At 47.3% G+C, this 62,890-nt stretch overlaps 3 protein-coding genes across 3 annotated transcripts; all 3 read right to left on the bottom strand.

Annotated features, from left to right (window-relative positions):
- Positions 1–25,284: 25,284 nt before the first annotated feature.
- On the bottom strand, positions 25,285–26,622 carry HOXD1 (homeobox D1; the record flags this gene model as incomplete). Its single annotated transcript, XM_079710790.1, has 2 exons — positions 25,285–25,619; positions 25,977–26,622. The coding sequence occupies 2 exons, from the start codon at positions 26,620–26,622 to the stop codon at positions 25,285–25,287; spliced, it is 981 nt and encodes a 326-aa protein (XP_079566916.1).
- A 14,883-nt stretch (positions 26,623–41,505) lies between these two features.
- Positions 41,506–44,922, bottom strand: HOXD3 (homeobox D3; the record flags this gene model as incomplete). Its single annotated transcript, XM_079709657.1, has 2 exons — positions 41,506–42,263; positions 44,382–44,922. 2 exons carry the CDS (start codon positions 44,920–44,922, stop codon positions 41,506–41,508), a joined length of 1,299 nt encoding a protein of 432 aa, XP_079565783.1.
- Positions 44,923–60,381: 15,459 nt separating this feature from the next.
- On the bottom strand, positions 60,382–61,689 carry HOXD4 (homeobox D4; the record flags this gene model as incomplete). Its single annotated transcript, XM_079709793.1, has 2 exons — positions 60,382–60,725; positions 61,269–61,689. 2 exons carry the CDS (start codon positions 61,687–61,689, stop codon positions 60,382–60,384), a joined length of 765 nt encoding a protein of 254 aa, XP_079565919.1.
- Positions 61,690–62,890: the final 1,201 nt, after the last annotated feature.

The raw sequence follows: 62,890 nt of genomic DNA, 5'->3' as shown, positions 1-62,890 counted from the left end.
GCACCAGATACACAAGACGATAATTGCTGTTATTTTCAACTGCAAATTGAAATAACGAAATAGGAAGTAACCAACATGCCTAAAGAGAACGAGGAAATCAGGTAAGTTATTGTACTTCCACTTATGAGAATATTATGCAGCCATTAAAAGTTGTAAGTACAGGGCTTCCCTGGTGGCGCAGTGTTTGAGAATCTGCCTGCCAATGCAGGGGGACACGGGTTCAAGCACTGGTCTGAGAAGATCCCACATGCCGCGGAGCAACGAAGCCCGTGCGCCACAACTACTGAGCCTGCGCGTCTGGAGCCTGTGCTCCGCAGCAAGAGAGGCCGCGATACTGAGAGGCCCGCGCACCGCGATGACGAGTGGCCCACGCTCACCGCAACTAGAGAAAGCCCTCACCCAGAAACGAAGACCCAACACAGCCAAAAATAAGTAAATAAATAAAAAGTTGTAAGTACAAAGATTTTTTACAGCAATATGGAAATACTTTGAATCTTTTGACTTGGGAAAGATCCTTTATATCACATTTTTTAAACGGTCAAAGAAAGAATGAGACGGCAATAGAGAAAAACCAAACCCAATCTGGTGATTTGCCTCAGTTACATAGGATTCTGCTGTAAAAACTTCACACATTTCACAGAATAACTTATACCCTTCCATTTGCGAGGCACTGGGTGAAAGACACAAGCAGGCAGAAATGAGGGGTGGGAGGAAGAAGAGGAAATAAAGATGACTCCCTACCCCCAAATTATCAGAAAGAGACAGAAAAAGATGCATCAATTATGGAATAATAGTTAGTATCTAATTATGTGCCAGCTGCCAATCAGAGCCATTCTCTACAAAATTGCCCACCCTGGATTACCAGTACAGTAGTCAGGGTCTTCACACCTAGTACAGGAACTTGTAATGTAAGCTTTCAGGAAAGGGGAGACATCTAGCTCTCTCAGCCCCGTTCAGATTAGAATGATACATATTTAAACTGTTTCCTCCAGACACCTGTAAGAAAGTAATTGTTTACTCCAGTTTACTGTTTGAAACAGGAGGTGAACCCCCAGAGGACTCAGAACTTTATTTTAGCTGCGACTGTCACTAGTCTGGGAACTCCTCCAGCTCGACAAGGCTCACTCGGGGTTTGTGATTCAAACATAGTTGCTCCCAAGGCTCCAACCAAATGACAAATGTCTTCATCTGAAAAGGGTTTTTATTCTACTCTTCTGAAAAAGGGAAATGTATTGCCTTTTTTGTTGTTGCTTGCTTTTATTTGTTTGGGGAGGAGGTTTTATTCAGCCCGTGGCAGACAAAGATGTCTGTGTCCTAATCCCCGGAAGCTGTGGATATATGTTCCAGAGCAAAGAAGAATTCAGGTTACAGATAGAGTTAAGGTTGCTAGTCAGCTGACCTTAAAATAAAAAGATTATCCTGGGTTATCCAGTATTCACAAGGGTCTTTAAACGTGGAAGCAGGAAGCAGAAGAAGAATCAGTGTCGAGTGATGTGATATGACAAAGACTCACCCTATTATTGCTTGCTTTGAGGATTCTGAGCCAAGGAATACAGAGCCTCTGGAGCCTGGATAGGCCAGGAAACAGGTTCTCCCCTAAGGCCCCTAGAAAGGAATATAGCATTGCCAACACCTTGACTTTAGGCCAGTGAAACCCACATCAGATTTCTGACCTCCAGAATTGTAAGATAATCAGTTTGGATTGTTTTAAACCACTAAGTTTGTGCTACTCTGCTAAGGCAGTTACAGAAAACAAATACCAGCCAGAAACCAAACAACAAATTGCTAAAGGATACCTTTTTCAGTCTCATTTAGATTGAAATGGTTGTTTTACTAGGAAGGATTGCACAGAGATATAAGGATTCTTTGGGGCCTGGCTTATAGGACCACTGTGTAGGCAGTCTAAGCCTGCTGTCGAAATCATTACAGGTGGTGGCAGAAACAGCAGTCTTAAGTTTCTCATTGATTTTTCACACTCAGTTGTGATAGTAACTTTCATCCACCGCAGAAATTGATTCCAGTTAGTGAAGAAATTGGAAAATATAGGCTTCTTTATTTCAAGGGAAATGAATGGAAAAATAAAGACATTTAACTTCTCCTGATACTCTGAGAGCATAAAGCCTGTTTTCAGCTTTAAATCTAAGAATTCAGAGACATTTTGATCAAGGCCAAAAAAAAAAAAAAGTGCTTTACAGTCCATCTGAATCATAGGGGCCTGGCTTTTTAAACTTTGTCTTTCATGTGGGTAAGTGAGATGAAACCCATTAATCTATTCTAGAAAGGTAAAGGGCCAAGTCCATCCTCCAGAGATGAGAACACGTGACTCTAAACAGTTCAGCCATTTTAAAGCTAAGGCTATGTTGTGATGAACTGGTAAGTGCAAAGAGATGGACTCCTCTTACCTGAAAATTCCATGGGATTTTCTTTCCTTTTTCACCCCCTTCAAGAGTCTGTGAATGGAGCTTGAGCGATGAACATGGATGTTAAGAGGTAGATTCTCTTCTGAGGATGCACTTGCTGAGCTTCCATTTACACTTTGGGGAATTATGTGGGAGAATATATCCCTATGTTTAATTTTTTTTTTCAATTAACAGTTATGTTTAGTCAATCCCCAGCAGGATTGTTGGTGAGATTGCTGGCTTCCTAATGCAAGTTTCTTTTCAGTTAGCTGAGCTAATGTTGATGACCTGTTTTCACTTGGTGATGCACTGTTAGATATATCCACTGTCTACCTAAATGCATTTGAGAATTAAATCTTGTCTGGGAAGGTTTGCTCATTCAACCTAGGGATTAGAAATTATATTGATCCAAGGAGCAAGATGTGCTATATTTAGTCTGGGACCAGTGCCAAGCATGCACAGCCAGACCAAGAAATTAGGGGTCCCCAACATCATTTTTACTCCAGTAACTTATAAAACATCAAGGTTAGCAGTTAAGCTACATCGTTTGAAAGTTATAATTCCCAGGTTTCAAATTATTTTAATTTTTTTTCTTTGGAGCCTTGTTTTCAGATCAGTGATATTCAGTGCTTGAAGGGAAAGGAAGGGACTAGAAGGGGAAAGAACTGGCTTTTAGCAAGGACCAACCTATATTTCTATTCCCATTCTGCAATGAAGAAAGCAATCTGTGAGGAGGCTGGTTAAGTAAATTACAGAAAGGCACAATCCAGCTGGTAGTAGGGTTAGTATTCCAGCCCATACCTTCCTGACTCCAGAACCCATGCCCTTTTCTTGTTACTATTCATCCTACCTTTGCATGAGAGAAAAGGAGTGTGTATGTTTCATTTCAGTTGGAGAACTGAGACCATTCTAATAATGGAATGAGTTCAGGCTTCTGACTCAAGCTTCCATTCCTATTTTAGACAATCATTTTCCTCCTCTTCTGCCTTTCCTTCCTAATAAAAGCACAAAAGAAATTAAACATTAAAACTCCAAGAGGAAAAAAATCTCTAGGAGGGCACAGATTATCATTTATCTTTGTACCTCTAGTGCCTTGTACATTACCTGGCCCAGATTAGGTGCTCGTCACTGGCTTGTCTTAGGAAAGAATGAATTAATAAACCAATGAAGATCGTTCTATTTATAATGCCTATTGGAACTGCTGTTTCACTTTCAAATGTCGAAAAGCATTTTGTTATTATTTTAAGCCAGCTGTTTTGATTATGTTAAATATTCCAAATTTCTGAAGTGTGTTACTAAAGACTGATTCTGGACATGGAACTATTTCTCTCTCACTCTACACAGACACACATATGCGTATATATTTAGTACTATATTTTTATTGTGCTTCCTAAAATGACTTGAAACAGTTTATATTCAGAGATGTAAGCACTCTGAGCTCCCAAGTAACATTCTCTGAAAGGGTCTTTTTAAATTTCATTAATTAAAAATTAGCTCTCTAAAAATGAGAGCATTCATAAGTCTCTCTAAAACGTAGGTATCTCTTGGGCAGGATTTATAAATCGTCCAGCTGTAATGTAAAACAGTCTCAAAAACTTGGGTAGATGTGGATGATGAACCATTAACAAGGAATTAAGAAAAAAAACAGTAGTTCATATTTAAAATCTGGCTGAAGTTGAAGCAGTGGTTATAGCTATATCTATGCAAACCCAGAGAGCACTCAAACTTTCCAAAAGTAATATGTAATGATTCTCTGAGAATTATTCTCAAAATGTACACCTAATGTTTCCCACATTATACTTTTCTTTAGAATAAAATATAACATCTTTATACTTTTCTTTAGAATAAAATATATCATCTTAAGTGTCTTTCCAGCAAAAAGCAAATACATTTTGGAATTTTTCTTACATAGCATTCCATGAAATGCTTTATTTCCAAGTAAAAAAAATCCTATTTGTAATTAATTAAACATAAGTTTTGCTTCAGGAAAAAAACATTTCCAGAACTTGAAATAAAGTGGGACATTTTCTATGAAAGACTTTAGTTCATATCCTTAAGAAGAGAGTTTTTTTTTTCATAATACCACCTTTGGAGGATGTTTTGGTATAATGAAATTGTCAATACATGTATAGGTCATACATGAGGTGTGTTTGGATTGATTATGTGTTCTAATAGCCTGAAATCTAAATGAAGAGGTTTTCTAATAAGAAGGTAATAGGACTATAGAGATCCTTGTATGGCATAAAAATACATGGGGAGGAGTGTTAAAATGTGAATGAGACTAATTGATCATCTTACTGGAGAAACGCTTATCTCAAGATGAAAAATGGCCACATGGTTGTTTGACATTTGGATTGTCAATGGCTTGACCAGAAGAAACCTTAGTCAGACACTCCAGAGACATGAGCAGTTCAAGAGAGCAGGTGCCTGGCAAAGGTCACCGATAGAATAATAGGGTTTTTCTTCACAATCTTAAGAAAGTTATCTGATGCTGCTTATAGCTCAGTGAAAGGGGAATAAAATGATGGCCAAAAGTCATGCTTTTATTAAAAATAATACCATTCATATAACAACCACTATGAAAACTCCAAAATTTCTTCATAATAGAATCCCTAAATAGCACACCAAGATATGATATTCTATTCTTTGCTCATCTGATGTACATCAAAAGCAAAATATTGAATCTTTTTTTCAGAAAACATAAGCTAAGAAAATATCCAAGTTGCATCACTAGTTATCTAGCTTGAAAATCATCCAAGTGAATAGAATTCTCAAGATAAATTTAGACAGCATATTTGTTTTTAAATTTCCATAATAAAAAGAGACTTTAGGTAAGCTTAAAAGTACTTTTAAAAAGAAATAAAAACAGGACTTCCCTGATGGCACAGTGGTTAAGAATCTGTCTGCCAATGCAGGGGATACGGGTTCGAGCCCTGGTCCGGGAAGATCCCACATGCCACGGAGCAGCTAAGCCTGTGCACCACAACTACTGAGCCTGCGTGCCTAGAGCCCGTGAGCCGCAACTACTGAGCCCATGTGCCACAGCTACTGAAGCCCGCATGCCTAGACCTTGTGCTCCACAACAAGGGAAGACACCGCAATGAGAAGCCCGCGCACCACAACAAAGAGTAACCCCCGCTTGCTACAACTAGAGAAAGCCCGCGTGCAGCAACGAAGACCCAATGCAGCCAAAAATAAATAAATAAATAATAAATAAAATTTTTTTTAAAAAGAAATAAAAACAAAGATCCAAGAGGCCTTTCTACTCTGGCGTTAAGATTTTCAGGTAGAAGGGTTGGTGGATCTTCTTAGTCATTCCATGCTCCTCTGCTAATTTCAGCATATTCTGTCCCCTGAAGCTGCTCATGTTAAAAGCTTTAATATTTTTAAATTGTTTGGAAGTTTAATACCCACATTAGCAAATACCACACAACCGAGTTATTTAACAACATGTTGGTAACAATGCTAGGGCTACTGGTGGACATGAGGCACCTCTAAACTTTAGACTCCTCACTCTTCAACAGGGAACAGATTTCACAAAACTGCACATTTTAACCAAAGTAGTGCCACCCTGAGGGAGATACAAAAGCTAGCACCATGTTTGGGGAAGTTAAGATTTCCTCACTACCTCCCGCACCCCAGAATTTTTGCACAGTGGATTTCAAGTTAAAATACACAGTATGGGCAGACTTGAAAGCAAACAAAACGTCAAAACAGTGCAATATGAATATATATGAATAATATGAATCATGCTATATATAAATGCAATATGAATAATATGAAGCCTGAAATGTGTGTGGGGAAAGGGGGAAAGGCAGCTCCATTCCCTTTTACCTTGATAAGAGATGGCTGTACATGAGCTTCAGCCATCCTACCTCGACCCTCTTCCCACACAACAAATGTACACTCCATCCTTGCCTGTCTTGGTCACTCTAGTAACAAAGGGCTCTCCCTAAGCATTATTTCCCCAATTCATGCTAACCCCATGGACTGTTCTGAAAATTATCTGATGGTGCTTGTGAGTAACTAAACTAGCCACTGACCTTTTTTCTGCCCATAGCCATGTGAAACAAATTTTGAGTTTTTTAGGTATGAACAGTCTCATCTTTTTAACTAATGGTGTTATTTATCCATAGGCTCTGACAAGTACAGCACAGTTTGGGTAGAATCAAAGGTTGACCTAATAACCAAATCGCTGTGAGATTAAAATTCTTGCTAGCACTGCATCCATGGTGCCTAGGCCACCCCCATTTAGCTCGAAGAGCATGGAAGAAGCTCAGAAACTACATCTTACCTGCCCTCTTCAATCAGGAATCCACACTTTTAAGTCCCAGAGGAAAATGTATGAATCTCTGAAATACCCGTTTCCAGGTGGCTACCAGTTCCATGAATTCAGTAAAATTAGCTTTTTGCCAACATTATTTTTGCAAAATTCTGTGCAGATCAAGGTATCACTTGCAGCCAAAGATTGCCCAAACCTCACAGCTTCTTATGACCTACACATGGGAGATAACTCTAGGATCCTCTGTGCTCCAGAAACAGCACTGAGTCTGGAGCTCCAACTACCTTTGGGAAGCTGACAGATTACTTGCAACCAAAGTCTCATGAAGGACCAAGCTGAGTTGCCATCTATAGAAAGATGGTAGCATCCAATCTTCTATCTGATTTTGAGGGTAGGTTGCATCCTCATCAAACCATTCAAGTGCTTGAAGAGTTTTATCACTGTCACCTCTCAGTAATAAACCTTAAGCTAAGAATGGTGAACCAGGACTCCCAGAAGATACCCTGTCCACCACCATGGCCTTTGTCATTAACCTCTGTGATGTTTTCCACTACTCCTTAGGAAGAAGTCCATGTAAGTAATTCCAAAACTCTCTTTCTCTTTCTCTTGTCCCCTACTTTTTTTTTTTTTTTTTTTTTTTTTTTTTTTTTTTTTTTTTTGTGGTACGCGGGCCTCTCACTGCTGTGGCCCCTCCCGCTGCGGAGCACAGGCTCCGGACGCGCAGGCCCAGCAGCCATGGCTCACGGGCCCAGCCGCCCCACGGCACATGGGATCCTCCCAGACCGGGGCACGAACCCGCATCCCCTGCATCGGCAGGCGGACTCTCAACCACTGCGCCACCAGGGAGGCCCTTGTCCCCTACTTTTTAAGGATGATAAGAGTCACATTATTTAATATTGAAGTCCTCTGAAACGTTTTGTTTCAGATTATCATGCAGCGGAGTCTGATGAAAATTCTGAATCTACCATTTCCTAGCTGTGTGATCCTGGGAGAATTATTTACCCTCTACTGGCTTGTTTTTTTCAAAATGGAGCTAATAATACTTGCCTCACTGGATATGTTTTAAGGATTAAATAAATAAATAAAGTAACTAGAATGTCATACGCACATAAGAGATGTTAGATTCTTTTTAACAAAAATTCAAATTTATTTACGTAGAAACTTGTAAATGGATGTGTTTTTCTTTTGTCAGTAATGTCTTTAGTATTAAATTATCTAAAAAAGGGGAATAACCAAGCTTGTTTAAAATTTGCACATTAAGGACTGACTTTAAATGTTTATATACATACAATATTATACATTCTGTTTCTATTGTTTAGTTAACTTTATATTTTAAATAAAATTTAATATAATTCCAGTCTTTATAATATTCATTTTGTGCATGTAAAATTTCCATAGAGGGATGTATGATAATTATTTAATTCTATTATTGGATATATAATATAGCTTGTTTCCAGTTTTTCAATATTATCATCAATAATGTTGTATGGGAGAGGAAACTTTGTGCACAAGAGCTTTCTCTCATTTGATGATTTTTCATTTCTTAGGATACAGTTCTAAAAATGGTATTACTGGATCAAAGAGTATGAACATATTTATATGGTTTTGATCTGTTTTGTTAATTTCAAGTACAGGATAAGAAGAAAGCACTGTGAGGCGGGGTTATCAGAGGTCTGAATATGGAGAACTGAAAGATGGGAAAAGGAATATTTCAGGAAGAAAAAATGCCTGAAAAAATAAACAGAAGCAAGTAAAATCTTAATATGAATAAAAGACAAAAGGAAATTAACCTGACTGAAGTGAAGGTTTTTTTGGCAGTAGTGGAAAACCAGGCTGGATGAGTTAAGCAAATTCTTACTAGAGGTGGCCCTTTAGAGTGAGATAAACTAGTTAAGCTTGGTGCAGTTTGCCTAGAGGCCAGGGGAGCAGCACAACTGAGAGAGAGAGAGAGAGAGGACACAGGAGTCACGGCAAATAGCTAGAATCAAAGCTTCCCATGCAATGTCAAATGAGAAGAACATGGAAAGTGAATCCAAACACTTGAAGAGAAAAGTGAGTAAAGGAACTTAGACATTAGTGTAAGACAATGAAGAAAAGTGTACTTCCCAAGAGTTCTCATCTGGCTGACTGGAAGTGAAGAGAAGTAGGTGTCACCACAGGGACAGCAGTCAGGTAACCGGGAAAGGGAACCTCCAGTTCTGAGGAGTAAATTGGGCAGGGGTATTGATTCTGAGTTGAGAGTAGGATATTCAGGTGGAAAAGTCAAGTATAGACAGCCCTTACATTCTTCAGGACTTCAGCGGCATAAGTAGGGTACACAGAAAACTAGGAGTTCATAGTGCAGTAGATGACATCCTACCAGGAGATTCAGGAGGGACTGTGGAGCTTCTGAGGTGGTCAGATGAGCCAAGACCTTGGACCAAGGCAGCAGAAATCCTGACTTATCAGCATGTGGCCTCCCAGGACCGCGACATGAACATCAGAATTTTATCAGAAATCCTATCCCATTCTCTAGTTCCATGATCAAATGCATGGTAAAACACCATTGTGGTGAAACAACAGGACAAACAATAAAACAAAATGTAGAATTATTTCATTTAAGGTAGGCGCAAAACTGGCAATGCTATTATAGGCTCAATCCATTTTATTTGGGGGCCAATAACATTGTTCGTGAATTATTAATTTTTACTTTAGAAAGTACCTGTGTACTTTCTAAAGTAAAAATTTAGACTCCTCTAAAATACATGGTAGAGACCCTGAAACTCAGATAATCTCTGAAGAGCCATAGGAATAGCTTTCAAGAAACTACACAATAGTGAAAATGTGGCAGGCCTCACACCTGACAAAGCCTACAGATGAGCTCCAACACACAGTCAGAATTCCAGATTCCTCTTTTAACTACAGAAAATTCCACACGAAGAATCTAATAATCCCCTGGGTCATCCAGAACCACTGAACACATACCCCATATTCTAAATATAACCCTTGGCGTTTCTCCTTGGAGGAATACTAATCACATGTGTGGGCCATATGTTGCATCTAATATCTCCCCAATCAGCAAGGAATTTCCTTGGATTTTTCACAGGATCCCTGAGGAACAAGAAATAGACAGCAGGCGAATCCAGTTCAAAGTAATCATCTTCGATGGAATTAAATATAATTGTATATGTAATGGTACCAGGATCTGCTGGAAAATTTTGGGTGTATTAAGTATACCTGAACTTATGTGTTTTATCTATTGATATTTTTAATTATCAGTTTTAAATTTATGGGAAAATCTTCCCTTAAAATATTTTATAATTCAAGAATCATAAATAAGATTGTTGGTGTAAGGCCAGGGTCAGTCACCTCCAAAAAATGCTCAGACTATCTGTGAGGTGAGTGAGGAAAGCACCAGAATAACTCACAACGAGTGAGACTGCTTGTGGCTGCTGTGCCCACCCTCACCCCACCCGCCCACCAGCCCCTGCCCCCCGCCAGTCCCTGGAAGATCCATCTGCTGAGCATTCTCAGACTGCAGAGGAGGAAGGCTCTGGAAAATTGCTGGTGGGGAGCAATTTTCTAAAGCCCTGTATCAGAATCAAACCAGGAGGGTGTTAGATACATCCATCTCCCAAGAGTTCTGAGCCACGGGTCTCAGGCCTTCTGAGTGTAGAAGATGCTCTGGCCCAAGGTCTCCTGCTTTCTCAAGGTCAGTGGAGCTAAGGTGAATGAGCAGAGAAGGGAGCAAGAGGGAGAGTGAGAACATGAGGAAGCGTTCTCTTACCCCTTTCCAGGGGTTGTTTTGATTCCTTTAAATTGATAGAAGTTCACAGAATTATATATTTTTTCTTTTCCGTAACTCCAGTAAATATGTTCGTTGCAATTAAATAACATTTTGCAGTCCATTACCCTGTAATGGATGTAGCCTTTGGGCATTTTTGAAAACTAAAATTAAAAGAAAAATGATCAAGTAAATGTGCTGATTAATGCATCTATGAGAATCTTTGTACTATCTTTTAAACATACTAATGAATTTTTTAAAGCAAAATGGTAACATGAAAATAAGTATAATATGTATTGGTAATGATAAAACTGTTCTTCAAAACAACCACCAGTGAATTAATATTGTCAAACCCATTCTAGGGATGGAGACAGTAAGACATGAAGAGACTGACTTGATGTCACACACATTAGACTGGCAGAAGCAACAGCAGCTATCTCAAACTGCTGTCCAGCCAGGTGACAGTGAGTACCAGGCCATTTGTCAAAAGCTTCAAAGTTCTAACTGCTTTGCTTCAAAGAGGAAACATTTTATCGGTACTTTTCAGTGATGAGTGTGCTTCTGAGGTCTGTCGCCTCCTTCAGGGGCTACGCCTTCGTGATTCAAGCTGCCTTTCGGGCCCTCTGTTAGGGCGGAGAAAGGTGGATGAAGCTTGCCTTCCTGTCTTCCTGCCTTCCCCCTCAGGGCCAATTTAAGACCTCCCTCCAGACGCCACACCACCTCCATGTTTCTCCTATTCCTGGGTTAATTCACGACTGGGATTGGAGCTGAAGATGGGCGTGGTAGCCCGCCTCTGAGATCCTCACCTCCTGGTCTTCATACCTTGCTGTCCCCTCCCGCCCCGAGTGGAGTTGACTGTGTGACTGACAGAACATTCTGAAGTGATAGTGTGTCAGTTCAGAGGCTTATTCAGAAAGACCTTGGCTTCTTGGACTGCTTGTTTTGGAGGGAGCCAGTAGCCATGTCAGGAGGCCACTCAAGCAGCCCCACAGAGAGGCCCACATGAGAGGACCGAGTTGCCAGCCACGTGAGCGAGCCGGGTTGGGACTGAATCCTCAGACTCAGTCAGGCCCTCAGGCTGATGCAGCCCAGCTGACGTCTGGCCATAACCTGGTGAGGGAACCTGAGCCAGAGCCGTCCGGCCATGCCGCTCCAGAATTCCTGACCCCCAGAAACTGGGGGGTCTAATGAATGATTATTGTCGTTTTAAGCCACTAAGTCTGGGACTGATTCGTTACACCACAATGGATAACTAATGCAGGAGGTTAATATATAACCCCTCTTGAGGGGCATTTATACTTTAACCAGAATCTCTCACTTAAAAAAAAAATGCCGAAATAACAGGTAGGGGGTGTGTGTGTGTGTGCGCGCGCGTGCACGCGCGTAAAGGAGTCTCACTGGCGGTCAGCCTCTGCGTCACCAGGCTCCCCCCACACCTGCCTTCTTTCTATAGTGGGAAAATAAAATGCAGTGCTTTGGGCAGTAGGTCACCTTCTGCCTCAGACTTGGACAGAAACATTCTTGATTATGACCTGCTATTCTCCCTCCTCCTGGCTTTAAGAAACCCAGAGATGTAAAAACATTAAATCACTACGCTGTACACCTGAAACTAATATAACACTGTAAATCAACTATATTTCAATTGAAAAAAAAAAGAAACCCAGAGAGCTAATGGGCACATGAAGCTTCCTATTACTGTAGCTCCAACCCTGGCTCTACACTGAGCCGTCAGGGCAATACCTCTGGGCCTCAGTCTTTTTCAAGAGTAAAGTGAAGGATGGCTAACATAGATTTAGTGCTTACTATATACCAAAAACCATTCTTAAATACTCTTTAATAGATTGTCTTTATTTAATCCTTACAACAATCTTACGAGGTAGATACCATTTGTTCATTTCCCCACAAGGCAACTTGTGGGGAAAGCACAGAAGAGGTCAAATGATGTGCCCAAGGTCATACGGTAAGGCATGAAGCCAAAATGCAAACTCAGGCCCTCTAATTTCCAAGCCCATATTCTGGAACTGGACTAGGCAATCACTAATGCTCTTTCCAGCCCAAACAGTTAGGATTCTGTGCCGTGAGGGGCTCCTCCTCCACCCTACCTCATGGCACCTAAAGCACCTCCACCTTTAGGTGTGTGCCGGGGCCATGCAGCCATCCTGGGTGCTCATCTGCACGGGAGGTTTGGGAGAGCCCCACGCCTGCCCTGGCCACATGAGTCTCATCTTCTCCTCCATCAGCTTGCTGCTCTCCTGACATTTCCATTTCCACATTGTCTCCAGGATTCATTAGGGTCCATTAAAAATACTCCTGGTTAAAGTGTAAATATTTAACCTGGGAAATGCACACCAACCTGTTGTTACCCTCCTTGACCTATTAGCAGAGAACAGAGCCCAAAGGAAGTAGGAAACTGGCCAGATACATTTGAATCTGGGGTGAGTCCAAGGAAGATCTGAAAATGGAGCATCTCCAGGTGTTGGAAGGCCTCCCGAGCAGTGGAGGAGCGCCTAGTAGGTGAGCAGAGAGTACCCCCTACACACACACACACACACCCCACTCACACCCCAGACACACATAGAGAGAAAAGTTTGGCTTCAATTATCTGGAAGTTTGCAATCAGAAAACTCAGAAATAGGCTTTTTAACTTTAAGCATATACATAATGGATGTCATTTTGAAAAATACAACTTTATCTTTAAGTGACTTGTAATGGAGGTGAGGCACAGCAAACTCATTTGTTTTGAAAACTCTATGCTAATTTAAATAAGCCAGACACAAATGGACAGATATTATGTTTCACTTATGTGAGGTGCCTAGAATAGGCAAATTCACAGAGACAGAAAGTAGGGTAGAGGTTACCAGGGGCTGAGGCGAAGAGTAATGGCGAGTTAGTTAGTTTTTAATGGGTACAGAGTTTCAGTTTGGGAAGATGAAAAGGCTCTGGTGATGGATGGGGTGATGATTGCACAACAGTATGAATGTACTTCACACCACTGAATTGTACATTTAAAAATGGGTAAAATGGTAACTTTTAATTTATGTATATTACCATGATAAAAAAAAAATTGTTTTAGTCATTTCTGTTTCTAGAGCTCTAAGGTCTGTATCTGGTCTTATGGCTCCTCTTTTGCATCAGTCACTAACACCTTCCCATTTTTCCTCCAAAGTGCCTGTTTTATGTTTTTGTCTTCTTTGCCTCAAGACTTCAACATCTCTCATCAAGGCTATGGAAATGAACCCTGAAATGGCCTGGCTGACTTCCATCTCTTCCCATCTAATCCATCTTACAACACTGCTTTCCATGTCATCTCGGAGCTTAATACTCTCAGTGTCTCGTTCTTGCCTCTAGAAGAAGCTTAAAATGTAGTAAAACAGTCTTCTCTCTCACACAGAGGGAAACCCAGTATATGTAGTGGTATACATGTCCTTTTTTTTTTAATTCAAATTTAACTGGGCATCCCATCTTTTTTTTTTAATTGTTTATTTATTTATTTATTTATGTTATTTACTTATGGGAGGAAGCACCTTCTAAAAGGATCAGAGTGGAGCACATGGACAACTCTTTAAAAAAAAAATCTCTTCAGTAATTATGGTACATAAAATCAGCATAACACCAAACATAGCAAAAATGGGTGTGGTGGAGAATCCAGAGTTAGGAAGATGAGCATATTACAGCTCCTGCCCTGGAGGAGAGAGACGTGGACGCAGATCATTGCAATAACCAGCAATCCGAATACAATGAAGATGTGTATGAAGTACAGAGTGGAGCACAGAAGGGTGTGGAAACAGAAGGAATTAAAATTAATCAAACTATGAAACCAAGCAAGGAGCAATTGGTAGTGAGAGCTTTGTTACCATTTAGTCCAAAATTCCCACTTTGAGCTGAGAAAGTTCTTCGGAACCAAAAGAGACAAAGGAAAAACCCCCACTCTTCTTCTCCATTGCCAGAGTCTATGAAGAAATTCCCAGCAAGCTCCCAGTGGAGGTTGTAGGATCCCCTTCCCCAGAGATCTCATGATCCACCCTGCAGCCTTATGTATTCAATGGGCTGCCAAAATTATTAAAGCAACTGGATGCATGCCCAACTGCCACTTCATTTTGTGCTGTGTAGACACCGTCCGCAGCATGTGAAGCTCCCCTAAAGCACTTAACGTTATTTTTGGACTCGTCTGATCTCCCTTACTCCTGAGTTTATAAGTTCCTTGAGGGCAGTGCATCACACAGGGTTCTGAGAGACAAATATTGCACCCATTCAAGCCAGTTTAAACAGAAAACAAAAGAGATTAATTTTAGTTATCTCCAGGAGGGCCATGGAACTAGGCTTGGAGGTGACTCCACAGGTGGCTGAGAACACCCTGAAAGTAAGTCAGGCTCAGGCCCCAGAGCTGGCATCACCACCACGGCCACTAGAATCAACCGTTCCTTTCCCCTAAGGAAAACTGAAGGGCTGTTAGGGGAAGGAAGAGTGGATACTGGGCAACCCAGAAAAACCAAATGACAGCAGCCACTGTGAGCAGATGCTCCACAGAATTTTCACAATTTCAGGCAAATGGAGGCCCAATACAGCTAGAAAAACATAGGCATCTATTTTAAGTTTTCTCACACATACTTAGAGGTATCAAGTTGCTAATGAAATAAGCCAACTTCGAAACAAAACAGTGAAAGAGTTAGCATTTTCTCGTCATGGTTATCTAATTCCTAACTACCCTCTTAGAGGCTTAACTAGACTTGTTCTTTTGTGTGTTTATCTCACAGAGCACTATGAAATTTTGTCTTTCTGCAACAGAAATACAAGAAAGAAATTAAAGAATATTTTGGTGTTACTCTCCAGGAAAATGCAAAGCTCATTAAAACTGTGCATTCGGGCTTCCCTGGTGGTGCAGTGGTTGAGAGTCCGCCTGCCGATGCAGCGGACACGGGTTCGTGCCCCAGTTCGGGAAGATCCCACATGCCGCAGAGCGGCTGGGCCCGTGAGCCGTGGCCGCTGGGCCTGAGCGTCCGGAGCCTGTGCTCCGCAACGGGACAGGCCACAACAGTGAGAGGCCCGCGTACCGCAAAAACAAAAAAAAAAACAAAAAAAACTGTGCATTCATAGGGATTTCCCTGGTGGCGCAGTGGTTAAGAATCCACCTGCCAGTGCAGGGGACACGGGTTTGAGGCCTGGTCCGGGAAGATACCACATGCCGCGGAGCAACTAAGCCCGTGCTCTAGAGCCCACAAGCCACAACTACTAAGCCTGCGTGCTGCAACTACTGAAGCCCGCGCGCCTAGAGCCCGTGCTCCGCAACAAGAGAAGCCACAGCGAGAAGCCCGCGCACCGCAAAGAAGAGTAGCCCCCGCTCTCTGCAACTAGAGGAAGTCCGCATGCAGCAACGAAGACCCAACAAAGCCAAAAAAAAAAAAAAAGAATACGCATTCTTATAAAAAGTTTGTATCTTTATAAACTTGCTTTTAAAATAAAAGGCAGTATTTCTTTAGTTTTGCTTTATAAGTACGGAAAAAATGATACTTTGAAGTGTAGCTTTCCATATTTCTTGGTTCTCCATTTTCCTTAGGCTAAAGGTATTCTTATTCTTTTCCTAGTCATGAATTCTGCTTTTATCAGCACAATTCAGAGCTGGTTTCCAACTGGTAGGATGAAAATTGAACATATGTGACACCCAAGTACTGAATTCCCTATTGAAGAAATGAATGATAGACCTTATCTATCATTTATTTGACTCGTGTGTACACCCATGTATATTACAGACATTTTAATTTAATTATTCAGGAATTGGCACATGAGATGCATTATCTAATTCCTCTGGGGTCTTCCACCGTCAAAAATAAATGCAAAGAATGTGGCTACCAAATGCATTTTTCCCTTTTTCATATATTTTAAAGTAATGACTTTATTATCTCTACATTTAATGATTCATTATTTGAAAATTTTAAGCAATATAGAAACGTACTACAGAGAAAACAAATCAACAAAATTCTACTATGTAGAAATAATCATCATTAATATTAACATCTCTCTATCTACATAGATGTGAAGAATGATAGATGAACACATAGAGAGATAGTTTGGTACACAGAAATAATTTTATAAAACTGGCTACATACCATGCATATTATTTTTAAAATAAAAATATTAAATTTAACAAAAGAGAGAAGCAGGTAAAACTAACAGTTAGATAACTGTTTCTTCTTCACTAAAAGAGCAGCCTCTAATAGAGCCTTCTGACATTAAGGGAAGAAAATATTTAAAAGTTTGGATTTTTTAGTGACCCAAATGTGTTTTTGAATTTTATTAAAGTGTCCGTAATACCATATAACCTTAACTGAGAAAGTTTTAAGTTAATTCTATTTGTCCTGAGTTCAAATGATAATTATGTTTTATAACTAAAATTGAAAGAGGACAGAATTGGAAAATATGAAACTGTTACTTACGAATAACCCAGGGCTAGCTTGCCTTTGTCCTTGTGATGCATACTGAGTTAGGGACAGGTATAAAACAATACTTTTATTATCTTTGATCATTCAGAATGAAGATTATTCAGTTCATTGGTATAACAAATTATGTAACTTACAATAGCCTGCGTTTATATGGAATGAGTTAAGAAACCTGTAACATTTTCTTATAAAATATATACATTTTCAAAATCGAGGGCCAAGGCAAAAATCACAAACCTTCGATAACAGTGGACTTAGTTCTTGGATAGCATAAACATGTGACAAATTCCAAAGCATCTTCAGAGGTACAAACACAGCTGCTTTTGAAGTTTGCAAAGGAACCATATGCTGCTAGAAAAATAGATTATTCTGATTACATGTGGGATTTTATTTGCAGTCAAAACAGAAGAATAAGTTGGGCTTTTTGTCAGGTTAACTGAAGAAAGTGCATATTGCTTTTAAAGTCAATTGAAGATGTTAGGGACAAATAGTATGCTATCTTCATCTGAATGAGAAATATGATAGTTTAATTTGTCCTTTGGAGCTCATTTTATTTATTTACATTGAATCTATCTTTTCTACAATTCTTTCATAAGCTGATCATTTCTTTCTTGCCCCCTATAGTGAAGCCAACACAATTCATGAATTTGAAATGTAGCTCAGGTTTCAAATGGAAGAGAAGATATAAACATTTATATATGGTAGAATAATAATAGCTCATACAAGCAATTGAATACTAATACTATTTTGACAATTAGGTCCTAGGCATTTAGGAAAAATAAAATATTTTCCATTTATATAGGACTTTATATAAGACCTCAAAGTGTCCTTTTCGCAGCAAGTTGTTTTCTTTTGTTTTGTTGTTGTTGTTTTAGGTTAAGAGCAGGCTTTCTTAAACCCACAATGGAAATAGTTATAGGTTTCTGCACAGTTGAGAAATTCACAATTCCCCACTGCCAGGGTAGGTAAAGAGAGGAATTTCTTCTTTCTGCAGTAACAAAGTAAAAAATGTGGTTGATCCTATTTTAACTTTGAAGTCAACAGAACACAGCAACCAGAGTCTCTATTTTTAAGGATGATCCATTCAACACAGGGAAGTGTCCCAATGTAGGAAAGTCATGTAAATCAGCACTTGGTTCTAATTTATGACACCTGACCCTTAAAACACCATGCATGTCAATTCACATGTCCTTTGGATAGAGAAAAATTGAGCAGAAGTGTGATGGATTTAAGTTTTCTGCATTGCCTGGAATGATCCAGTAAATTGAAAGCAGTATTTAATGGTTTAATGCCCCTTTTGTTTTTTATTTCCCCCAGGCTTCTTCTAAGGTCCTGGGCTCTTAATTCAGAGAGTACTCAGCCATTGCTCTCATCAGGTATCCATTTACTGCCATTTTACCTTAGTCTGTTATCATGTACCACCAAATTTTGCTAATTTTATCAATAACCCTAGGACTTTACTTATTCTCTCCAAACTGATTCTCTGCAATTCTTGTTTTCTTCTCAATATCTCTTCAATTCTGGTTGTTAATATTCTGTGCCTGGCACCCAGGAGCTCAATAAATATTTGTTGTATATCGAAATTATTTCTCTCCCTTAGCCTGCATCTTTTCGTTCTGGCTGCCTATTACAACTCTCATAATCCATTCTGTATTAGTAATTAGTGACTGCTTATTAAACATCAGACATTGTGCTAAGCAGTCTGCATGTATTATCTCTGTTCATCTCCAAAAGTCAATGAAGTAAGGACGTTATCATTCCCATTCTTTTTTTCTTTCTTTTTCTTTTTCATTTTGTTCATTGTTCCTTTTGCTGTGCAGAAGCTTTTTATTTTATTTTATTTATTCTTATTTTATTTTTATGGTTACTTTGGGGTTTTCTTAGGCTGCGCTGCGCGGCATTCACGATCTTAGTTCCCCCACCAGGGATCGAATGCATGCCCCCTACAGTGGAAGCCTGGAGTTTTAACCACTGGACTGCCAGGGAAGTCCCGTTATTATTGCCATTCTTAAGGGAGGAACGTAGAAGCTAAGTGTTACTGAGTCATCTGTCCCAGCATTTGCTCCCAAGCCTATCTGCCTCCACTCTTGTAACCACTACATTTAATTGTTTCCAGACCTTTCTTAATAAACTCCACACTAGACCTTGTTTGGTTTCAACAATCCTCCTCTAAAGGTTCTGCTCCCATAAGGTCCTCAAGTGACTGTAGCAAGTAATTAACACAATATATTAGAAAGCCTCAAACAACAACCAAAGTGCATTATAAATTATAGTCTGAAAGGATGAAAGGGATCGTTTTAGACAACATTCACACTCTTCGTTAGTTTACAATGTATTCAATCAAAAGAATGTGCCTTGAGGCACAATGAAAGAAGTCTATAGTTCTCCCTCCTTCACCTGCTAGCCTACTATTGGTATTTTATCCTGTGGTCAAGAATAGCTTGTCCTCTACAGTAAATAATAAAATATAAAGAGTACTTAGCAAATAAGTGGTTATAGTGTTCTTCACCTGGTAGAAGAGGCACTTAACAAGTAGCACTGTATGCTTCATCTACTAAAACTGCATTCAACTTTCAGCAAATAGTATAGAGAAAGAACTAATGAGGGAGGGGGAAGAGGGAGACAGTGGCAGGGAGGAAGCGGGAGAAGGAAAGAGAAAGTGAATGAGAGAGAAGGTCTCATAAAACGGCAGGAGATTGTCAGTGCTGAACAAGTCATACAAACAATAAATGCTACAGAAGCTCAGAGGAGCTCACTTTAAACTTGGATGATGCAAAAAGATTTTAGAGGTGATAGGATTTGAGCTGTGCCATAAAGGATGACGTAGGATAGGCAAAGAGAAGGTGGGAGAAAATTACAAGACAGGAATATCATGAGAAGTGGTTCAGAGGCAGAAAAGCATAAATTGCCTTGGGGAAAGAATGAACAGATCACACTACCTGGGGTTAAGTGTTTATGTCAGGCAATGGTATGAGATTAACATGGATGAATACAGATGTTGGGGGACTTGAGTCTCAGGCTAAAGACATTTGAGTTTCTCCCACTGACAACCAACCAGGAGCTACCAAGAATTTAAAAGTGGAACAACAGGATGGTCCAGTGGGTAAGACTCCATGCTTCCAATGCAGGGGGCACAAGTTCGATCCCTGGTCAGGGAAGTAGATCCAGCATGCATGCCACAACTAAGAGTCCGCACGCCGCAACTGAGACCCAGTGCAGCCTAAATAAATAAATAAATATTTTTAAAAAACAACAGTGGAACAACATGGTGAAGAAGTGGCTTTAAAATGGATTGGCCAAGGAGACTGAAGGCAAGGAGACAAGGAAGGCCTCCATTGCACAGATGAATGATGATGGAGCCCATGAAGGAAAAATAGGCAGAACTTCATGACTAATAGAAAGCATGAGTGAGTTGGTTATCCATATCTCTTGTCTTCAACAGAACAAAGCATTTACTTTGGAGTCCCACATATCTTCAAAGAAGACAAATTCAAAATTCTTTATTCTGAAAGCTTGAAATATGGACTTAAGAACAAGGAAATTGAGAATCTGAAGGTAAAGCGCTGACACCCATTTAAAAGTAGACCCTAATTTATCTGTTCAGAGCAAAGTGGTAACTTCAGGGGAGGGGGCTATCACCATTGTTCATTGTTAACTTTTTTGTGCATCAAGACCCATGAGAAACATCACCCAGTTCACACACACCACACACACATTCTAAAGCTCCATAGGTTAACTTATCAAAGACTTGGATATTACTTCAATAAGCGCCTCTTGTTGATGCTAATCTTACAGAGCTACGTTATAGTTAAATAAACTTTTCAGTAATAACCAGCAGAGTAAAGGATTATGGAAGGATACTAAGATGATAAGGAAATGTAATGATCATCCAGACCAACCCCCTTCGTTTTATAGGAGAAACCGAGACCAGGGAAGTTATTTTCCCACTTAATCCAAAAATACAACTACTGCTAAAATCCAGGTCCCCTCCCTTAAGAACAGTGTTTTTATTTTCCCAGCCCTTTTCCTCAGCCTCAGTGATTTCACCCTTCCAGGAAATGCTTAGAAGTCAGCAGTGCAGCTGTGTCATCTTTAGCTCTACAATTCTCTTCTCTTTGTATCATTGAGAAGGAAACACACCAGAAAAGGACCTCCAGGAGGAGACAGAGCTCCCACTCCAGTGCAGTGAAGTACTTCATCCAGCCGGCAGTCCAGAAGAACAGAGTGGGGCTGAGATGCTCAGAGAGCGGAACAGGGCCCCAGTCTGCCATTGTCCACGTTACCTACTATTTGATACACTTGAAGAGGAGTAAGCAGTAATTCTGGCTCCAAGATGTCAGAGAAAAGCAATTACTGATATCATCTTACAGGCAATGGCTGGGTAGTGGGAATAGAGCAACCATTTCAGGAAGGGACAGAGATGAACCCAGAGAAACTTAAACTTCACTAACTTGGGCCCTACCAGGTCTAGGGAGGTGCCCTAGCAATTTTGTATTTATGATTTTGGGGTTTTTTTTTTTCTTAAGGAGTTTCCTTCAAATTGTAGTTTAGGCTGCACAAAACCCCTAAGAATAGGATGTGCTAAATAGTCTAGAGCCCTCTAGAAATGCCTTGAAGATGTCAGTGACCTGCTTTATTAGCTATTACAAGTCCAAAGGACCACTCTTTGGCTGTTCTTTATAGTTATTAAATATACCAATAAGACTATTAGAAATAGAAGACATAGTGTTTAAAACTTTACAATCTAAACAATAGACCTTACTTTCATACCAATATTTAGGATTTCTTTCCATTTGGCTCGAATTAAACAGTTTCTATTGAAATTATATCTCTGTATAACAAGTATAACTTCAGAAGCAGTTACAAGTGAGATGTTAAATAGAACTATTTTGTATATTTGTTGCATGTTCAGGCCCCGGAAATATGCTATAGAATTCAAAGCCATGAAAATCTTGATTTCTATTTAGATGGAGATTTATCATTATTTGTGAGATATGTCCAGTATGGTTTCACTTTAAAACCACAAATAAAGTTTTAACAATGGGTATTTTTCTCGCTGAGAGGTCTGTGGTCAAGCTAAACATCTCTTAGAACCTGATTAGGTCCTGATGTTTTCAAATTCAATATTCAGCAAATACAGAGCATTTGTTTGGCCATAAGAAAGAATTAAGAACTTCGGAGTTAATGCAACTCTCCTGAGCCTGTTCCTCCTTTCTGATGACATGATAATCAGACATAACCTCTTCTGGTCTTGGGCCTCACCTTATGTAAGACTGAGGCAGAATAAATCACATACAATTAATCTTTTGAGGATCTAGGTGACATTGCTTTTGGTTTTTACATCAGCAAGTCCTTTGTTTGCAGTAGTCAGGAACAGTAATGAAAATTTTTTATGTTATTAAATGCTTTATTTCTTCGTCCTCACTCCCAGCTATCCTGAATCCAGAAAAATAGACACATGGTCATTCTGTGAAGACAAAGGAACATTGAATAGTTAATTATATAACAGATAGAGCTGTCCACTGTGTATTCATTCTTGTAGCGAGTTGCTAGAGGGTAAATTAGCATATTTAGTTCGAAATCTTATAAAATAGAAATGGGATGGATTGTTTTAGCAATTTCACAATTTGTGTAGTAACCATCATACTTCATCGAAGATCTGACTCAAAATAACACAAGGCTCTGAATAATGGGAAGGGGAATGTTCTACAAACATCCACATGGGCCAGGTTATCTCCAATGGTGAGATGTATTTAATAATGCCAAATATCCACTTTTCCTGTATAAATACAGTATCACTGTAATCCAAGGGCTGCATTTGCTTTCTCAGAACTGAACTCTTTCTTCCAATGATAGGCCTAAAATAAAATTGGCAGAAGTCATTGAGTTGTTTCTGTAACATTTTCATTGCTGGAAGGGACCTCCAGAGGTCACCTAGTTCGTCCCAATCTCCAGCCAGGACTCTCCCTAATACTGAATATAGCTGTAGAGCGATATGCATTAAGAAAGCTTTTAAAGATCCCTGGGGTTGGTCAAAAAATAGCTAATATTGGCCTGATTCACAGAACAGCATTATACGTATGACAAAATAGCCACCTTCATCAGGGAAGACATCCATCAGGGCTAAGTGCTAGTAGTATCTTCAAAAGGAAAAGCTTTATTTTCTCAGAGAAAAGGGTGGTAGGTTAAGGAAATGACCAAGCGTGTTGGTATTTTTTTGTTTAGGTGCACCTTTGAATGCTTATCAAAAAAGAAACATTGCCTTGTCAAAGACCACTGCAGGGTAAGCCCAGAGGTAGCTGTGAGCAAGCAGATCACAACTCTTTAACAAGTCCTTTCAAATGGCTACAGAGCTCAGAGGGGGAGCTGTTGTCTCAAACAAGACCCGATTAGCATCAAGTTAGTGAAGGGCAGATGGTGAAACATAAGAATAATATTGACAGACCTGCTTTTTAAATGGTACCTTTCCCCCCTAATCAGCTGAGTTTGTTAGAGCTGATAATTTTATTTCTTCAAATCCATTCAACTGTGGGTGCAATGGACAAGAGTTTAAGTGTAACTTCAATCTTCTAAGACAATCACGACTGTTTTATAGGGAAAGTGTTCCTCCACAATTATTAAACTTCTGAATTATTGGGTTGAAGTACTACACTAGAATCTAGAAATTCAACTAACAGGAGAGCTGAAGCTCTTAGCTGGATTAGTTTGGGCCTTTAAGCCTTTCAGTTGAACTACACAGAGAATTTAAAGATAGAGCTATAGCTACCTATAAAGTGAGGGAAATGACCTGCCTTCTCCCCCAACAGTTGTCCCAAGTATCCACATGATTTTGCATATTAACACCACAGTTTTTCAAATCATATTTGTGTAAGGTTACATAAAAGCCTGCTCAACCACAGTTGCCTTCAGGGATGGGAACTGGGGGGCTGGATGGAAATAAGGCTAGAAGTTTTTTATCACATACTTTCTTGCCAACTTTCAAATTTTCTGCCTGTACTTCTTCCAAAGAATTCATTTGAAAATATATCATTTTTTAAAAAAACAGAAAGGCACCTCTGTGCTCTTACGAGGTTAGACAGTCCGGGTTACAGGAAGTGGAAAGCTGCGACTACTGGCCTCTCCCATCCTCCTTTGTAATTCTTGACTTTGGAAATGGGAATTCGGCCATTGAGATTTTTTGATGTGCAGCTACCTTTCTCAGAACACTAACCAACTAACAAAGTCTTCAAGTTGTCTTTCCTCTTCCTTTTGTGAGAGCAGGAGAGAAAAAGACAAGATCTCTCTGCAGTGTCTCCTTGGCTATACAACATTCCCACAGTGGACATCTAAACTTAATGTGCAGTCTCTACATATTCACCATACAACTAGGGCACTTAAGGTAAGGACATACTTCCATAATTACTAGGATATTGGGCAGAGTAGGTTTTCTTCTCCCTTAAACGGCTCAGATAATCGTCCCTAACTAGTTCACATACACAGCCTTTAAGAAGTGTTGTTTCTTAAAGTTATCAGCCTAACAAATTCCCATAGCTGAATCAAGAAATTCCAAACAGAAGAAACTGAATCAGCTTTAAAGAAAGATAATCAAAACATAAGAGTGTAAGGAAAAGCAGAAGGTAGCACATTCTGTTATTTTTATTACAAAAAAAAGTTCAAACCCTTTACATGCTATGGACATTAAATGTCATATATGAGTTCACTGCAAGCAAACCTCTTAAAAAATATACATACTGTATACATTTACATTCAAGTTTGAGTAACTGGTGTCAAGGTATAGTTCAGGATCTTTACCCACCCTGTGGATTTGTTCAGCTACTAACTAAACAGCGATTGTATCTTCACTCAGGCACATAGAGAGGTAGAAACTGCTTTTTAAAGAAAACAAACAAACCAACAAAACCTGTAGTGCAAACGTGAAGATCATTGCTGAAGCAGCTTATACATCAAGGAGGCCCTAACTATAACTAGCTTTGGTCATCTCTAGAAGCTGAATACATGTAGTCTTGTCTTTTAAATTAAAACCGGATAAAACTTTAGGTAGATGCTTTTCTGAGCACATCAAGGTGTTGGTAGAGCTCAGCAAGGAATGCTCAGCCACTCTGCACCGAGAATTGCACATGACTAAGTTAGGCAACATAGCAGCAGGGCTGGGCGGGCGGCTGGGCTCCTTTTCCCTGATAAGACACAATTAATACACAGATCAGTGGCTTTAGAGACTTCAAATTAACATCTGTATACCCACAGCTCCGAACTCAGAAGCCACCAGGATACTTCCTCTCCCAAGTGAAACCTCTTATTATTTCTGCCCTGCTCACCTCCATCCCAAACTGAGCTAATAAGTCCCGATAGGGGTGGGGTGGCCTGTAAGTTCTACAGGCCACAGTTCCTCAGCCTCGTGACTAAACCTCATGAAGGTTCTTGGGCCTGAGAAGGGCTCCCCAGGTTCTTGCCAGACTTGGTGGGGCTCGTTCCTGAGAGGGGAAGTTGGAGGGAAGTCACGGTGGTGGCCAGGGACAGAAGCCCTTCTCGTTCCCTTTTCTTCTGTTTCATCCTGCGGTTCTGGAACCAGATTTTGACTTGGGTGTCATTCAGCTGCAGTGAGTTGGCTATCTCGATTCGTCGGGCCCGAGTTAAGTACTTATTGAAATGAAACTCCTTCTCTAGTTCTGTTAGTTGCTTAGTGCTGAAATTCGTGCGGATCGCGCTGGACGAGTCGGCGGCTCCATACTTGGCAAATTTGCCTGCAACGTAAAGACGGAATCAGCGGGGCGAGAGGACGCGGAGACGAGGCTCGGGAGAGCTTTGGGGCCACATCAGAATCAAAGTCACTAAGCGGCCCTCTTGGGTCTCCGAACACAGTTGTGCCAGGAGAAAAGCTTCACCGAGTGCTCCTTCCCGCAATTTTCTCAACGCCTGGCACTCGGGGCACGCTCAAATGGAATTCGCCTGCTTTAATGATGCCTCGGACCGCGTTTCCCCCATAAAACCCAAACGGCCGTCCAGAGGGACAGCTACAGCACGCCCCCGGCGCAATTCCGCGAGGCAGGCTCCGTCCCCAACCCCAGTGGCGTCCGTCCGTCCAAGGCCCAAGCACTTACTTTTTTTCGGGGCGTTCCTCTTCACTTTCATCCACTCGAACGTGCTGAAGGCGGCGGGGAGGCCGGAGGAAGGGGACGCAGACTTGGGGTAGACGCCGGGGGCGGCGGACGCGGTCTGGAAGGCCCCGGAGTGGCCGTCGGCTGGCTCTTTGAGACACGCCGGGAAGGGGGCGGGCTCGCCGAAGGCCGCGTAGTCCACCTGGCTGCTGAGGAGGAAGGAGCCGCCACCCGAGAAGACGGCCGAGGTGGCGTAGTGGACGTGCGCCCCGCCGTCGTCGGCCGGCCGCCCGAGCGCGCACGGGAAGTCGTACGGGGGCCCGGGCCCCGGGAGACCGTAGTCCGCGCCCCCAGCCGCGGCAGGTGCCATGCCCTGCTCGTAGGTCCCCTCCAGGGGGCACGGCGCGTACGCGGGCGCGGCCGGGGGCGGCGCGGGAGGCTGCGCCGGAGAGGCCGGGGGCGAGGGCGCCGCTCGGGCCGCGGCCAGGGGCAGGCAGCTCACGAAGGCGCCGTCGCCTCTGCCTATGGGGAAGGCGGGCTGCAGGACCACTGGCCGAGCGTCGGCGCGGCAGAACTTGGGCGCAAAGCTCAGCACGTCGCCGCCGCCCCTGCCGCTGCCGCACGACACGTAGTCCAGGTAGGAACTCATGGTTCCGGTGCACCCCACCTGAGCGCGCCGGCCGCGCCCAGGTGCGGGGCCCGCAGGACCGCCGCGGTCGGCGCCGCTCCGCCTTCCCTCTCTAGCCGATCTGCCCTTGCCGAGCCATGGCAAGCCAGCCGGGGGTAAATAGAGGCCTAATATAGGGGCGGGGTGGCCACGTGGCGCTGGCCGGCCAATGGGCGCCGTCTCAGCACAGCCTGGGTCCCGACTGGCGCGCCGCTGCACGCGCCTGCCCGGCCGCCAACTTTGCCAACCGGCGGGTGGCCGCCGCCCAGCGCCCTACCCGGCCCGGTGGAGAGGCACCCGGCCCGGCGGAGAGGCGCCCTGCCCTGGGGCTGCCTGGGGAAGGGCGGGGCGAGAGCGCGGGACGCCTGCTTCCCGGACAGGTATTGGACCAGGTGGGGGCAGAAAGGCAGGACTGGCCGCTCGGTTGAGGACAAGAGGGTGGAGAGGGTGAGAGCTCGTTCTTCTGCATCGTGGCTGGCTAGTCTCTCGGGTGTGAAGGGTGGGCGCCGCGGTGTGGAAAGTGTTAAAAGGCCCTCGGGGACCGCTCCTAGCCTCCTCCAGGGAAGGTAAAGTTATTCCTCTTCCCTTTCTCTCTGAGCCCTTAAGCGCTTTCAGTGTTCTTGGCACTCCTCCTAATCTCTCTCCTAAACCTGGAGTAGACGTTTAATTTTCCCTCTTTTCCCTCTCCCCCCGACTCTGGGGACTGAATTTTATGCTGTAGGTGCTGTGTAGCTGGGGCGGCACAAACTCTTCACTTTTAAGCTAGATTTTTCACGTTACTTCGCAACTTCTTCAATTGCTTTCATTTGTGGCGGCATGATAAGGGCGAGTATTGGAGTCCAGGGGTTTGATTTGGACCGAAGAAAGTTTCTGCCTGTGGGACGTTTAGCAGACTCTCCCCCTCTGACTAGGTTGTAAAATAAAGAATCTGCCCTTGAAGTGGAACGCTCGTTGTGCTGCTCTCTGAGAGGTTGGCACACGCACCGTTGCTGCGCACGGTTTCTCCGAGGCGCTTTGGCTTCAGGGCGCAAAGGCTTCCCAGGGACCGGTCAGACCTCAGAGGTTTGGAGAGCCTTGTACCTCGAAGCAATTAAAGCTTCTGTTCCATCAGATAAGTGCTGCGTCGTCTCTTGCGAGTGAAATCTGAGGTCTCACAATGTTAATGGGCTCACGTCTTTCCCTTGATAATATGGTTTTGTTTACTGAGTGTAGAGAGACGGGAAATAAAAGTGCAATTGGCACGGGAAATGAAAAGTGGAAGGGTTACAAAGACAAGCTTTACATTGATAAACCTTCCAACTTCCTTGAGCATTTTTTAAAATGTTTCCCTCTTTTGGGCTCTAGGACAAATAACAAATTAAATAAATAAATGTTATTTACACACAGCGGTAATGAAAGAGGGTGGTTTCCTAAAACTCTGTGTGAATAAAGAGTCTACTTTTGGCTTATTCAAGTGCCCTTGAGGACTTGATCTATTACAGCCTCTCAGTTATGGTGACCGAGGTTTTATTATTGTTTTACTGATCCACTTGTCATGAAAGAGCGATTAAGCCCTTGCCTAAAATTCCACTCTGAGGAAGTCTGGAAAATAGGAGCTTTTACAGTCCAGGGAGCCAGTTCCTTACAGGGATGTGAACTTGTGAATAAACAGAGCCACACCAAAAGTGTTACCAGTGTTGAGGCTGAAGTTGAGCCAGGATGGGGGAGGGTTGAGCCTGGAGGGGAGAGGGTAGGTAGAGGGTAGACGCCTAGGAATGAGCACAAAGCTAAAGAGGTCTAGGATTCCTGCACTGCTGAAGTTCTTGGATTTAATTGGGAAATAAAATCCTGGGCTGGAAAATAGCCCTTCAAACTTGATATTGCTACTTCAGTTATCTCCTGTAGCCAGTCACACAACAAAGGTCCTAAATAGTTTTTTTAAAATAGTTTTTAAAAAGAGAAAAAGGCTCTTCTCTAGCACCTTGGTTGGGAAATGATAGAGCTCTGCAGAGCTAGCTCAGGCGTCAAATATAGATGCATTTCTTCACTGTCCTCCTTCTGTGCCCTTAATGCAAAAGTATCAGCAGGTCAGATGCTGCTGAGTTCACAATGCCCCCTCATCCCCCCACTGGCTAGACTTTAATTTTTACCAGTTTTTACCAGCATAATGTCTCAGCTCTCACACTCTTGTCTCAAAACTATAAGACCCGCTCTCAAATGGTTCTCATCTGATCACAGCTTCTAGGTCCAGAGGCCCCAAGGGGTCAGGAAGGAAGGGTGGCCTTGTAAACGTCTCTGGAGAAAGACACCAGCTGGCTGCAACCCAGATGTAGGACAGGAAACCCAGCCTGATTGTTTGGCAAATCTGACCAAAACGTAGCAAATTAAGGGCCTTTTCTCTAAGGTTTCAGGAAAACAGGCAGCCTAGGTGCCTTGGCAACCTTCGTTGCAACAAAGACCAGGTTTTTAATGCTAAGCATTTGGAACAAAGGTTGGGTCCTTCATGTCACAGTTGTGCATTGACTTTGGTGCACCAGTGAGCTGTACACACTATTTCCCCAAAGAGAAATTTTGGAGATGGAGCTTTTGCTGAGAGAAGAGAATGTCCTGAAAGGGACATCTAAAATTAATAATCTAAAAATTAGATTTTAAAAATCGTGCTATTTTAACAACTGTGGTTGAGGGTGGGTGGATGGGGTGTTCAGTATGTGTTCAGACCCAGTAGCAGTTCCCTGATAACTGCAGGCAGAGAGCTACATTCTGTTCCTCCTTCTCTCTACTCCCTTTCATCTCCCAGCCTTTGGCATATGCTACACCTTGGGGCTCAGAGTGGCCATCTCCACTCCTGGGCTGGTTCTTGACTTGCTCAGGATGAAAGTCAAGACTCTGCTCATCTCAGACTCAGATTCAATAAACATTTGCCAAGGACCTCCTGTATAAGAACTTTTTTGTTAGGGGAAGGTTAGGCTGAGAAAAAAGATATTCTCAAACCAAAGGAACAAGGGATTCATTTCTGGCACATGTTAGCTATACTATAAATCTACTCTAGGAAAATCTGAATCTATAATTTTCTAAGGAGATGTTGGAAGATATTATTGGGGCAACTGTGTGTATAAAGATACGTATATAGGATATTTTTAGTAACTTTAAAGTTTGTCTCCTAGAAGTTCACAGAGTATGGAAGAAATGTCTTACTGATTTTATTGCTTGTTCGAGTCATGGATTCTTGAGGGTCACTTACCCTGCTGGGTCTTGGTGCTGTGAGTTCTCAGCAGGAGGTGACAGCCTAGGGGCCTGATTGCCAGGTTGTGTTTGATGTAGGAATGCTTTGAAATCTGTCCCATCGTACTCACCACAGCAGTCACCCCCTAACCACCCCCCAGGACTACCTTTCTCTCCCAGTCAAACAACAGTCTTCTTTTCTGCAGACAGAAGTGATGGAGGGTGGCAGTCTGGTCTTCTGTGTGTTTACAGTTGTTCCTAAGAAGCCTCTTACAATCCCTCTCCACAAGCCCCACTGTGTTATCCCTTGGAGATGCTTGAGCACATGCAAACTCTTGGCTCCACAGCCCCAAAGGACAGAAAGGCTCTTGCCTGTTGGGATAAAAAGGAGGGTTCTTTTCTCTTAAGCAAGATTTGCAGCTCTCTGCAGCATCCTTCTATCCTAAGGTAGAGGTAGGGATGAACGGGATCCTAAAGACAGGAATTCAAAACCTGTCCGAAGTCTGATAACGTGACCCTCCCTGAAGAAAACAGTTTAGTGTGCTGTGCCTTTCCCTAGAGTTCTGTGAAAGACTTGTGGGTCAAGCCCGTGCCTGGCACACAGGAGGCATTCGAGAAACGTTTGTTGGCATATGGACACCAAGAGGGGAAAGCGGGGAGGGGGGGATGAATTGGCAGACTCGGATTGACATATATATATGCCAATATGTATAAAATAGATAACTAATAAGAACCTGCTGTATAAAATAAATAAATAAATAAAATTCAAAGGGAAAAAAAAGAAACGTTTGTTAGGCAGAAATAAAAATGGACAGAATGGTGTGTCTTCACCGTGACCAATACTGGCTAAAGGATATCCTTAGATTATTGGCTCCCGGCACCACTCCAGGTGGGTAGGAATCACCAGAGAAGCTTGTTTAAATGTGCAGGTTCCTCAGCCTCCCCTGCATCCCCACTGAGCTTCTAATCTAATAGGTCTGGCTCAGGAGTCTTTCTTTTTAATAAGCCTGTTGGGTGATTCTAAAGCAATGTTCTTCGGAACCACACTTTGAAAATTTCTGCTTTAGGAGTGGGGGTGGGAGGCAGTGTGGGGAGAGGGGTGATTCTTGACCAGCAAGGTGAGAGTTCATGGCTAAATGGAGCAGGATTATACCTGAAAAGTGTCCAGAAGCCTGTTGGGTAGTAGGGGCAGAGAGGTCAATGTCAAGGTCAAACTTAAGTCTGGCTGGGCTGAAGTTCCAGAAAATATCCTTAAAAGGTAGTCAGTAGGAATGTCTCAAGTTTTGCTGACAAAATAGTGCTTTGAAGAGACCCAGCTTACTTCTTGCCACTTCCCTAACTTGGCTTTGAGAATGCCAGTGGGGTAGGAAGTGAAAGAAAGGGATTTGTCTCTCCCAATCCCTTCAGAGAAAGCTGAGTGGCTCTGAGGCAATGGGAAGAAGGAAGGAGTAGGAATGGGGGTCTCGAGAGAGAGGAGCCAACTCTCATTTCCTTCCATGTCTCCCAGATTGCCTGGAATGAGCACTTGAGCCCTCAGGATCCAGAGGGGGCCAACCATCCCTTGGCCTAAGGTGTAACTCTTACTCTGGCTAGAGATTGACCTTTAGCAGCATAAGATGTCAATGCTAGGAGACCCCTTAGAGATAGGCGACATCAAACCCCTCATTTTAGTGGGGAAGTTACTTTATTTACTCAGACTTTAAAAGACAAAGCCATCCTTCAAAAGATGAGCGAACGGACTTGGGTCTCCTGAATCCCCACAGTGTGCACAGAGGACGGAGTCAGGCAGCCTGTCCTGTGCACAGTGGTGGCCTCCACGCTGAGCAAGGACACCACACAGCCAGTGGGGCTGACTGGGAGGCCTGCAGCCCTCCCTTTGCCATTTGTTTGCTAAACCTGTGCCCCAGACTTCTGAGGCCCCACCTTGAGCTGCTCCTGCGAGAAAGGGCAGAACTGAGCCCGGGTCCTCACACCCTCCACCAAGCAAAGGTAAAGGATCTCCTCATTTCCTGTTCAGCTTGATCAGCATCAGGGCCCTGGAGACAAAACAAGAGGTGTCCCTAGATTAATGTAGCTGGCTAGGCAAGTACAAATAAGGACATGTGTGAACACACATAGGTACACCCAGGTCAATTATACTGATCTTTTTTTTTTTTTTTTTTGCTCCTTTATCTTTATAATGGGTATTAAGTTTGAATTTACATGGTTCAAGATTCAAAGGGTACAAAAGGATATGCAGTGAAAGCCTTTCTCCCACCCCTGTCCCCAGCCACCTAGTTCCCCTTCACATAGACAACAATTTTACGAGTTTCTTCACCACTTTTATGAGTATATCTTTCCAGAAATACTTTATACCTTTACAGTTCTAGACAGATATATATTTGGTTATAGATACATCTCCCCGCATTTTTCCACAAATGATAACATATTACAAGACTCTTCTGCACCATGCTTTTCCCCCTATTATATCTTGAAGATCATTTCATACAGAACTGTCTACTTTATTTTTACAATTTTATGCTGTTCTACTGTATGCATCTACCACAATTTATTTAGCCAGTCCCTTATTAATGGGCATTTATTTATTTTCATTTTGGTATTAGAAACACATGTTCAAATTTTTGCCTATTGGAAAAATTCCTAGACATGAAATTACTTAGTCTAATGTATGTGCACTGGCAATTTTGATATATATTGCTAAATTGATCTCTTTAGAAGTGAATCAATTTATACTTCTACCAGCAACATATGAGAATTCGTGTTTCCCCACACCTTTGACAAGTCAGTGGGATATTAAAGTTTTTTTTTTATTTTTGCCAATCTGATCAGTGAAAAATAATACCTTTTACTTACCCTTATAGCATCTCCAAAAATGTCATTCTTCCTTATCATATTTGATCCTATTATAATTTTATTTTACAAATGCTAATACTGACATAGAAAAAAGGTAAACAATTTCCTGTAGTCACATCCAATGTAAATGGCCAAAGTCAGATGTTCAGCACTCTTTCCTATACTGCACTGTGCCACAAGGAAGCCTAAGGAGGTTCAAAGAGCATTCCCTGAAAGACACATGGTATAAAAAAAGCACAGAAGCTTTCAGACATCTGCTAAGAGGCCTCTCCTTTAGTGGTCTGATACCAAGACCACATTTCTGCATGTTCCCCTGGAGAGTACCCTCTGGAAGCTGAGGGACTCTGATTAGCAATCTGATCTGACCTAGCCCTAAGCATTAGGTTGGATTCAATATCTGGGAAGCAGTAGGGTGTTGTTTTTAATTTCCCTGAGACTTACATTTCTCACTGGCCACCCCGGATCTAAGTATTGGTCATCATGGTGTGGGTAAGAGGACGTTTTCCCTAGGTTTTAGCATTATATAGGACACTCACTTGGACCTGGTAAAGATAATACCTAAGTGTGGGAGTGCACACACACATGCACACATGCGCTCTATGATAAACTTACAAGGTAGATGTCTTTATTGACTGTTTCATTGATGATGAAACTGAAGGCCAGAAAGATTCAGTGAATTTCTTAGGGTCACACAGTGTATCAGTTAGCAAAGCAGAAACAAATGTACAGAGACCTAAACCTGAACTCATTCATTTCCCCTATGGAGTCTTCTCTTCCCCCTCCACTGTTCGTTTTGGTGGATGACCTGACTACCCCCTCAGGCGTCAGAATCGAAACCTAGGGATTAATAACCACAACTCCTCTTTCACTGATCTGATTGATCACCAAGTCCTGTGAATTCTTCCTCCTAAATGCTCTCCTCTTCATCCGTATTAAGTTTCTTCCTCTCTAGGCTTGATGATGGCAGCAGCCTCCTCCTTTGTTCTTCTTGCTTGCTATCTCTCCTTTGTCCCCTCAGACACAGTACCCCCAAGAGTCAGCTTTCCAAATATAGATAATAGGTGACCACATGTCCCAGCTTAAAACCTTCAGTGGCTCTCCCTTGCCTACACATGAAGTCCAGACGCCTTTTCATGGCCCTTACACAACCTCTCTGTCCAGCCAGATGCCCCACTCCAGCTCCTCTCCTTGTTCCAGGTCCACACCCTGCTCTTTCTTCCCTCCCTGCTTTCCTATGTGCTGCTCTCTCCATCTGGTATGTCCCTCCTTCCTGGGCCTAAAACAACTCCTGTGCTTCAGGGACCCAAATTCACCTCTTCTGGGAAGAAGCCTTTTTTGACACTACGACACTGTTAGTGGCTCCTTTATTCCAGGAACATTTTGGCCACACCTATGTTATAGCATCTGTCACACTGTTTTAGGATTAATTCTTTTTCTCCCCCCAGTAGATCGAAGGGCGCACACATCAATTTTGTATCCCAGAGCCCAGCACAGTGCACGTAGGAGCTGTTCAGTAGCTACTGGTGACGGGAGAGAGGACTCTGAACCAAGGACAAGAGGTCCAGTATTTTAATTGCTTGAGAAGTTCAGGACCCTGAGCAAGGCTTAATGCTTCAGTTTGTATCTTTCTGAGGAAAATGGCAGTAGACCATTTCTCCAGAGCACGTTTTTTCCACCCAAGAGGACGGTGAGAGAGAAGAAGGCTGAGGGGAGGGGGAGAAACCTGGGACTTTCTGTCCTTCAGGGGCTCTTTCCTATGGGCTGAGGCAAGCACATTAACTTGAGAAACTTCTCATCTGTTGTCACTTAGAACAAAGGTTAAAGAGAGGGTAGCCCAGAACTCTCTTAGAACTTATTACAGAGAGGACAACAGGTACCGCTCAAGAGGGGGTACAAGGCCCGGGCTACCCGCTCCTCCAGGCCTTCCTGCTGTGAACAGCTGTAAGACATGAAGCCTGCCCCCGCCCCGCCCCCACCGCTTGTAGTCTCCTCCTTCATGGTGTTTCGGAAACGAACCCAAAAGAGCCAAAGTAGAAATACTCCAATCCTTCCCTCACACCATAAAAGAAGAGAGTATCATTGTGGTTAGTGTTCTAAGTGTATCTTTATGGTTACTTTAAATGGCATTCAAGTTTAGTTCTAAGTTCGATAGGGGTCTCATCCTGCTTCCTCCCACGCAAATAGTCCTGCAGGTGAATGAGAGAACGAAACTAGTTCAGCGTCTCCCCTAATTCTGATCCCTCGGGACATCGTGTATCAAACTCTTAAATAAAAGTGTATGCAAGAACCTTCCGACCCATTGAGATTTTTCTTGTCCTGCCCTCAGAGATGGATTTGTCCCTTTCTGGGGGGACAGCAGCGTTGAAGGGGGTCAGTGGGGGGGGGCGGGAGGTGCGTGGGGGGCGGGGCTGGGCGGCGTTGGGGCCGGGCAGCTGGGGGGCCTGCGCGCCCTGCGTGCTCCGCGAGCTGAGCTGGCGGGCGGCCGCGGTGCCCTCGGGCCTCGCGCGGCGGAGCGCGTGGCGGCGGGTCGCGCTCTCCGTTAGCGCTCAGCCTGCGTGCCTGCGTCTCCTCCGCTTGCGGTTTCTTGTCGGATCCCAGCTGGCCCGGACTTGCTTCGAAGTAGGAGGGACCGCTGTCGAGCGAAAAGTGCACACCGGTGATTGATGAACTCTTAATAGGACTAACCTCTCCCGCCCCCACCCTAGACACACACGCAGAGCAGGCCTTCACCCCCGCCCCGCCCCCGGCCTCCCCGCGGGCCAGGGGGACGCGGTCGCCAGCCGGTTGGGTGATTAACTCACCGTTTGTCTCTCGGAAAGTGTTCCAGGTGGATCAGGAACACCCACCCGCCCGCCGCTCCGCGCCGCGCCGCCTCCGGGAGACCGGATCGAGCGTGCGTCACATGGCGCGGGCCAAGCCGGCCTTTGTGCAGCGCGACCGCCCCGCCGCCCCGGGGAGGCGGCGGCTAGTGTTCCCCGCGGGGGTGGGAGGTGCTCGAACTCGGGGTCCACGCCAGCCCCCTCCCCAGTGTGTCCCCAGGTTCGAGGATGGGTGGGGGCCTTCTTTGTGTGTTTTCTGCCGGCGGCGGAGATGGCATCGTTGTTGCCCCGAGAGGTTAGGAGACGCGGGTGAGGGAGGTCAGTCGTGGTTCTGCCACTGCCTGGAGCTCAGCCCAACCGACCCAGTTTCCCGCTCCCTCGGCCCTTGGGCCCTCGTGGAGGTTGGGAGGGATGTGGTATTTGTAAGGCAGCGCTCTGAACAATAGAGCCATCAAAAGACCTTCTCCCTGTCTCCTCATAAGTCAGGGACACTCTTCTCCGCTGCTTCAAAAAGGCCCTGGTCCAACAGGTCCTCTTGGCCCGGTTTTAGCCCCACTTCCCCAGCAAAAACACTGCATTTGTATCGGGGTTCTCCCTGCATCCTCATTTAAATTAAGATCTCCTCCTTGCGCTCTTACTAATGTTAAAATCCTATTCTAATGGTTTTCCAGTTCTTATTCTTCCATAAAAATGATCCAGACTAGATATAGGAACCAGTCAAGATATTTTGCCACAAGACCTGGGACAAGAAGACTTCCGTCCTATCTCCCACCATGCTGATCTCCTGGGGACCCTTCACCTGCTTCTGCTACTGCAAATGACTGGACATGCATTTACTTACCTTGGTTCTTCTTGCATGTATGGAAACCTTTTGTTCACTGTGCTTCAGGCTGGACCGGGCCTGAAAGTGGGTCTTTGAATTGTCTTTGTACTTTCCTAACTTGCCAAGGTGAGTAGGAGACCTGAGCCAAGTGTTTAGGCAGGGGCTTTGGGCCAGGTATAAAAATCCATTGGGAACCCACTTTGAGCCCCGAAAATAAGGGCATTTGTAGCTGGCGTAGAACACAAGGGAGCTATGATCACTCAGATCTCATCCTCTGTGATGATCCTCTCCACCACCAGTATCACCAGTGCAGTCAGTGCAGAGGATTCATCTACCCTTTTTTCTCGCCATCCAGGCCTTCTGCAAGAGAGGTCTAAGTGAGCCATCGTCAGAGGTGATGAGGGTGTGGCTGGCAACTCAGTCTCAGCTCCCTGTGCCCAGAGTGTCTAGGGATGGGTCCCCTCACCCAGGCCGTAGCTAAGCCCCTCTCTGGGAAGTTGCAGTGTCCTGAAGTAATCAGGCTATAGGCCTGTGGGGACTGGAGACTTCTGTCTCTCTTTTTATTTTTATTTAATATAAACTTCTGTTCACCCTATTCTTTTCTTACAGTTTCTGAAAGAAGGAGCACAGTAAGGCCAAGAGTTGCCAGATGAAGAGGACCTTCCTGGATCTAACTGGGATTAACCCGTTCTTGACTATAGGAGGAAGTTTCAACTAATTCTCAGGATAAAGTCAAAGCAGGCCTGTGACTGTCCCTTGAATATTCATGGTGTAAACAAGCTTCTGGCTCCCCCAGGTCAAGCAGAGAAACACTTTTTATTAGAATGTTGGGTTTCTTCTTTGTTATTCAAACATACACCCACACACATCCTCTTCACCCTCCCTAATGAAAAACCTCAACAGATGGGGAGCCTAGGCTCCCAAGCCTGCTGGCTGAGAAGATCACTTCACTCAAGGGTCAGTTGGCTGGTACAGAATGGGGGAGGGTGAAGGGACGAGTAGCTAGTATAGTTAATCACTATTTTTTAATACTCCTTACAGACAGAAATTCAAAAACTCCTTTTCAGCAAGTTTAGCAGCCTCCAGGGCCTGGGAAACTAATTTGGCTGATGTGTCTCTGATAGGGACTAGGCTTGGGTTGCTCCAAGGGGAAAGCACTTGCTCTGTATTCTCTCCCTCTCTCATCTGAACGCCTGTACAAAGAAATGGTACAAATGGAGGGTTAACTTAATGATTCCATCAGAGGCGGATTCTTCTCTGTCAGGTCGCTGGATAAGGCTGAGGTCTGAAAGCCAGGAGGTAGAATGTGTAGTCGCCCTTCCTTGCCACCTTTCCAGGGGCCAGGACTACTCTTCAGGCCTTTCCTCGGCAACTTCCCCACCCCCCTGGCTAGCTCAGTTGGGTCTTCTGACTCCACTCCAGGCTGGGTCCTGAGTTTCTCCTCGTAGCCAAGGCAGGCTCTCCCTCGGCCGAAATCTTTTCCCACCCCACCTCCCATTTTGCAGCTGGCCATTCCAGCTACCTCACCTCAGCGCTGCTTTAATTCACGTTTGACTGTCTCGACGGAGCAACCGGGGGCTCCCGAATGACCGCCACCCCCCCATACGTGGGCCTGGGCTTGAGGCCCCGAGCCCTTTCTTCAGGTCCCAGGAGACTCCCCCACAAACTCCCTGATCCCACCTCCCTCAAAGCGGTCTCTGTAGGACAAAGGCAGAGCTGGCCACGGCCACAGCCAGAGAGCCATTTCCTCCCCTTGCGCAGACGAGGTAAAGCCTCCTCGAGCCCAAGGCCCGGAGAGAGGCCGGCCCCTCACCACCTGCCGGTGTCGGCCCCCGCGCCGCCTTTGTGCGGCCTCCCCGCCGCGGGGCTCGTGGGAAGCCGCGCGCACAATGGCGCCGCCGCTCCCGGAAGACCCGCTGCTCCGGGCGCCCTGGACCCAGCGCCCGGTAGCGAGGGGCCAGCAGCCTCGAGGCCGTGGCGAGCTCCCCACGGCCCCCCGCGCGCCGCGCCCGGGAAGAAGCCTCGGTCTGGGATGGCGGTTTCCTTCCGCTGCAAACTTGCCCCTTCCCGCTGCAGTCCGCTCCGGGAGAAGGAGAGGCCTGGACCCGGAGCGCCATGCCGGGCCCAGGGCTCCCCTCCCCCACTCTTCTTTCTCTGCTTTTCCGAGACCCGGGAGGGAGGAGGCGGGCGCCTTCGCCGATAGAGCAGCTATTGTGACCTTCCCTCGCAGAGCGGGAAGCCAGCAGGGTGTCTACCGCCGGTGGTGGCGGGGGAGGAGGCGACTGTGTGCAAACCTCGGGGTGCGGAGGGGGTGGCACTGGGAAATAAAGGTTTGCAACCTCGGGCATTGGAGCCCTTCAGAGGGTGTTCGGTTGTGTTTAGACTCCGGTGCTTCCTAACTCTAATTGCAGGCTCAAAAGCAGCAGAATTTATGGCGAAGGCCAAGGCGGCTTGTTTATAATTTATGAAGTTTTAAATGGCCGTGCGCGGGCCCCCGCTCTCGCCCTGGCCGGCGGCCGCGCGGGAAGCGCCCTCCCCAGACTCGCCGCCGCCCGCACTCGCGCCGGGAGCCACCGAGCGTGGCCATCGCATGACGCTCACGCCAGTGGAAGGAACGGATCCATCCGAGCGGCTCTCAGAAGCCTCGGGGAACCTTTCTCCAGAGGTGAGAGAGGACCGCAGGTTTGTCCCAAGAGAACTCCCACCCCACTAGCGAGGGGCGGCTGCGGCTGCCTGAAGAGGGAGCCCCCAACCCCGCGCTTCTTTCAGCCCGAGTGTGAGAGGAGGCTATGTCAGCCGGGCTAGACACCGTTTAAAATCTAATCCATGAAACGCTAAGCCGCAGATGACACTTGGGGCCTTGCAGACACCCGCAGACTCAGCAGATACTCCTGCGGTAACACACCGCGCTGGAAAACGCCTGGAGCCATGATGCATTATGTATTTTTATTATTATTTATGGTGGGAAGAGGAGATGAGGGAAAACCGGGCTGAATCTAAACAGCCTGACAATTCATCTGTTTAATACTTAGCCAGTTAAGAAGGGTTGTTGTAATCCCTGCAAGGCAGCAAGCTCTTCTTTGATTTCCCTAATAGCTTTAAAAAACAATTTCTTACAAGACAATTGGAAATTCTGCCTATGGATGCAAATTTCACAGAAAAACAATTTTAAGCCTTGAAAGTGGGTAAAATATCCCTTCAATTGAAGTCATTTATTCTGTTGATACACTTCTACAACATGTATACTTTAAACCTGCTCGGATGAAGTGAAATTTAGCAAAAAGGATAATCCCCTCCCACCCCCAATCTAACATGCCATTTTAAAAACAGCACAGAGGAACAAGGAAACTAAATATTATTTTCAGCCATCACTATTTAGCGAAACACAAACATCCAAATAGAAACGATTGTTGTTCCACCAGAAGATTAGAAGTTAAATTATTTCCACACAATAGGAATGTCACCTCGTGTCACCGGGGATGTAGTAGGAGTTGCATTATTTGTCAAACCAAATAGAGATGCGTGGGCCCACTTTGCTGAAATACAAAAGAATTGAACCTTATCTGAAGGCGTTCTCCGAGTGCCTCCTTCTAGAGAAGCGGGTGTAAGTAGTGCTCCCCCGCTAAAACCACACTAATATTTACAAAATGGTTATAAATCCTCGAAGACGTTTTGCCCATTTTGTACAAAGAAGCAGGAGTGAACAAAGTGTTTATACTTGTTATGTTCCATTAATGAAACTTTTATTACTTTACATCACGGGGAACGTTTGTCTTCTTGAGAAATGAACTACTGACTTCTATAAGGAAAAAATCATGACAGAATTTCCTAGAGAAAAAGCTTAGGTGCATGGCTTCAAATGATTATTTCTTTTTCTGCATCTTAGCTTTTTCATAGCTCAGTTCTTCTTATGACTTCTCTTGTGTCTTTGATTGTCAGTTTTCTTTCAAAGTTCATTTTTTACTACTTAGCGCAGAAAAGTGAGCTCTGGCCTCCCCAATGTACGTGCAATCTAAAAAAGTGGATTTGTGTCTAGAAAGAGGGCAATAGAAACAGCAAAACAGGCAGCAGTGAAACACCCTACCCGGATCATCCCACACAGAACATTTCTAGGTTTGCATCCTCAAATATTCCCCCCCCACACACACACACACACAACCTAAAGTCAATAGCTGGAAGGTAATCAAGTATCTATCCCCAGAACCAATTTGTGTACTGGATTCCAAATAAGTGGAAAAAATATTTCAAAGGGTCAGCCTACTGGGGGGGCCTTCCACCGGGATTGTGCGCAAGATAAAGGTACAGTGATCTACCTGCAAGTGTGCGTGATTAACACAGATACACTTCAGACTGAGAAATTTTTTTATTCTAAATATTTGTTCAAATAGTACCAGACAATTTGAAATCAATAAACTGTGTCGAGTGGCGAGGGCTGTGGCTATTGGGAAGAGAATAACGGGTGTCGTGCCACGCCATGGGGCCGCCTGACTCTACCCGTGAAGGACAATTTGCGGTCTTAATCCTTTACATCAACTACACACACCAGCCACGGTTACAACTGTTCAAAACTACTCTCTCAACTAGTTCAGACCAAGGGGACTAAAGAGGTGAAATGTGGCCCCCGCGGCCTGGGAGCGCGTTCCTAAGCTCGGCTGGAGAATTCTACAGATATACACATAAATACATTAAGACGAGGATAAATAATCAGGAAAACGAAATGACTCGCTTCAAATAATAAATACAGATCGTTGAGTCCGATGCAATCCTTACGGGACGGGAAGAAGCATATAAATTAAGGTCTCCGCAACTAAACTAGACGCGGGCCATGCCCGGACTCTCCGGGTTCTGGACCCTCTGCAGGGCGCGCCGCCGATGGATCTTAGACTTACCTTCGGGACACCATTACCAGATTAGAGTCCCTCGGTCCGCAGTTATGTGGCACTGTCAGGCTTACAGAGGAGAATCCTTGGCGAGTCACCCAAAGCACGGCGAGCCTGGAGAGGAGGCCCAGACGCCTGCGCCTCGGCCGCTGTTGGCCCGAGACCGGAAGGCAGCGACCGGGCCAGAGCGAGGGAGGGGTCACCGAGCTGCCCCGCGGGCCCCGCCCGCCACCCCCGCCACCCAAGCAAAAGAGGTAATCGCGCCGCGAGTTCGGGCCGGTGGCCGCCGCTACAGATGCGTCAGTTTGGGGGCCTCGGGCAGGCGTCCCTGAGACGAGTGGTGGGCCGAGAGATCTGTGTAGGTGGGATGAGGGTCACACGGTCCGTGGTGGTGATTGCCGGGAATCTGCGCGGCGCAGCTGTAGTCCACGCTGGCTGAAGATGGGTGCGAGAGGTGGCCCAGGTTGAAGACAGGCCCGGATGCGGGAGCCATGGAGTCGACGAAGTTGCCGCCCACGTACACCGGGCTGCCCTGCAGGTTGGCGCTGGCGAAGCCGCCGCCGTTGCTCGCCATGGGGTGGGGCTCGAATTCGGGCGCCGCGTAGCGCTTCTGCTGCGGCAGGCAGCTGCTGAGCGGCGCCGTGTAGGCAGCCAGGCCGTACATGTTGGGCTGAGATTTGGCGAAGGCGGGCGGCGAAGGCGCGTCGTAGGCCAAGCCGGGCACGGGTGGCAGCTGGCCCGAGTAGGCCACGTGGCCCGCGGCGCCGCCGAGCGGCGGGCTGCGCTCCGGGGACTGACCGGCCGGCGAGTGCAAGATACCCTTGGCCTTCTGGTCCTTCTTGTACTTCATGCGCCGGTTCTGGAACCAGATCTTGATCTGCCGCTCGGTGAGGTTCAGCAGGTTGGCCATCTCCACGCGGCGTGGCCGGCACAAGTAGCGGTTGAAGTGGAATTCCTTCTCCAGCTCCACCAGCTGTGCACTTGTGTACGCCGTGCGCACCCGCTTGGACGCTGGGCCCGGGGGGCTCTTGTCCTCGCAGCTCTCTCCTGGGCAAGGAGGGAGAGAGAGGGTACGCTGAGCGGGAGAGGTGGGGACACCCTGGGCCGGAGAGAGGTGCTTCCCAGGCTCCTTCCTCTTCCTCCCCCCTCCCCCCACCTTAATCACGGCTGGAGCGGGGGAGGGGCGTTTGAGAGGTGAGATTCCAAGAACTCAAAGGCCCCAGGCCTACCTATCAGTGGCACCTGAAACTCCCATCCGCCTTCTGAAGGCCAACTCATTCTGCCCACCCCCTCCCCTTCAGCCTAGCCCATCATCTCGTCCCAGAGGCTGAGGAGGAGTTTAATGAGAGACTAGTAGCAGCTGGTAAGCCCTTCCCCCGTGTCAAAGCAGGGCCAGACTTCTTTGAACATACAGCCGGGAAGTGGGTTGCGGGGGGTGCGGTTGGAGGCAGCCCCAAACTGCCTTGCTCAGAGTCTGGCTCCTGGGCAAAGCACCCCAAGCACCGAATGAGGGTGGAGATCCTGGCACCTCACTCCAGCTCAGCTGCACCCATGAGCTCCATACCCAAATGCAGGGAGGTGACAAACCATAAAAATACAGCCCCAGAGTTTTAGAGGATCCAAGACCAGGCTGGGCATATTTTGAATACTGCAATGCTAGGAGCAGCAGCCTCAGCCCTGGTTTCCACCACCCCTGCCACCTCTCAGCAGATTGTCCACTCCCTCCCTGGGAAGACAAATGGATTTCTCCTGGGAGGGAGGGCCTGGGTGTGCAACTGAGAGGGAGGGGCAGGAGGAGAAGGAGCTTAAAGACTTGAAGACACTTTCCCCCTTGGAGCAGCAGCCCAGAGAGCAGCAGGCAGACCAGAGAGCTGACTACAAGCTAACTACATCCCAGGCCTCAAGCTAGCCCTGGGGCTGGGAGCAAGTTCATCTACCTGAAGAGAAAGTACATCAGAGAACACAAGGCCAGAAAAGTTCAGGAACCAAACAGGCTGAGCACAGAGAGGCAGAAGACCTCAGAGCTCCTGGCCCTACCTGTCTTCTTCCACACCCCCTAAATGGACCTACGGGAAATATTCTCAACTCCAGGGTCTCCTTTTCCAGAGAGGAAAACCCAAGGCTGCTCCTGTTTCAGAGTACATCCTCTTCCCTTAGGATATGTGCCTCCACATTCGGGATTTAATGGGATGGGGAGAACTGAGCTGGGGTGGGCTAAGTAGAGCCCCATGGTTATTCTTTGCAGACCCTCGTTGGATTCCGGTGTGTCATTTGGGGTTTTTTGTTTTGTTTTTTGTTCTTGTTTTTATTGTTTGGGCGGGGGGGTGGGGGTGGCCAGGGCTCACAGCTTGCAGGCTCTTAGTTCCCCAACCAGGGATTGAACCTGTGCCCTCGGCAGTGAAAGTGAGGAGTCCTAACCACTGAACCGCCAGAGAATTCCCCAGGTGTGCCATTTTGTAGTTTTGTTATCTTGGGCAAGTGACTTATCATCTCTACAGTTTCCTGATGGGTGTTTTATCATATACCTACCTCAAAGGGTTCTTTGGAAAATGAAATTAGACAATGTTTGTAAAGCACTTAACATGGTTCTTAACATAGCATTCCATAGACTTTAGTTCTTATTAATTTAAGCGAGTGGGAATCATGTGATATGGGCTATATAACCACCTGGATCATAGTATCTGTCTTCAAGTTTTGAAGAGCTGTTGGCTGGAAGAAGGAGTTGAGTTATGACCAGCAGCCCAGGAGAGCAGATATTAGGGCAGTATAAGGAAGAGCTGTCTATGAGTAACTATGAGACATGTCCAGCAATGACGCCAGCAGCCTGGAATGGACGTGAGCACCCTGTCACTGTAAGGACATGACCACAATCAGAGACACTAAAAAGAAAGAACAGGGAGTTCCCTGGTGGTCTAGTGGTTAGGATTCGGCACTTTCACTGCCGTGGCCCGGGTTCAATCTCTGCAATCCCTGGTCAGGAAACTGAGATCCCTCAAACTGCGCAGCACAGCCAAAAAAAAAAACTTTTTTTCTGCATGAGGAGTTTACACATATGGCCTCCACAGTTGCACTTCCAGCCCTGAGCCTCTTAATTCCTAGGCGAGCTAGTTTCTTGGGGTCAGTCTGGGGCACTTAGCCCAGGCATGAGGCCCCTCAGAGAGCTACCTGCAGTGGCACAGCTGTTCTTCTGCTTGGAGTTCTGTCGGGACTCTTTCATCCAGGGAAAGATCTGCTTGCTGATGGTGGCTGAGGAGCCAGAAGCAGTGGGCCCACCCTTGGCCTTCTTGGCAGGTACTCCACCTCCAGGGTTGGTGGGCGAGGATGGGGGCAGGGCTGGTGGGGGAGGAGGGAGTGGTGGTGGCTGCTGCTCTGAGTTCAGACCAGGAGGCTGGCTGCCACCCCCACCTCCCTGACTGTTCCCAGTGCCAGGCCGCATGCAGCTTCCATTGAGTTCAGCCCCCTTGTGGGCTGGGGCTGGCAGAGGTGCAGAGCTCTGGATGGAGCAGGCAGAGCCCGGGTAATCAGTGTCCAGGGAGTTGGCAGCAGCAGGGGGTGGATAAGGCTGATGGGGGGCACTATAGCCATAAGTGTCAGCAGCTTTGCTGTAGCCATAGCCTCCGAAGAGTCCTGGGCTTTCATAGTAAGCAGCCTTCTGCATCGTGTACTCAGGAAGCTCCGGGGCCTGCTGACCCTGCTCAAATAACATTGACCACCACTGTCTCCTTCACCACCACCTCCAATGTCTGCCAAATCCTGAGAGAGCTGGGGCAGCTCCAGGCTCCAGACAACCTGCAAAGAAGAAAAATGAGAGGCCCCAGAGGGACTGTCATTGGCAAGACCAGTCAGTATAGAAGGACTAGCCCCAGGCTCTCTGCTTCCCACCAACTTAATAGTAGGAGGATCTGAGATTTTATAAAGTTCAACTTATTTGAACCCTTGGAAAAGTCAGAAGGAATTTCTCATAAACACAAAAAAAGAGTTTCCTTTATCCAAGGGAAGGGGCTTTTTTTTTTTCCATATACAATTTTCTTTCTCCAAGATTGTCAATTTAGCCTTTGAAACTACATAGAAGAGCATTTATGGCCTGATGCATTTTAATGACTGATTCTCCCACTAGACTTTGAGCTTTTTGCAGGAAGGGACTGTGTCTTATTCACCTGCGTATTCCTAACATCCAGCCCAGTGCACCACATGTAGTAAGTGCAGTAAATGCTTGTTGAATGAGTGAATGAATGAATGGATCAGTCATTCATTAGATCATCCCAGGGTTTTGATGGGCAAAAGAAAGTCCTATAACACTCAGAAAAGCCAGAGCTCTCAAAAAAAGTATCTCCCCCACCTGGTTTCAAAATCACAGCATCTTTCACGGAGACACAGATAGTCCACTCTCCAGTGACTGGGTGAGAACTGCCCGGTTAGCTCATGGGTCAGCACTGTGAAATCTACTAGGAGATAAAAGCCAAGAAGAGGACTTAAAGACTCCCAGACTTATTTTGAGGCTAGAAAAGTTTCTTCTCTTTGGTCTACATTTTTCTAGATGCTTAACTTTGTCCTCCACTGCTTTTAAATTGATACCACTGGAAATGAGTGAAGAGATTTAGAATTTGAAATGCATGGGCATGGGCAAATGAAAAATGCTTTATGTTATAACTCTATCATTTTAATCCTGCATCCATTGTATAAATAAATACTACTATTGACCTCTGCTCTGGATCATCCATTCCACCCCACCTCCCACCCAATCTACAACCAATGAGAGAACCTCTCTTGGCATGATGAATGGACCCAGAATTAGAAGAAGAAGAAGAAAAAAAACTAAGAAAAATTCTACCGCTTTTGTGTCCTCTGACTCTTGATGGGGGGCTTACCTTCTCACCCGCCCCCCTCTTCTCCTGAAAGCCCCTGATGAGTTAAAGTATAACTAATACCATTCAACCACTTTCATCTGCTTGATAAAGAAAACTCATAGGTCAGCTCCCAGGTCTGAATTCTTGATCTCATCTTTCAGGCAGCTTTCCTTCCCCCAAACTCCCTGGTTTCCATCAGGGACATCATGATGGACCACATTATCTAGACAACTTATGTAGCCTAATGGATTTGACCACTAGTAGTAAAACCACTCCTCCATTTACTCATTTCCCCTACACTTTCACCAAACAGCCTAACTCAATTTTTAAAATTCTTCATATTAGCCTTTATTTGGTAGTATAGTTGCCCATTTTGTTTTCAAATAAAAGTGAATATGCCATTAATCTCGATAAGAGAAAGACCCTTCTCAATGGAATAACAGAATACTAGGACGTCATGTTTTAGGAATAGTTTCTATTGTTGTTCTTAAACTTATGTAATTAGGATATCTACCAAACAAAGCTGGTCTTAATCTTTCTTTCATTCATTTTCTGTATCATTCTCTGACTATTAAAGTTACTGAATATTAAGTGGACAGCTACATCCTCATCCTGTGACTAATATTTGTATGTATTTGCCCACAGGCCAAAGGACTACATGTACTCCGAGTCTGGTTAAATCTCTGGACTTTTCTGGGATCCTGCTTCCAGTCCTAAACCTTGGGCCCTCTGGATGTCAAAATGGTCACATTTGACACTCAGACCACCAGAACTCGCTGCTGTTTCTCTGTCACTCCATTTACAGCAGTGCAAGCAAAACATCCCCCCTCTTGTCTCCCAGGATGACCAAGTTTATCTTGATAGGTAGACCAGTCACATTAAAATAGCTTCCTTAGGAACTGACCAAGTCTTTGAAACAGATAGCTTTACATATATATTTGTTCCTATGGCATATTCCTAGACAAAGCTCTGTGCATGTACCTCAAAAGTGCAAATACTGGGCAGCTCCATGAATAAGCACAGAGTCTGTTCTCCCACTTCTGTTTTCATTGTCTTAAGGAATTTCAAGGGTCACTCAGTGATGATCCACCACCCAAATGTCCAACTTCCCAGAGGCAAGGGCAGTAGCTCTCTCCTCACTGAAAAGGGCTTTGCAGCCTCTCCCCACCCCCAAAATGTAGAGCCCCAAAAAAGTCATCTTTCCTAAAACAGAACCTGAGGATATTGTTACAAAACTGGTTTAAAAAAAAAAAAAAAAAGCTTATTTCTTTCCAGAAATCGCTACTCCTTGTGAACTCTGCTTGAACCTAAGAAGCAGGAACGGGTCATAAATCACTTGGACAATGGTCAACTGTTCAGTGGCTCATCTTTTCGATCCCCCCCCCCCTTTTAAGGCTTTCTTTTCTCGCCCTTTGGTACCTCTGCTCATTTGGGCCCCCGGACCCAAATGCCTTGGGGTGAAGACTAACTCGCGTAGGGGGAGGGGTGGTTTTCGAAGTCCTCAGCTGCCCTTTCCTCTCCTCCTCCCCTCTACCTCCCAATCCTGCTCCCACCCTACAACCAGCAGCCCCCCCGCCGGCCCCCCAGCCCCCCGGCCCGGAACACCGGCCGAGGCAGCCTCCCCAGAACCCCGCCGGCACCATCCCCGGCTCCTCCCGGGGAAGGGGCACCAAACGAGGTTTGGCTGGTTCTTTCTCGTGGTCCCGGGAATTTGCCCAGCTCAGCTCCGAGGCCCAACCGCAGGCCGGGAATGCAAGGCCAAACGGTCCCCAGCCGGAAGGAAGGCGGCCTCGGAGCGACCACCGCCCGTTCCCCGGGCCGTGGTGGCCCACCGCACCCGCCGCGCCTCCGAAACAGCCGAACCCTGATGCTTGCTCACTGCACTTAATTCTGCCCCGGATCAATACCTAAATATGATACCGAATAAATAAAAGGCGCTCACAGCGGCCGGGGGACGGAGTTATTAAGCAGCTGGAGCTCTCACGGTGCATATCAATGCACCTGTCATTGTGGTTTGTAGCAAAATTTATGACTGCGAGCACGGCTGCAGTAAACGCTTCAGTAAGGGATGAAAAGAAAAACACTTCCCAAGGCCTGGCACTTTTCAGAAGTGGAAAACAGGCTCCGCGTAGGAGGAAGCGCAGCAAAAGAATTCCCTGCTCCGCACTTTTCCCGGCCCCGCGCCCCGCGAGCCGGGGGATTATATAAAGTGGCCGGTACCGGCCTCTCGGAGCAGCTCTGCTCGGCGGCCAGACGCGGGAAGGGACGTGCGTAGCCTGGCCGGGGGCCGAAGACCTGCCGCCCTCCGCGGCCTCGGGAGGCCGGGAGGCTCGCCGGACGCGCGGAGGCCGGCCCCGCGCTGTTCGCCCGCCGCCCGCGGTGGCGGCGCAAAGGCCGAGGGGACTGGGGAGAGAGACGGCTGCAGTCGTTGGGCTGTGACTAGCGCCGCGATCGTCGTGAATCCCGGACGGGTAGAGTTAGACCGTGAGACTCGAAAGAGAAAGGGGAGGCGTTGGAGTGCCGGTTGCTTCTGTTCCTCTCAATTTTTTCTAAGGTTCGAGCTGGCCTCGGTTCCTCTCTGTTTTGCCTAAATCAGGGCCTTGGAAACCCACAGATCTCTTTCTGGCGGACACCAATATTGCTGGGCATCCCCATTAATTCACTGGAAGCTAGCAACGCTTCTTCCCTTCCTGTGGGCTTTACTACCTCGGGATTTCATTTCGAAGCTACTTTTCGGGTTTGCTCAGAATGGGATGTATTTACCGCAGAGCTGGGGCAGCTTTCCGCCCACGTTCTCCCGATCTCTCAGCCAGAGCTCTTCTGCCCTACGGGAAGCCCTGGACGTGCCTTCTAAATCACTCTTATTTAGCCCAGATAACTTAATACGTAATACGCCCTGCATTTAAGGCACTGGGCTCACCCCATTAAAGCGCCATAAATTTGAAGGCCGATGATCGGTTATCATGTAACCGGCGGCAGTTCACACTGAGGTGATCCACTTCAAAGCCGCCCTTTGTTTTATGTCTTGATGTATGAATCCTGAGATGGCTACCTCGAGTTGCAGGACAAATGGAAATGTAGTGGAAATTATTTTTAAAAATCACACCACTCACCACAATGTATGTGTGTGTGTGAGAGAGAAAGATTTTTCTAATTTTGTTTCTAACTCTATGAAGGCTCTTCGGGTTCCTTTTGATAGTCTATTCTGTTGAGGTGATCTGGAACAAAATGGAAAATTCTCAGTGGCAGCCAGTTCTTTCTTACAAACACATGCAGAGACGCATTACTCCCTTTAAGGGTGTCATAATCAATGTCACTATTTTACATGGTGTCCGCAGCCACTCCAGGCACCTTCTTACTGGCAGAAAGGAGATTCAGTTGGCTCCTGGGGAGCAGGTGGCTTCTAACACCAAAATCCTTGACTGCATGGGAAAAGTGGGAGGCAGGACAGTAGGCAAGGGCCAGAGCCTCCGCAGGGGCTAAGCCAAGTGGGTCAGAGGCACAGGGAAGCCATTTCTCCTCCTCCTACTCCAAACAAGCCCTAAACGCCCCAGGTTCCCCAATCCCCCAGGTCAAGACCACCCCTCTTAGGAGCAAAAGGGAGGGACTGTGCAGGACTGGGATGGGAGGGAGGCTACAGCACAGGGCACCAGAAAAGGAGGGTGGATATGTAGATGGGCCTGGGTGGGTCCTAGTCAAGGCTCCCACAGGCAACCACAGTGAAGAGGGAGCTGGGTGTTATTTCTTGGTTTGTACATTATATCTCCGATGATTTCCCTCAGCTTATTTTATTCCAATAGGTACCCACCACATTCCTGGCCTGGGCTGCCCACAATTGGGCCGAGTTTGGGCTGCAAACCGCCTAAGAAGCAAACATCCCTTCCACCTCACCCCAAAACAGACCAAGCTGCCCACCACTGCCTGTGCTCAGCGGGTGCCCGCCCCGGTCAGGTGAAAGGAGAGACGCAATCCCCCCTCTTGCATCTGCCCTGTGCCAATTAGTCGACTCAGTAGTTTGCAAACACCAAACTGCGCCCGGGAAAGCCCCACACAAAGCGTCAGGGCCCTTCTAAAGACCAGAGCGCGCAGCCATAAGCCTTTGAAGTGACCTTTGGCTCAGGCGGCAATAACTCACCCCTTAATGAACACCCAACGGAAGCGCCTCGGAGAGATCCCGTACTGGTAGGGCTCCTAACATCGCGCCCGGGCTTCAGCTCCCCAGCCAGCCCCAGACCCAGGGGCTCCACTTCACTGAGCCGGCCCGGAGGGCCGCTCGGTGGAAGCACGATGCACCCAGGCCCTCGGACCAGATCAGCGGGTCCCGAAGCCACTTTATATGATACATTCACGTGAGCGGACGTCAACTTTCGCCGCTTGGTTATTTATTTATTTATTTATTTGGAAAAAAAGAGTTCTTTAAAATTAGGAGCTTCCCCTCAGAAGAAGGGCTAAATTGGGAGGCCACCCGGTGCCGTGATTCCCCCGTGGCTGTAGCTAGATTATTTTTTCCCAGCCGCGGAGGAACAGGGTAAGTTTGCTCCCGGGGGTTCTGGGGTGCTCAGTGCGCTCTGGGCGCAGGAGGCTTGGGAAGGGGAAAGTAAAGAGGACCCCAAGGTGGCCAAAGTTGGGCTACCCAGAGCCCCCACCATCTTCTCCCGCGCTCTTTCCCCAGCCCACCCAGCACCCAGCACCCAGCACAGTCCCAACCAACTTCAGCCTTCTGCTTGCCCAGAATCGCAGGCTTTATCCGGCTGGCTCTGGGCCACCAGCCTCAAGTACCCTTTCCACAGCCAGGAACTGGGCGAGCAAGCGGGAGGGAGACCCGTCTGAGAGCTGTCAAGGAAGAGCTGGTCCCCAGCAGACCTGGCCCTAGACCCCATCCCCCACCGGGAAAAGTCTTTTGAATAGGGAGCCTTGGTGCAGATTATTGAAATTTTCGGGGAAGTTATAAGTGAGTGCTCCATGGGGCCAAATGAAATGCTGCTCGCAGTAATTGGATTCAGCTGACTAAGTTGGCAGGCGCGCAGCTCCAAGGCAGCGAGAGAAGAAAAATGTCCAGCGACTTTAAGTTCTGATGGAGCCAAGCGCTGGAGACTGACAAAACAACTTTACTGCTCTCCTTTGACGGCAGCACCCCTGGAAGTCGGTCCCTCTCCGGCTGGGGCCCGTCCCAACCTAGGCTAAGGGAGTGCGCCTTGCTTTCTGGATCCCTTCCCCACAGAGGCCCAGTCTGGCCTTGCCCTGCGGCTCCCAGGAGCATGGAGACGCTCACTCCAACTCATGGAGCGGCTTTCTCAGGCTTTGGCCCCGGGGAAAGACCCAGGATGACCTGTCCTGTCCTCTCACATCCAGGAGCCACAGGACACAATAAACAAAAGGATGGATGGGATGCAGGAACCAAAATATGATTTAGTTTTCATTTTGGGTTCTTTGAGGTTAAGGACCCAGAAGCCCTAAACCTTTTCTCTGCCACTATCGCAGTCAAAAACCAGATTAGTGAGGGGGAGGAGCCTCCCAAACTCTTTTGGGTAGTTTGGGGGTTCTACTGAATTTGGGGGAGAAGCTTGAATAGCACTTTAACCTCGCAAGAAGAAAATATTAAGCCAACAGCAAGAGATAAAGGCATACGTATGTGGAGCTAGCTCCCAGAACAATGCAGGGAGCTGGCTGGTCACACAGTTTATTTTAAATACGTATAAATCAACCTGCCTGCACCCAGCCAGGCGGCTCAAGACATGGAATTAATATGATGCTCCATCTTACTTTGGCAGTGACAGTGTAAAAAAAAGTTTCTTTTTATCCATTTCATTTTCAACCCGTTCTCATAACTGTACATTTACCCCCAAAATACCTCCTCCAGCCCCCAGCCTCCTCACCGGCCCTCTCCTCAAACTGCCACCTCCCCCCACGATGCCACCGGCCACCTTCCCAGCCTGGCAAGGTAGTGTGTCCTTCTAAACCTTTGGGTAGGTGGGGAGCATCCCCACAAAGCGCACCTCCTTACGATTAATCACCGTCCTGGATGTATATGTAGAAGTGTATTTAGGTCTACGAGTGCTGTCTCACCAATTGGCAATCATCAAAATCACAGATCACACAAAATAAATCATATTTAGTATCCCACTCAGGGCAGCAAGCAGCCCCGTGCCCGAAGATTTCATTTTGTCATGCAATTGCTTACCTGGATCCCAATTTATCATAAACCCGGTGTCCTCGGCCTCAGAGTGGGCGCCAGTGGGGGGCAGAGCTAGCCTTCCCCCTTTGTCTGCAGACAACACTGTCCCAACCCTGGTCTTGCGCGCTCGAAGACGCGGCCATATACCCGAGCACACGGAATTCCCGGTAGAACGGAACCAGACTGAGGTTCAGCTACCAATAAACGCAGGAAGAAAGAGTTCGTAGTCCCCGCGCCGGCTTTGCCTGCGCTGCACGACCGTCGGTCCACCCGCCCGCCTGTCCGCTCCCAGGCCCAGAGCGGCTGCCACCCGCGCCCCCACCTACTCCTGGGTTCCTGCCCAGCCCTCCCAGGCCCCCCAGAGCTCGGGGTTTGTTTTCCTTTCGGAATGTGGCCCTTTCTGGATTTGAAGAGAGCCCCGGAAACCCCCTCATAGTCGGCAAATACAGACGCTGCCTTCAAATGCGAGCATATTTGTTCACGTGACCCCGAGGGAAGATTGTACTGATTGAGGCTGAAACTTTCACGCCATCCAGCCCCGGAGCGCAGCCAGGCCTGGGGGCTGGGAGGAGGGGCAGGAGACGTGGGATCTCGCGGTCCCTTCCCTTGGGCAGACAAGGGTGGGTATGGGGCGGAAGGAAAGCCCCCATCCCGCGGCTCGGGAGTGACCTAGCTCCAGCCTGGCCGCCGGCAGTGGGATGCGAGCGCTGAGAGTCTCTTCCCACACGACCTCTGACCCTGGCCCAGCCTTCCATCAGGCTGGTCCGGGGATTGGAAATTCTAGAGGCTGCCTCTCTTACGGGCGTCTCCGGAGGCAGCTGTGGAGTATCAGAGGCCCAGGGTTCGCCTAGCTCCCCGGCCGCGCCCGGTACTCCGCATCCTCAAGCACCCGGGCAAGGCGCAACCTAGTCGGAAGCGCCGCTCTTCCCCTCCCCGGGGAGGCAATTACGTTGTGGCACAGCGCAGGCTCCGGCCCTAAGGTGAGAGGCTCCAGCCCACAGACCAGGCTGGTCACCCCGAGGAACACTCCTCTTCACCACCACCACAGTTTGGGGCCTTGGCTCATTCCGCGGGCGCGGCCGATGAGCCTACACTTCCAGAGCCAGAAAAGGCGCAGAAGCACGGGCCGAGACCCGGAGCGTTCTCCCCTCTCTGTGTCTGGCGAACTCCACCCAGGTCCTGCGCGGCCTGGAGCCGCCGAGGCGCGGAGTCGCTGTTTGCCACGACCTATGCGCCTCCAGATTCAGGCAGGGCCCACGGATCCCGCAGGCCCAGCAACCGCCAGGCCGCGGCTTCCCGCTTCCTGCGGCGCCTCCAAGAACGCGAGGGGGGCTGCGAATCAGTCCTGGCTGGGCTTATCTGGGAGAAGAGGGAGCTTCTATTTTAGAAATATTAAATCAGGATAGGTTTCCAGCACTCTCCGAGTGGTTGGGTGGAATTTACGGTAACAATTCTGCCTGCGGGAAGAAGAGTTAAAAGCTCCCGGCCAGGGCGAGCAGCCAGCCTCCAGCTCCCGGCTTGCGGTGAGCCCCACGGCACTACCCCAACTCGGCCCGCACCCCGGAATCTCGCACCATCTGGGGGTGTCCATTCCATCCCCGAAGTCTCGCTTTCATAGCCAGCTCTGCTTCTTAGCGGCATCGGGCACGGAGCAGATGCCCTGTCGCCACTTGCAAGGTCTCGGACAGGCGAAGGCGAATGTGCCCGGCAGCCGCGGAAGAGCCAGGGAGAAGCGGGTAAGATCCTCCGCATTCCCACTCCAGAAGCACGGGAAAGTCCCGGAGAACAGGTCACAGGCTGGAGCCCCCAGACCTGTCAGCGAGCCCCTCCTTTGTTCACCCGGCCCGGCCTGGCTGGAGGCCCACTCGGGGCGCCTCTTGGAGTCGGACCGTGGGCGCCCCCAGTCCACCCTCACCCGGAGGACCCCGCCCCCTAGCCGCCCGCCAGGGGCCGAGCAGCCGGCCCGCAGTAAGTGTTAATCTCCAGCCAAAGAGGGGGGCTGCTTTGCGGGAATTTGTCTCCAGGAAAGGATCTGAGCCTTCTTCAATCGGAGCATATGTTCATAGAGCAATAAACCGGAAAGATTTACAGTCCTCGCCCGGCCCCCAACAGCCTCGCACCCTTTCAGGAATTACTTACGATGATTTATCACACCAACCCGGGCAATTGTCACACTGATAAAATAGCCCGGGCCGGTGCCCGCCAAGCCCGGGCCTTGGGAGGCTGTTGGCTGCCGGGCTGGCGGCGGGGCTGAGGAGGTTTTTTGTGGGTTCCTCTCTGGGCCTACCAGGGGATGTCGGGGTGGGTGGGTGGGTGGGGTTGGGGGGTGGGAGGGCAGCCAATTCTCATTGAGAAAAAAACGCAAGCAGCTCAGAGAAAGCGCCCGGAATCTGCGCCAGAGTCACTTGCAAAGCACATAAACATTTGTCATCTTTGAATAATTGAATTAATGTGTTATTGTTTGAATGTATAATTCACAACGGAGGAAACTTTGTCTCTGTCCTGACGGGGAAATACACACACACCAAAAAAAGAAATCAAAACACACACAATCCCAAAACAACCACCACACGCAGACAGCCCCCCAGCTCGCCGATGTCATCCTCAAAGCCAACTAGAGGGAAGGAGGCAAAAAACAGAGGCCCTCCACCCCGGCATCAGGGCCGGAGTTTCGAGCTGGAGGAGAATGCCCGCTGCTGCCCCCAGCACAGATCTCCGGCAAGCTGGGGGTGGGGTAAGGTGGGGTGGGAGTGGAGTGGTCCGTGGGACCTCGCAGCTCCTTGGAGTTCAGGAGAAAAAAGGCTGAAACTGGAGCCAGCGGGAGAGACAGCTCCTGCCTCTCACCCTGGCGTCTTCCCCCCCAACCCCGTTTCCCTTCCCCCGAGGCTACTTCCCCTCACCCCAGGGTCTCCCATTCCTCGGGCGGCGGGGACTTCTCCCTGCCTTTATTTTAGATCTTCTCCCCAAATTAAAGATACAAAAATCGAGGGGAAGACGGGCAAACTCCTTGCTGGGGTGACAGAAGCAGCAGAGCGTGGGTGCGTGGGTGGGTAGTGGGAGAAGCAACACGGAAATCATTATCTGTTGGTTGAAACCTGCCTGGGGTAAAATTTCAACTCGATTTTATAGCCTTCCATTATGACGCAAAGAAAAATTTACGACCCTCGCTTGAAAAGAGGGCCGAGGCCTTTTCTCACCGGTTTAAGAATAGGCAGCAGATGCCGTGACAGCGACCATTGTTCCCGGTAGACACAGGCGACCGGGCAACCTCGGCCCGCGTGCGCCAGGCGCGTCCCCCAGCCGGGCGGGTTTTTACTACTCCTGTCGCCTCTGAGCAGCCCGCGCGCACCCTCGCCCCTCGCCCCCCGCACACCCTCACACACCGTCTCTCTCTCTCTCTCTCTCTCTCTCTCTCTCTCATACACACACACACACACACACGCACACACACACACTCGGCGGCTCTCAGTAATTTTTCATAAGTGCAAAGCTTTGCTGAACCAAAGGTCACCATCCAAGCCACTAACAACTTCTCGCCGGCGCACGGTTCCAAATCAGGAAGCAAAGGGAACTATTTGTCAGTGGCCTGACAGCTAAGTTCATTAAGGATTTAAATCAGAATAAATAAAAGTCGCGAAAATATTTACCTGCCGGCCGCGCTCCCGCGCCCGCCGCCTGGGGCCGAGGGTGGAGGGCTGGGGGCGCCGCACGGCCCCCCTCGGCGGGTGATATTCTTGGGATCCCTGCACTTTCCAAGTCGGAGAGAGCCCTTTGCGTGGCAGATTAATGACGACTCCGTGTTTCTTAAGGGACGTGCTGAATTAATTATTTCACCAATCACGTGGTCGGGACTTGTAGAAATCTATTCTTATCATCTTCCTCGCACTTTGAAAATTCTCCGGGTTATGAAAGGCCCTCCCCCGGCTGGCGGCGAGCCCCGGCCGCCCAGCCCGGCGCGGGGGGCAGGGAGGGCTCCCCAACATGGCGGGCGCGCGGGAAGCGCAGTCTGCCGAGGGTCCCGATTTACTGTACTGTACTCCGGCGGGCTCGGCTGTGCACTCGCTTCCTCCTCATCCCTGCCCGCGACTCAATACACACAACCGTACTGATGTATTGGTGGGCACAGGAGGAGCCATTAACCAGAAGACGGGCAGAGAACAATCATAAAATGTGTCTGAATATTTAAACTTCTGTCTGCGCACTTATAAATACACATGTCCACGCGTCTGAGGCGAGCCCTTCCATATATTAAGGACACATGTCCGATTTTATGCATTCTGCTCATTTCCTGTCGCGAGTAAGTCCCCCTCCCATCCATTTTGGGACTCCTGTCTTGGCCCCCTCTTCAAGGCGAGGCCAAGACGTGAAAAGCCCTCGTGAAAAAAAACAGCACACGCCACTTTTTATAGTGGGGAGTGTTTATTGTGGTCTGGAGGGCGGAGGGGGCACTCGGGGGAGGAGGCGCAGGTGCTGGAGGCCCCGGTGGGGCTGAACAGCACAGGAGAAGTAGAAGGAGCCCAAGATTGGAGACCAGAGGGGTGAGATCCGAGCAGCCACCCGCCAGCCCCAGGTTGGCCCAGAACCCAGCACCAGACACGCCCTCAGAGTTGGGGGTCCAGGAGATCTCTCTCACCCACCATGTCACAAAGAGAGACCGAGGGGGCCTGGGGCTGATCCGGGCCATGCTGAGAGCCAAACTGGAGCCTCCTTTTAGCCCGGGAAGTTACTTATTTTCCTTTTAAAAAATAATGTCCACCCCACTGCAGCCTGAATCCAGCCTTAGGCTTCCCTTTCTCACAACATATGATGGCCAAATTGGGAGTGTGTAGGTATGGGGGAGGGGAAAAACGGTAGAACTGCTAAGCCTTACACAGATTAACCTTCACACATCAGGCACATTACAGAAAATAATAAATTGTTTATATCGGATGTTAGCTTTTAGAAGATCTAATGAAGAATGCTTCTGTGGAGGCACCAAACAGGAGGGAGATTTCGCTACACCTTTTATTATTTCAAATATAGATCAATGAATTACATCAAAACTACAGGCAACAATTAGTATAAATAATACTTTAATCAGTGGCAGCAGAACATTGGTCAATTCTATTAAAAAAGCATCTTGTGTGAACAGACACCATGGGGCTGACTGACAATGTCATCTCCCAACAAAAGGCTGCAATGGACAAAGTGAGATGGGAGTCTGAGGAGCTATGTCCTCACCAAACACTTCACTCCCCCCAGTCACGACCCCAACATTGAAAAAACTCAAAACAAACACTTCTGGCTCATATTTGGGGGAACAAACTGGAAACAAATAAAAGCAAATGGGCACTGAGGCTTTCTACATCTAGCTTTCTCCAGAGTACGTTCCCAGATGGAAACTCATTTCCTTCCCTGCCCTAGGTGACTGGGGGGCCTGCTTCTTCCCTGCCCCACTCCTGTGGGCCCAAATGGACGCTGAGGTCCGATTGGGACCTCAGGGTTGAGGGCCGCCCTCTGGGCCATCCAGGCTCCATTAACATTTCAAAAGACAATCCCTAGAAGAGGAGAAGGAGAAGTGAGACTTATAAACAAACAAGTTGTTTCTCTGATTAAGTTACTTTCCAAAGTAGTGGGGCTATTTTTAAGAAGGACCTTGGATTTTCTTCATCAAAACATGCCTCTTGGCTTTCCTCTGGGGCAGGGGTGAAGGCAGTTAAGTAGTTTGGCATTTGGTCTGAAGCTGGGGTGAGTAACCTGAACTTCTGGGAAGGGGGAAATCTATATAATAATCTTTGCAATACATATGTAGTTGGATGTTGTGAAAATATATATTACCCCCTCCCAAGGAGAAGGTTCAATGTATTCACAGATTCGGGTTTTAGGAAAGAATCTGAGCAACTTTCCAACTTGCCTAAGGATAGCGGCCCTTTTCAAATCCTACATCCAAAGACTGCTCTCCATGTTCGAGGGGGAAAAAAAGAAGAGAAGGGTAGTTAGAGTCCAAAAGGTTAAGGGTTTAGAGGTCAGTCCTCCTGGCTGAAATACAGCTAATCGAATAGAAAATTTGTCCTCTGGATGAACCTGATTCTGTAATTTAGCCGAACTTCAGTAAAATACCTTTTCAGCTTCTCAACGTGAGGGCATCAGAAAAAAGACGTCTTGACTATGTATGAACTCTGTGCTTTTTGTCATAGAAACAATGATGCGAATAATGCAGGAATATCCATCTTTAATATCCCGACGTGGCGATATTCAAGTATTGCCATGTGCAAGTCTGAGAGCCAGGCTCACCCCAAGGAGGAACAAAGAGCTATCCCTAGGGTCCAATACAAAAGAGCAAGGCTTGGAAGACACTTTAGAGAAGTGGAATTTCAGCCTAGGGACTCCAGTGAATACCTGCCCTCAGCTCTCAGGAGACACAGAACCAAAGAACATGCCTGTAGAGGAAGTTTTTTTTCCCCCTACACTTAATATATACACTTAAATATATTTTGAAAATTACCTCTGAAATCTTCTAAAGTGTTCTCAAGCACTGAAAAAATAGCCCCAATTCTGAATCTCCCTTTCAAGCTCACCCCGTCTCCCTCCCCACTTTTGTGACTTTTCGGTAGCTACAACCAGGGGTTTCTTTTTGGAGCCCGAGGCTTTGCGGTTTAAATTTCTGAAGCCTTGTTTCATTTGAGTCTATGAACTCTGGCCATTACCTTTGACTCTTTCCCTTATCCTTAAGGGTCAACATTTTAGAAAAGTGAGCTTTGAACCCTTCCCAGGCAAGGCATAAGAAAAATGACTGAAGAACATCTCTCTGTTGTTTGACAGCGATTGTTTTTAAACCACTATTCTCAAGGCAAGGGAGAGGAGAGGGCCTGAAAACTTTTATACTTTCACAAATTCTGCTCCAAATTAATGGGTTGAGGAAAACTTCCTTAGATTTGTTTTTAAAAAATTAAAACTTAGGGAAAAAACCCTAAGACCAACTTTTGTGGACTTCTAGATTCAATTAGTTTTTCTTTCATTTTTTACACCAAGACTTCCTCACCTTCCCACTTTCTCCCCAATGCACATTCCCTCTCCCATATAGGCAGGCCATACACCAATGCCTATAAAATACTGCTATATGGGGTATTTGGGGACATTTGGAATCCAGTTGGAACAGAAAATTCAGTCATTATCTAATGACCCAGAACACAGAGGTTTTGTTTTCTTTCCCCATAAGGAAAATGTTGGACCATTTGTTTCTTTCTTTTTTCCCTTTCCTTTAATCACCCAGAACTGGTTCTAAGCACAGCGCTGAAAAAAGCACATGTGGAAATATATTTTCAGGAACTCAACTTTGAGTGGATCCTTTGCTTCCCTCCGGAAGGGTTAAGGGCCCCCTACACACATTTCTGGGGAGTGGGGAGGGGGTGGAGTTCAAAATGCCGGTTACAGCCAGAAGTCAGTCCACGCATCTCTTGATTCTGCTCCCTGAAACCCAGCCCCTTTCACCATGGTAAGTGTTTTGGCGATAAGATGTCAGTTATTTCTGCACCCCAATTCCCCAACAAATAAATATTTAAGCAAATATAATCTAAACATACAACAACCCGTTTGCACTTCCTTCTTAGACTCATTTCTTTGGGCATGGGGCCACCGGGAGAAAAAAAGTTTTTTTTCACACTGGAAATTATACAGACAACCCAAAAGTTCAGAAATCCTGGCCCAGCCCTCCTGCTTCCACTGAAAGCACCTAGCGCAGGGGTGGCCAGCCTTCTGCCTCAACACGCCCACATTATGAAACCACAAAGATCCCTGGAGGTGACGGGGGGAGGATGTTCAAATTCACACTGGGATAAAGCATCCAACCTTCATTTGCAAATTCAAAATCCAACAGCGGAGATTTTCAGGAGTTTAATGACTCGCCAAGGTTTTATGTTCTCAGTAGCTCCTGCCATTTGATAATATACTTAGAGAGAGAATCCCGCCCCCCCGACCCCCATCCCCGCTCCAGGGAGGGGGCTACCCTCGGGCAGGGTGCTAACCTAGTCCGAGGGCGGCCTGCCTGTCCCAGGTCCACCCTACAGTACCTTAGAGCCCAGGGAGGTGACAGCAGGCCCGGCCTGCCCCCGCAGCTTCGGCTCAGCCGGGAGCTCAGGGAGGGATGGGCCCAGGGTCCCCACTTCTATAAGGTCGTCAGGTCCGTGTGGTGGTCCTTGGCCAGCGGCTGCAAATGCTGGCCAGGGGCAGCTGAGGAGGAGCAAGAGGAGGAGGAGGATGAAGACGACGACGACGAGGACCTGCCTTTCGTGTTGGGCAGCTTGTGATCTTTTTTCCACTTCATCCTCCGGTTCTGGAACCAGATCTTGATCTGGCGCTCGGAAAGACACAGGGTGTGAGCGATTTCAATCCGACGGCGCCGCGTAAGATACCTGTTAAAATGAAATTCCTTTTCCAGTTCTAGGACTTGCTGCCGGGTGTAGGCCGTCCGGGACCTCTTGGGCTCCCCGCCGGTGTAGTTGGGGTTCACTGCGAGACAAGCAGACCGCACAGTCAGGTCAGCGCCCGGCCTCGGGTTAGGCCACAGCCGCTCACTTGCTGGCGCGCCCCGCGGCCCGGGCCCTCCCCGAGCGCTCCTGGCCCACTCCCTGCCTCTCGCCCGCCCGCCCGCCCGCCCTCCGAGGCGCACACGCTCACTCCCACCCACCCCCTGGGACTCACCTGCTCCCCCGGGCTCTCGGGCGGGGATCCCCAAACGTGCCCCCATCTCCCCAGCGCACCGCCCGCTCCAGCATTCCCAGGCAGTTTGGAAATCCCCTCTTCCACCACGTTCCCTCCGCTCTGAAAATGGAGTCCTCCCCCACCCCACCCCCATCTCCACCCCCTTTTGCGCCCAGAGCCAAGCAGCCAGCCACATGGTCCCGGCCTGCTCCCTCGGCTATAAAAATTTATGGAGAGAGTAATTGCGGCGCCCATTGAAGCCCCACACGCCCCCACCCACTCGCACCCCCTCGCGGGGCCCAGGCCGCCGGGCTGGGGTGGAGACTGAGAGGTCCTGGGCCCGTGCCTTACCGGAATTCACGTGCACCTTCTTCATCCACGGGTAGACCACGGCCGGCTGCTTGAGGGCCGTCCCAGGGGGCGGCTGCTTGGGGCCGCCCGGCTGGCTGCAGGCCTGGGCGCCGGGCAGGGGCGCGGGCGCGGGGCACGGCTCTCCCGGGGCACCGTAGTGGCCGCTGGGGCCGCCGGGTTCTTGCCCGTGACCCCGTGTGGGCAGTGCCGAGCCGGGCCCGGCGCCGCCGCCTGCGAAGGTCTGCTCACCGAAGTCGGGCCGTGGGTAGAGCCCCGGGGGCTGGAAGTCGGCCCCCTGCGCGCCGCCGCCGTAGTAGTCAGCGCCCTGCTCGCCTAGGTAGCCACCCTGCAAATATTCCTCGCACGGAGGAAACTTGGGGTCCACATACTTGGAGTTCACCATATACGAACTCATGGCCATTAATTTCAGAAGGTAGAAAATACTAATTTTTCTCGTGTTGTCTTTTTTTCTCCTTCCATAGGGCCCTCCTACTTGCTGTCAACTGAATAAAGTTGGCGGCCATGTGACCAGGCCAGCCAATAGCGAGGGAGTGAGTTTATCACCGGGTTGGTGAGCATCTCATAATTTTCACAAATTTAACTAAATAACATACGTGTAATCAAGTGACTTGCCATGGCACATTTGAGGGCCCCCGCCAGATGTTAAAGTAGTTCTAATCCCAGCATCCTCATTCCCCACAGGTAACCCCAGCTTTTGTCTGCCACTGACTTTGCTAACCTCCAGTGCCCTCGCCACTCACCCCGCCTGAAATCAGCCCCCCAAAATGGGCACAGTTCAAGGGGGAATGAATCCTCATATCTGTCAGGGTGCATGGCATCAAAAAGTGGGCGGAAGAGGTGGCTTCTGAGTTGGGCAGAGAACCCCAGGCAGGCAGGACTCCCGCCCACCCAGCCTGCGGAGCGGGGACTCTGCCATACAAAGGCCGAATCCCGGCTTTGTCTTCATCAGGGTCACCCAAAAGTTACTACAATCTGGCTGGCCTGAATCAAATTAGGCAATGAGTAACTGCCAAGCTTTCTTCGAGGCCGGGGTGTTTCCAGCCAAATCTTGGCCCTTGCTGGTATGGCAAGAAGCCTCCGTGATGCTCTAGCCAGAGCAGCTGAAGGGTAGCCCAGGAAGGTGGTGAGGGCACCCCCAGCTCACCCAAATGGACCCCAAAGGACCCTAAACTCCTTCTGCCCAGCTCACCTTCTTCTCACATGGCAGTAATGGCCAATGAGTCCCTTCATTGGGCACCCTCCAACTTTATGCCCCTGGAGGGCAGACCTGGGGCTGGGGCGACCTGGACTCCCACCTTGCTCCCCAGTGCCCCCAAACCTAACCCTATGGCCCTGCATACATGCAACCAATTAGGGGTTTACACAGGGGGCCCTGTTTAAAGGTGAGGAGCTTCTCCAGGAAAAGGCTGCTGTATGTCACCAGGCTCAGACGATCCTCCTGGAGTCCAAGGTAGTAAAACAGAAAGAGGCGACTGACCCGCCGGCTGCCTCTGGCCTCCACTTCTAATTCTGGCTATTGCGGAGAAATGTGAAGTTTTTGCATCGACCATATATTCCCCTAGAATCGAATCTGTGACTACGTGGATACCACACAAATTCGG

Source organism: Hyperoodon ampullatus (genome assembly GCF_949752795.1).
Source record: "Hyperoodon ampullatus genome assembly, chromosome: 8".
NCBI lineage: Eukaryota > Metazoa > Chordata > Mammalia > Artiodactyla > Ziphiidae > Hyperoodon > Hyperoodon ampullatus.
This window is presented reverse-complemented; position numbering and strand designations above follow the sequence as displayed.